We start from the raw sequence: 51136 nt of genomic DNA, 5'->3' as shown, positions 1-51136 counted from the left end.
AAAATAAAATAAAAATTAAAAAAGTCTTTTTATTTGCATTGGAATATGATGATGTCAGTGTTATGTTCAATGTCACCAAACTGTGCTGAGGAGTCATATTAATAATAATATATAGCCAAACATTTGAATTTGAATTTAAAAAAAAAATGGCTGAAATTGCTCTGCAGTCAGCTTCATGTCACAGCTGATGTCATGGAAACAGAGATACCACATCCTTAACAGCACCATCTATTTATATATGCCTTCAGCTGTGGACTCACCAACATATATGAAATGTAATTGGCAAAGGTTTGCATATCAGCTCACTCATCCATGAGGAAGAAAGTGGTGAAGAAGGGAGGGGGTTGGGGGAGGAGTCTCAGATTGACTTTCACATCCATTCAGCCTTTTCTGCAGCAGCATTGAACTTGCAGAGAGAGGGAGAGGGAGAGGAGAGAAAAAAAAAGGCAGACTGGACAGTTGTTGTGCAGAAGGAGCTGTGTGCTGTTATCGCCCAGGCTGCCGTAGCTCTTCCTCCCAGAGCGTACTCCAGGCTTTTTAATGAAATGTACATCAAACGTGAATTGTTTCCCGATTCAGTGAAGAGTGCAGCTGAAGAAGAAGAGGAGTGGTCAGGGACGGAGTGGATCAGTATGCACTTTTAGGTTTAGACGTCGCCTTGAACGCAGCAACATCGCACAGCAGCCTCAAGTGCGTTTAATCTCCGAAGTTGTGTCAAGCGGGGGATGATTCGCATCTGATTGTTGCTCAACTATCCGGAGAGGACTGCAGACGGGCAAATCGCTGCATTGTGGCAACCGAGACGCTGATTCCTGCCCGAGGATTGCACAAGCCGTTCTCCCAAAATGTCATCTCATGCGAAAGTCAAGAAGGACAAAGAGATTATTGCCGAATATGAGACCCAAGTGAAAGGTCGGTACCGTGCAGGCCTGATCTTATTGTTATTCTGTGTGTCAAGGCACTATTGCGTAACTTTATCACAAGCTTTATATGGCTCTCAGTGTGTGTGCAGTGGTGCTGTGGGGCGGGACACATTGCATAGTTATGGATGACAGCCATTTATTTTTCTCTTAATCATATCTCTTTTGGATTTCATAGATTCATGCCCATTTGGGATAAGGCCATCACTTGAATCCAGACATACAATGAATCAGATGTAACTTGGCTGAACCGGTTTCTCTGTGCTGAAGATGTGTGTTCATTAACATGCCAAGCCCTGCATGTGTGGCCATGTAACCCACTGAGGCTTGATTTGTTTCAAAGTGCATGCTGGTATATGTGTGAGTCTGCTCCGATGCTGCACACCCAACAAGGGAATGTACCAATTCACCTTGGAGAATCTTTCCAGGAGACTGGAGGTCATGCACCTCAGGTTACTCAAGCAGAATACTTGGAGACATCTGGGTACCTTTTTACAACTTCTCCTAAGAAATAAAGCTTGAAATATACATTAAAAAGACTATGATTGTGGTATGTCATTTAAAGAGACAATACAGGGAGCATTTTCCTGACACCCCAGGACAGAGTGTAGCCTTTAGTGTCAGGAGGGAGAGGGAAATGCTCGAAAAGATCACACAGCAAACAGTTCAGAAAGTCCATAAATAATGTATGTTGTCTGTATGAATTATGAACCATGAAAGGATTTCACTGTCTACCGCTAAATATGTGACTGGATGAACCACCCAGAGAGAGAGAAAAGAGCGAGGAACACTGACACTGTATTGGAACAGACAGACAGTGCAGGATGTATATAGACGGGTTGTCTTCTCAGCCTTTTAGGTAGCCACAACTTCAGACAGTGTGAACTTTGACACTTCTGTGCATTGCCTTTTCACAGTTGTGTTTTGTATCCAGTTTTATTCACAGAGATAGACAGAGTGTTGGCTTTCTTTTAGAATGAGTTACCATTTTAAACAAGGATAACGCTGCTATGCATAGGTTTCGTGGACTGTAGTCATATTGGTCTGTAATGAACTAATCGTTTACGTATAGGCCAACTAAGATCATCCCTATGAAGTATATAGTTGCAGGATGCTATAACAGCCTCAGTTCAGACCTTTGCTTCAAAATCACCCAACAGGACCACAGTACTCTAAAACAGTGGCCCCAAACTGGTCCAGCCACGGGGTCCAGATTTCACCTTGGTCATTAGTTCAAAGTCCACAGGGTTTCATACAGTCAGCATCCTACTTGCATTTGGCCATGTCTTCAACCTAGTTTGCTGTCTCTGTTAAGTAGGTGTCCGTTAGTTGCTCAATCCACAACAGGAAATGGCACTTTAAAGTGAAAGCTCTGTGCTGAAAATTTACCGTACCTCAAAATAAAGTGTGTTTTTTACAAACTTGACAAGTTTGCAAGTCACCTGGGAATCCATTTAAAATGGACCCACCACCCACTTTTGGGCCACGACCAACCAGTTGGGAACCACTCCTCTAAAACATCCAAACACCAAAGTGGACTTTGGCAGAAAAACACCAATTGAAACTTCCACCGTGAATTCATTGCACATGTATTGGGCCTAGTGCTTTAGTGTCATCTCAAGGTGTCCGTCAGTGTGGTCCACAGTCCAGGTGCGGTCCATATACTGTAGGGGAGTTAGTATAGTTTGTATTGATTGCATGCCATGTGGACATGTAGCTCACATGCTAGGCTACAGCTGAAATGTAGATCATACAGGACCTCAAAAGGTGGAAACTGCATTTTAAGTTTTACCTTTTTGTGTAAATAGACAATTTTACTTAAGTTGATGGAGTAGCTTGATCTTGTACGTGTTTTCACTGTCTTGCAGACACTTAAAGGCAGAGCAAATTTGTGTATAAAGCACGATTCATACACTAAAGCTACTTCCTTTTCACAACAAAACAAAAAAAGCTAGATAAGAGGATCAGCTCTGCTCTCTGTCCTCTAAATATGAAGCTACAGTTAGCAGTCAGTTAGCTTTGCATAGCATAAGACTGAAAGCAGGCCAAAACAGCTAGCCTGTTTCTAGGCTGGGTGCAGTGACTTTCTGAAGTCAAGAAGAAACCGTTGAGTACACAGTAAACTTGTTTCTCCACTTATTTTTGTACAGACTAAACAAACAAGATATAATGTGTTCGTGAGCTGCAGACGTGCTGGTTGGCAAGTTTGGTGTCTTTAGACCGAGCCAGGCTAGCTGTTTCTAGTCTTTATGCTAAGCTAAACTAACAGGCTGCTTGTTGTACCGTCTGTCATGTTGAACATACAGGCAGTGTAGAGAATGCTATAAATCATCTCATCTAATGCCGAAAACACAATAAGAAGTGGCGAAGTGCGACCTGCATTGAACTGCCATGCAATTGCTACGGCAAACTGCAGCGGCCACTCCGAGCTGAAGCTGTTAAATTCTGTGCGGCTCAAATAAAAAGTGGGGATAGTTTCACTTTTAGCAGCAAATTGTGGCCAGAGAATGCTTGCAACATTAGGGCCTAGGCTGTAAACATGTTTATTTTAGCTGTAAAGTTGGGCATTTTAACATGGGAGTCTATGGGTAATTAGTCTGTTTTGCTACCAGCCCCAAGTGGCCAGTTGATGAACTGCAGTTTTTGGCACTTCAACATTGGCTTCTCCAGTGGCCACTCGCAGTATTGCAGCGAAAAAAATCCCCTGCAGCCCAAAAGGCATTTACCCTGTAGACTACATTTGTAAAAGAAATGTCTGCAAACTATTGACAGGACACCTCGAACTGTGAAAAAGGTCAATTATGAATCTTTCTATTATGAATATTTGATCCTCTGAGGTTTGATATTTGTAAATCTTTCCTTGAGCCAAGAAAAGCGATGTAAAAATCCACAATGTAACGTCTATGAGTTGAGCGGGAACACCAATGCCCACACTCAGTGGGATGCATACCGTAGACTTAAACCCGGTAGCTAGAAACTTTTTTTGGCATATGTGTCAGGCAAGCAGCTCTACTGGACTGAATAGGCGCCATCTTGGCGTTCGGTATCAAGTAATTATTATACATCCATGCCTGTGACATATTGACCTATGTAACGAACAGTTTCCTCCTGCCTGAAACAAAAAGCCACGCCTCCCGGCAGCAGAAAAATGTAATCATTGTGGCAAGCTGCACTTCGCCTCAGTTAGGTGTGTTTACGACATAACACACTAAGACAATGGAAACTTTATGCCATAGATATTTTTCCTTTTTTTTTTTTTTTTTTTTTTTTTTTTTTAAGTTAGGGGTCATTAACATGTACATTCCATTTAATTTATGGCCTGATTTTTTTTAATTGATTTTATATTACAGGAGATTAACAAGAAAAATATGTTAAATACATTTTAATTAAATTGAATGAGTCTCTCAGTCCAGCAAAAACTAGTTTGAATATAATGCGAATCCATGACAGCACATAGAAGTTCATGATGCCGCGGAAGGGCAGTATTGAAGTTGATGAAATTGTTAGAATATTGGTGCAAATACGTGTAAATATTTAATCGCAGTAAAGCTTCCTTTTTACAGTCTTTATTTAGACCTTACCGGTGTTGTACCTACTGTACATAGAACGTAAATGACCGGACCTTGTCAGCATGTGTCTGGAATGAAGAGTATGATGAGTATTTTGCAGACAGAGGTGTGGTCTACTTTCTTCCTGTCATTCTCTTTGTCTATTTATTTGTTTGACTCCTTCACTCCCTCACGCTTTCACACACTCACTCTCACTCTCCCCACACCAGCTTTGTGGCTGTGAGAGAGCCATCACAGCTCCGTCTCTCGTCTCAGTTTCAGGAAAAGCTTTTAAGCTGACATCTTAAGCTCATTTGCAAACTGGGCTTAGATCAGTTTGGAGCTGTGGGGGCTTTACTCTGACACTGACACTAGCCTCCAATAATGCTGAGTTGCTGACTGCACAGCGGTTCAATCAGGCACAAACCTAATGCACTTTGCGGTAGTTTTCATCATGCTACATTTCTGCAAACAGTAGGGGCTCCGTCACATTCGAACAATGGTTGTTGGTGTCCTGGTGTGTTTTCTGAGCTTCACAAGTCTTGTATTTGCGATCATTGTCACTTATCATCCCTGATTCATTGATGACTGAACAGCCACTCACGGATAGGTGATACTGCCGTGTAATGCAAAGTCATCATTTAGTCATCAACAGCTGAAAACAGGTTTTGCTTGGTTTTGACCAAAACAAGATTTCTCCTCTTGGATAGCACTTAATACATTGTTTTTTTGTTTTTTTTTTACAGTGGGGTTAAACTAATATTTGTCCTTCTAAGGAGTGTAGTTGACCAGCCCGAGGTATCTCAAATCTTCCTGAAGATCCTGAAACCAAAACACAAGGAAATGAGGGGATACCCTTCATCACGCATCATACTGTATTTATAGCCGTAGGCGACATCATCTTTAATGCCATTTGATCTGTTGGGAGCCGAGTCTTTTTACTCTTATGCACAAATTGCTGTAATAGGGTGTGTTGTAAACCGTTTATTGAAAGAGTTGCTGTTGCTAAGGGGACATGTAACAACACAGAAGTTGTGTAATGTTGACTTTACATGGATATCTGCCCCTACATCATTATAAATACAAACTGAAAAAGAAAACCTGTATTGGTTGTAACATTTGTAGTATTTTTGTTGTACAGATTTAATTTGCTGACACTGGCTTGGTGACAATCAGACCGTCACAAGTAGCATGTCACTCCCACTGCCACCATATTCACTGTGGAGATGCATTCCACGCGGAGCATGTAGACACAGCCCTCTGTGTGTATTCATCATAATGAAAGAATGCTTAGACTGATACTGTCTCGAAATGTCAGGGTTGAGTTACAACAGTGAAACAATATCTTTGTCTCCAGTGTCTTGGAAACATGTCTTGGTAACATTGTTGCTGTGATGACAGGTACATACCCACAGTTGAGCGATGTAAGATTTAAAGACAGAACCGCTTTGAATTCTGCTCACTGCACGCTGAATTTTCCTGGCCTGTGGTTGCACAAATAGCGATGCCTTTCCTTGTTAGAGATATTTGGAGAAGGAGAGAGAAAGAGAGAGAGAGAGAGAGAGAGAGAGAGAGAGAAAGAAATGTGAACTCAAGCACATAGACTGTAAATGCATACCATAGCCATTACTGCACTCAGAAGACAAGTGTTCACAGAACACAGCCTTGATTTGTACCAAATTATGTCAACGTGTCAGTCTGGGTTAGGCCACATGTGACTAGCCACGCATGGCTAACTGCAGACACAGCCCCGGAGACTGCTGCAGGCCATTGCAATAGCTGTGCTAGGCTAATTTGAGCTACTGTGGTGACAAGGACTCCTCACTATGTGATATTTGGTGCTCTCTGTTGCAGTGGTTACAGCAGCCTAACTGGCAACCCTGCGAGGCAGCAGTGACCAATTCTGTCCCCCTGTTTCGTTACATTATCTGTCAGAGATCCAAGCATGTAGCCTCTACAGACATGCTGGCGTGTTTGAGCTTGGCGGCTTGACGTAATTTGTTGTTTTTGATGTGCGGGGTAACACAAGAGATCAAGGCCTCATACACAGGTACTTTCCTTTTCTTTGGCATAAACCTTCAGATGTGACTAAACCGTGTGGGTGATGTGAATGATGTATGAGTTCAGGGACATTCTGTGTTTAGGTGGCTTTATTTTAGTTTCATGTATTTAAAGAGACAGTTCATCCCAAAATCAAAAATACATATTTCCATTCTTACATGTAGTACTGTTTATCAGTCAAGATTGTTTTGGTGTGAGTTGCAGAGTGTTGAAGATATTGGCTGTAGAGATGTCTGCTTCCTCTCTAATGTAATGAACCTAGATGGCACTCGGCTTGTGGTCTCTTTCCAGAAATTTTCTGCGTACTCAAGACAACAGATCTTTCTGTCAGCAGTTTCATGTAGGAGCTTTTTTCTTTCTAACAGTCAGCACCTGCAAACCGTATCACAGCAAAGAAGGAAGCCTGAACTCTTGCTAGCTCACCTAGCTGAATTAGCTAACATTACAGCTCAGCTGAGGAGGACGCCATTAATGTTTACATCTCACACTGTCACGAGCATGAGCCTCTCATCCATGAGCACATGATAAAGTTAGCGAGTGTAGTTTGGTAATAAGAAAATAGTCTCTACATAAAACTGCTAATAACTAGGGCTGTCCCCTGAAAGTCAAGGATTCAAATCATCAGTCAGAGACTCCTCAGTCGACTGACATTCTTCAAGTTGAATAGTTGTTTTATTTTTATTTTTTGTCAGTCATTATGCAGTGTACATTGGGGATGTTTCAGTCCCCAGATTTAGCTGCAGAGTGACTGCTCCTTGCTTTCACGCTGCTCTTCGGTACAGGCAGTTGCAAACCCACGCCCAGGTAAATCTAAGTGAGACGGACTAGGCTGTCCGGACGACGATAGGTTTTGCCCAGTCAGGCTCCGCGATAACGTTAACCTGTGCCTTCTATTTAGAGGTGTTAAATTTAGAGCTCACATCAAACTGATATGATACAGTTTCTCGCTGTTTTTTGATGTCTAATGTCAGCAAAAACCATTTCCGTTTCCAGCGCCATCTTGGTTTCTTGGATTCATTTTTTATCTTATTTATGTTCTTTTTAATAGTTGTTGTGTAGCACAGCTCAGTAAGGTTTATTTTGGCAGTGTGAGAACGTGGTTTTGTATGTTCTTTTTTTGTTTTTATCACTGTTGGAGTACATCTATCCTGCCGGACCCCCACCGTGCCAGGAGTCCATTTTATTTTTAAAGCATTTCTTTCAGGATACATAACATTCTGTTGAATTGATACAGTGTTGTTCCAAATACCCAATCCATTAGCGTAGTTAGCATGAATTAGCTTGGACAGCTAATTTGGCTTTTTTTTTTTACCATATTACGTGAATATCACTGTCATCCTGAACAGCGGGACACTGAACTGTGTTTAAACTCTCAAACTCTATATAGAAAAAAGGTAATGAAGAGCAGAATATTTTTATTGACCACCTAAATCCGATTCGACTGGCATCAATCTGAGTCAGCTATAGCCCTAATCACATCAAAGTCTGTGGATTATGTTGAGTAATCGGGTCATGATTTTTGGAAAGAGACATTGCTGTTGAGTTTCCAAATGTAATTTTTTGGTGCTGTCAGCACCACAAGCCTCGTGTCATCTAGTTCCATTATATTGGATAGAAGGCAGACATCTCTATGGCTGATATTTCCAACACTCAGCAACTCACACCAAAACAATCTAGATCAGTGTTTCCTGACTGGTGGGTCGTGGTCCGAAAGTGGGGCACGTATCCATAGTGACTCACAAATGTGTCAAATTTGTAAAAAAAACATACTTTATTTTTAAGTGCAGTAAATTTCCAACACAGAGCTTTTATTTTGAAGTGCTGCTTCAAAATAAGCTACTTGACAGAGACAGCAACCTAGCTAGATGACATGGCCAAATGCAACCATGATGCTGAATTTATTAAACTGTGTGGACTTCAAGCTAATGACTAAAGAGAAATCTGCACCCAGTGGTTGGACCAACTGGGAACCACTGATTTAGATTGATAGCACTACCGGTAAGAGGGGAAACATGTATTTTTGATTTTGGGGTGTAGTGTTCCTTTAAAAAAAAACTTGAACATGTTAATGCTGGCAAAATATTCTGAACTGTTGTGCATCAGTATTCCACTGCAGCTGGAGTGGGTATTTTCTTCATTTTCTTCTGCTGTTTCAATGATACCCTCAGGTTTCTGGAAGCAATTAATTTATGCTCAAAATACTTGTTAAAGTCACCAAAACATACCAGGATGTTAACCATATGGGGTAGGAGAAAAATAAACATCACAAATGGATAATGTCCTATTAGCAAAATTTCCACAAGCCTTTGGGTGTGGAACATTTGATTCATTTTGGCTGCACACTGTTCCCAGGAAGAGAACCCGGTGCAGCATATGTGGCAAATGTATTTCATTTGAGGACATCTGCACTATTGTGTCATCAGTGAAAAGATGGAGAGGAGTCTGCGCTTATCTTTTGAGGCTTACTTCTCTGTATATTATTCACTTGAGCTCCTTGCCAGCTTCCTCGTAATTATGCATTACTCTGCAAAGGCTTGAATCATTCATCGGATGTAGTGCAGTGTTGCACAGTCCCTAGTAACAGTTTAAGTTCTAAAAATAACATGCTCGCCGGAGAGTGAATGCAAATATCATGAGTCTATCTGATGTCTTGCTGATAAAATTATGCAGTTAAATCAATTTAGATTTAGATTACATTGTCTGCTCGTTCTTTTATACTGTCGCTGTATGATTAAGGATGATTAAAGTCACACAGGCCAACAAATTGCGTTGTTCAGTGGTCTATTTTAGCACAGGAGTACATTGCAGTGACATTTCTTGCTATTTTGAACTTGATTGCTGCCTCGTTCATCAGCACAGGCTGTTTATTGAGTATTTCAAAGCAGAAAGAAAGTTGCCCTTGTCCTTGGCCATTATGCTAAACAGACTGACTGCTGCGACTGTCAGAACAGGGAACTGGCCTGCTCTCATTGAGATGCCTCCAGAGGCATGTAACCAGGCAACAGGGCAACTATGGGGACCATGAGGGGTACATCTCCAAACAGCAAGGGACTACATATTTACTCTGTCGTTGTCGCTCTCGCTCTTTCATTCACATTTTCGCTCACGCACTCGCAGACGGTCTGGGGTGGGAGACATGTTTGAACTCCTTTCTTGTAGATACAGAAAATCATTTAGAAGTGAACAAAAGGGCCTCTCTTCTGCTGGGCCATCTTTTCCATTGATAAATTTTCTACAGAGTTTCTTTCAGTGTGCAATCATGTGCGTGGTTGAAACAGTCTGTCATAATGGAATCATCAGCCATCTCAATGTTGCTCAGCTGCTTCATATTGTCTTGAAGAGTGTGGAGCTGTTTATTCACCCTGTGTGTGTGTGTGTGTGTGTGTGTGTGTGTGTGTGTGTGTGTGTGTGTGTGTGTGTGTGTGTAGGTGTGTATTATAATCCACAGATGTGAGCTCAAAATTACATCCTGATAATATTGTCTTATGGTGTTGTTGCTGTACAAATATCTGTTGTCCAGATTGACGATTGAACAAAATTAGGCTAATGATTCAAGTTTTTGTTTATACTGATTAAGAGTTTGGCCCTCTGTGCTGTAGGCTACAGCAGTAGGGTTGGACCATTGTAAAAAGTTTTCAAAATGGTTTGATATTAAGCCAAACATCAGTATACACACCAGTATACCAAATTTTACTACTAGATCAAGTCGCACTTGCCTTTGCAGCCGCTTGCGAGTGGGACATATGATCTCTTGTTCTAACAACACACATGCATCTGATTATTGTGATACATCATGCAACATCGGAGCTCTCCGTCTACATTAAATATGCTCTTCTATTATGTCATGAAAACAAATCACATAGATATTAGCTGAGTGCTCAAGGTCGTACTGTACTGGATAAGATGGTGGGTTGGCCCCTGAAAACTTGTATGTGGTTGCTCTTTGTATGGATATGTAAGTGAATATGTGGTTGAATATGTGGTTCTCGTACAGTTGAGAAGAACTCTTAAATATTGGATTAGAATCAAACACTGCCCCACCATTGTGTCATGAGCTATATTGAGAATTAGTTAGCTTGACTCAAACATGCAGTAATGGGTCAACTTGTGCAATGACACTATGACAGTAAAGTCTACTCTATTCTGGATACATAAGCACTTAAGAGATGGGCAATTAGCCTACTTGCTGTCTTCCTATGTTTGTATTTTTTAAACAGGAACATGTTTTGTAATGTGATATTTACTGAAAATAACATACAATTTAGCCAACAGCAAGTAGCCTAGCTTGTCATTATTAATGGTCATTAACCTACCAGGCGATCTCCCTCCAGCTGCCATCTTATTTATTTATTCAGTGAAATAAGGAGGTATCTTGTTGATAATTTAGACTTCACGAATCTGCTGTTCTTTGTCCATTGCGGCACTTTAAAAGTGTGTGACAGGAATAAATAGGAACAGTGGCGCACGCTGTTGCTCACAACCAGTTAGGACATCTCTTTCATTGGCTTTAAATCCAAAATGTTGCCATACTGGAGCAGTTTTAGTTTTCTTGAGAGACTAACTTTGCCATGTCACTTCTTGTCACCAAAAAAACACATCAACTTTCTAGTAAACAAACACAGTGTGCACTGCTCTTTCCCCCTAGCCTGGAAATCTAGACTTAAGTCTAGAAAGTTTTGAGTCTGGCTGTCACCGATGCACCCTTCCTACCCAAGGGGCAGCACTAACTGAGGCATATTAAATGCCGTTGCACGCAATTGGATAGCATGATAGCCAATCAGAGCAAAAAACAAGGTGATGTATTCATTACACTAAGCCCCATTGGTTTGCCGAATGTTAATATATTATGCTTTTGCCGTATCCCGTCGACAAAACAGCAAAAACGTCCTTCCTGTAAGCGAAGGCTTCTAGGGCAGTCTTCTGTTCCTCTCTCAAGGAAAAAGATAAGTGTAGTTGGCTCTTAGCGTTTCTTCCAAAGCTAAATTGAATGGATGCGGTCCTTCGGCAGCTGCCATCTTGGCTGTTTACTTTTTGACTCCTATGGCGCAGCGTTGTTGTCATCATGTTACGCCTGCCCAGAGCCCGCCTCTGTCAGATAGACTGATCTGATCCAATTGGCGATTCAGTGGGCTCTGCTCGTCGGGGCCAGATTCCCGTGCAGAGCAAATTCGAATTTGCTGGGGGCGGGGCATCTGGATATCCAGGTTACTTTCCCCCTTCTACCCTTACTGAAATTTCGTCTCCTTCATGTTGCTGTGCTCGGCTCACAGCCTGTCAGACACAAGTGGTTCCATTAGTCTGTTTATGAACTCAGTATTATATTAATCATGTTGTCATTTCACTTATTACCAATGCAATACATGTTGAATTTAGCACTATGACACCTTCAGCATAGGTTACTGATGTAAGCTACTTTTAAAATTTGCCTGGAAGTGTCATGGTGACAAATACCAGTTCAGCTGGTTTGCATTAATTGAAATCGGTCTAAGCTTGCACATCAGACCAGACTGGAATAACCAGAAAAAACGGAAATCAACTGAACTCTACACAACCAGTTTATTGCTTTCAGCACCTGTTTGGTTAAATGTTTTCAGATTTTTATTGTACATGTGAAATATTGTGACATATAGAGAGATTTTGGAAAATACGCTCAGCAATATCCTGGTGGTGATGTCAAACACATCACTCAGCCCTCGGCTCTGACACGATTTATGGTCTGCAGCCAAACATTCAGCAGCCACTTAGCCCCTGGATTTATGGCAGCCTTGCAATAAACAGTATATGGATGAAATAAAATGTTATTTGTGTTCCTTTTCAGTGTTAATGCAAGACTGTAAAAGTGATGTTATTACTTCAGTGGACGTTTTCATCACCTGAAATCCCAGAGGTGTATGGGAACATCCAGCTACCAGTGCAAGCTGCCCAGCAGGGAAAACCTAGATGGATATTTACTCCTGGTCCTTATGAAAAAACCTAGTTGGATTAATGATACTCTTAACACACAAGCTACAGCAGTGAAATTGTCAGCACAGAATAAATCTAGACCTCAACATATAGCCCTCTGAGTAAACAGGAAATACTGTATTTCCCCTAAGCTTTTCATTTTGAAAACTGTTTTACCATTTGTTAATGCTATATCAACCATATTTTCAAAATTTAGTCCAAAACTTAATTTCTCCTCATTCTCAGACTATGAATAGGAGCAGTGAGTTTTCCAAACCTCATAAGCAGAAAACCACAGCAATCTTGTAATCGAAAGAATGCCCGCAATTTGTTTTTTCAAGACAAACTTCTCTGAAGGCTCGCTCAGCACAATGCATTTTGAGAAGCTGACCTATTTTATATTTTCCGTGCTGTCTGCTGCAATCATCAGACATGCATCTCATATGCACGTGTGCTACTCCAGCATTTAGACACCCCCACATTCCCTCCCTCCCGCCCACTACACACACACACACATACACACACAGTGGACAAATGCTCTTTGACATCCAGTTTTATCAAATTATGATGACTTTGTTGTTTTATTAGTGCTTGTGCTCCACTGTTTCCTCACATATGTGTATTTGCTAAATCCTCTGCTGAAGAATTGTGGGGTAAATGCTGACCTGCAACACTGTTTGGCAGGCAGAAGTGAGGCCCAGCATGTAAGCCCCCTCTCCCCCAGAGAGGCTCTATTTATTCTGAAGGTGGTCTCTCTCTCCCTTTTTGATATGCAGAGATCCGTAACCAGCTGGTAGAGCAGTTCCGTTGTCTGGAGCAGCAGTCTGAGTCCCGGCTGCAGCTGCTGCAGGACCTGCAGGAGTTCTTCCGTCGAAAGGCCGAGCTCCAGCTTGAGTACTCCAGAGGCCTTGACAAACTGGCCGAGCGCTACTCTGCCAAGATCCGCACCTCCAGAGAGCACCATCACTTCAAGTGAGTCTTGCCACTGTCTGTCTGCTAAGCTCTGCAACATCTGCGTTGAATGTGTTTGACCGATAAACAACTATTAACATATTTCGTTCTGATCACTGGCACGGCACAGAGAGATGGAAAAAAAAAAAAAGAAAAGAAAGGGGGGAGGCAGAGGAAGGATAAGCAACAAAAAGGAGAGGAGGGATAAAAGCAGAAGAAATGACCTGAAATGAAGCCAGGGCCATGGAAGCTTGTGGCCTCGGGCTGCTGTGTTCCTCCCAACTAGGTCAGACTCTTTATCCTGCCCCCCCCCCCTTCCACCCCAACCCCCCCTTCCTTTCTATGTGGCTGTCATTTCATTTCCATTCTCAAACAACTTCACGCTAGACTGCAACCCAAATACTCATATTTTCTCAATGGCCACAGAAAACAAATTAGAGCCTCGGTTAGGACTGAAGAAAGCAGCAATCTGGGTTATTTTACTCAGATTGACTTAACTTGTTTTAAATGTTTGTGTAAAGGAGATGTGCGGTCATGAAACAAACATACCCTACAGCATGTTGAGGAACCGCTGCTTGGATGCTCTGACCAGCCTGCGGCTCGCTGTGACTTTCAGATCATATTCTAACTGTACAGGCTGCCGACAGCCATGTGCCTGATTTGAATCAGTGGTCATGAATATGAGGAAGTGAATGATCGGAATTAATATGAATAAATTAGAGTGCGTTCAATGAAAATTTTAGGCATAAAAAATCTGCTCCTCACCTTGGAAACGGACCAATTAAGGTTGCCAAATGCAGTTAAAAAGCTCCTGAAAGGCTAATAAATGGATATTGAGTTGAGTTTAATTAGTCAAATTAAAATCTGTTAGAAGACTCTGCTTCTTCTCTAATGCTCAGCATAGCAGTATTGGAAGAGCAGCGCAGGAAATTGAACTTCCCTTACAAAGCACTACAGTGAAGATGGTATAATTGATTCGTAGGCGGTCGCACATCCTTTCATGTGACCTGGCTGTCTCGGTCATGCGTAACAAACATGTTGGTTTATTTAGGAGCGGTCTCTCCGTCTCTCTTTCAGTCTCTCCGGCCAATTGGACGCAAAGCGTAATCGTGGCGGAGAGCTCCCGTCACTGGGACGTTGATAAATGGAGCATTCCCTCAGAGGGAGACCCCTGCAAGAGACTCACATTGCATGACTTCCCTGTACACTCTGCTGTCCCAGATTCTCCCCCCCGTCACATTAAATGGTCATCATTGTATCTGTCTGTCATAGGCTAGATTCACACTCACAGACTACAATGGGCCGACTAAGGCTCTATCATTAATAATCCCACGCGGCCTTCTCTCTCTGCACGCTCTCTCTCTCTCTGTCGTTTAATTTACTTTTTTTTTTTTTTTAACAGCAGAACCTCAGTGCCCTTCTGTCTTATACTGGATCTGTTCATATTTCTGATGTCATGTCTAATAAAGCGGCTGGCGGGAGATTGTCAAGTAACATTTTCAACATCTTCAATTGAGTGGCTGCGGCAAAAATGTGATTATAAGATAACTCTATGCTGCTTTTTTGAAAAGGCAGTTTATATTCAGTGTGTTTTACAATAGTTAATAGACACAGTGTGCGTTTGCATTGTCAGGTCGCTGTAATTCAGCTGGCTTGTGCTACTCTATGATGCAGAGACCTTGCCGTGTAACAGGTTTTATTGTACTTTTTGTGAGTTGTTGGGTGAGAAAAACTTCTCCCGTCATCTTCCCTGAGCAGCTGTGCATCAACTGCTTTGTGTCCTGAATACTACAGTCTCATCCTTATTCAAGAGTAGCCAACAGCCAAAGATCTGCAGTCAGGTTCCTGGCATCCCATGTACTGTACAGGATCAAACACCTGCTGTGCTTGAAAGAAGGGCCTATAGGGATAGCTTGTTCATGTTTTTTATCAAAGTGTTAAAGGATGAAAGGAACAAAGATGCTGATGCCCGGCACTCTGGATTACCTTTAGCATCACGAGTGCAACTCTTTTAACTCGCCATCGACACAGAACTTTTCAGATTGCTGTTCTGTTGTAGTAAAATTGTGCTGCTTTCTTAACATTATTGATCCAGAAAGAAGAATAGAGTCATAAGTGAAGTAGAGCGTCGACACTAAGCATCAAAAGCCAGCAGAAATTTTGTGACTATATGTATCACAGATGTGACATTCAGACCTGGAACAAAGACGGATAACGTACACGTAAAAATGACTTATACCTGAATGTGGTTTTGACTTCTGACACATTATATTACATTGGTATAAAGGCTATTTTCTGATTACATTACAGCATTGCTTTGGATACACGGAGGAGCAGAAAAACTAGCATTAGCTGAAGATCAGAGTGAGCTTCACAGAGACAGGGAAACAGTCATTCACTTCAAAAAAGGGAAAATGAAAGCATGAAAAAACTGTCCAAGGATAAAATGATCAAAGTTTTGAAGTGGCTGACAGAAAACAAGTCGTGACTGCTCTTGAAATATGATCTTCAAAACTGAGATTAGAGTCAAAAATAACTGCTGCATTTCTGACTCAAGCTATAGTCTAAGATATTACTGTGGATCAGTTTTTCATCACATGATCTGTAGAGAGACCAACAAATCATTTGGAATAATTTATTAGGTGTTGGTTTCTAGACGACATTTGATACTGCAGGATCTACTTTCGAAGAGGAGTCATATTGTCAATAGCATATGTCTTTACTAGCATATAAAGTTGCATATTACTACCGTGCAACTTTAAGTCAGCATGTATTTATAGACACAGATGCAATGATAGTGTATTATTTGACCAGCAGATGCAGACCCTGAATTTAACTTTGAGGTTCTCCATGCCTGAAAATAGCAATAAATGATATGCAGTTACTTGGATCAATAGAGGGATGTCTGATATAGTTATGCAAAATATACATTTTTAGTTTGCAGCAGTGTGAAGCCGTTAGAATGAGGGTCACCACCTCCAAATTTGAGATCATGGTTGTCTGCTGGAAACCCATGGATTGCCTCCTATGGGTTTGGAGAGAGTTGCAGCCTCGATCGAGGGAGTTCAAGTTACTCAGGGTCTTGTTCACGAGTGAGGGTAGAATGGAGTGTGAGATGGAACGGCGGTTTGGTGCGACGTTTGCAGTGATGTGGGCACTGTGCTGGGCTGTCGTGGTGAAGAGGGATTCGATTTACTGGTTCATCCAACCCTCACCTATGGTCATGAGCTCTGGGTGGTGACCGAAAGAATGAGATTGCAGATAAATGCGGCCGAAATGAGTTTCCTTTGAGAGATGGCTGGGCTCAGCCTTAGAGATAGGGTAAGGAGCTCGGACATCCGAAGGAAGCTCAGAGTAGAGCCGCTGCTCTTTTGGGTTGAAAGGGGTCAGTTGAGGTGGTTGGGGCATCTGATCAGGATGCCTCCTGTTGGAGGTGTTCTGGGCATGTCCAACTAGTAGAAGGCCCTAGGGCAGACATAGAGCACACTGGAGGGATTGCATATGTCATCTGGCTTTGGGGTCCCCCAGGAGAAACTGGAAATCTTTGCTGGAGAGAGGGACGTCTGGGGTGCTTTGCTTGGCCTGTGAAAAGTGTTGTGATAGGCCATGTGAAAAGCAGAACTCTATGGTATTAAAAAGAGCCGTTTGTGTAATGTTTTTACTGTGTAGGCTAGGGTCATGTGTTGGCAAGAATCTTGCAATCTTGTATCATGTTACAGGGGTAATAATTCAATATATTTCATTGTATTGTGATTTTTAAAGAATCTAATTTTAGGAAAACTGTCATAGTATAAATAACACACCACCATATGGAGACCACACTGTTCTGATTGCATAAAAAGTAAGTAAGTAAACATCTTTTTATGCCGTCGGAACAGTGCAATCTGCTTTTGTATTTATTACAGTCCCTGCTTTTCTTACACCCCGAGTAGATGCCAGATTATTCAGTCAGATTGTTTATCAATTTCTGTATGACTGCTTTGATTGTATACTGGGTAGAAACCAGAAAGAATGAGTTCATCTTAAAATTTGTATTACTTATTCAAGGATCCATTGATCATGTCTGTCCATTGCTGAATCTTCTGCAGCCTCTATCTTCACCGTGTAATTCATGCTATATTGGTATATTTGGTCTTGGTGTTTCTGGCTTGGGGCACCTAAACCTGCAGCACTCTGCAACCAGTACCACTGCGTCTGACAGTGCTGGAATGAGCTCTTGGAAAAGGCAGCTTTCAGTATGGCACATCGCTAATAGCTAGTGAAGTATAAATTTAGGCATCCTACTAACCATTCATGGAAATCAATAGGCCACATCAGAATCATTGCATCACTATATCACTCATCTTTGCTCAAGCACCTGGAGTTGGCTACAGAGGTTTAGGATGGTTAGGATGGTGATGCTGATGGAGCTCAGTCAGTGTGTGTGCATTGGTTTCTTGCCAACATAAGTAGGAGCTGGCAGCCTCAAGCAAGTGCACAAGTCACAAGCAGCATAATGGTATTCAGTATGACAAGTTATAGAATATATGTATTTTTTTAGAAAAGGAACTCAATTAAAAAGATAATTGTGGCGGCTTTGCTCTACAAACTCAAACTGTTCATCACTCTTTCTGTAGTTACTGACTGCTTGTGTGATATGATAAAAGGCTCTGTGGGTGCAAATCAGCCGAAATGACTTTCAGTGTGTGAACTGCATTTTGAATGTCCTCTTCCCTATCAACAAAGGCATGCTAAGTGTTAAAGTCATTCATCTTAACTTCATTCTTCTCCTCTCGCCAGTCATTAAAGAAAAAAAACAGAGTTGGATTTATCTGGATTGGATCCCAGCATAGGTCAGCTATCAGCCAGCGACAGAAGGGTTTTACACACAGCTCTTAAGCAGGCTGTTCATGAAACGTATGATGCAGCATTTTCATATTGTAGTCACGATTGTTGGAGGTCAGAAAAGCAGTTAAAATCTCTCCAAAGACAAAAGATGAAGACAAACAAACTCTTTGGTGTGAGGATAATTGAACTCACATGCTCCCTTGAGCAAGCAGGCGAGTGCAGTCGGCATGCCTTCTGTGTGTGTCTTCCTGTATGTGCGTGTGCGTGTACAGCTGCCTCCTTTATAGTTGATTCCTTGCTACATGTGCAGGGACCCCTTGATATGTGATATGTAAAGCCTTAGAGCTGGTACCAGTGGATCAGATGTAAGATCTGTGTGGTCTGTAAGAAAGACTTTATCCTGTTTTATGCTAGGACAATAACCCCTTTTTCTTACTTATGGGAAATATACAGTGTGACTGAATATTGTGGTTGTATTAGTCTACATTGGGCAGCTTTGTAGAAATTGTTTACTGAAACGGACCGATATTTTCATCCTCGTAAAGTCTTTGCTTGGCTTCTTTCAGAAAGGACCAGAATCTCCTGTCCACTGTGAACTGCTGGTATTTGGTCTTGGATCAGACCAGGCGGGAGAGCAGAGACCACGCCACTCTCAGCGACATCTACAACAACAACGTCATTGTCCGTCTGGCACACGTGGGCGAGGATGTCATCAGACTCTTCAAAAAGGTCAGACTGTGAATTAAACGGATGAGGGCATGTAACCCTGACCGTTACTAACGCACACAGTCACAGCACTTATCTGCTCAAATTGCATGACTGGTGCCCACAGCTGGGAACTTGACACCACACCAACGAAAATATGTAAAAATATGTTAAAATATATCAGGACGTACAGTATATTTCACATGTTTCTCATATGGCAGAGAACACAGACGGTTCTGACTTATGATTAGTTTTACTGTATCACCGGATGTCAGCTTTGGTTAATTTTGCCTTTGATAGCAAAATACCATGACATACAAGAGGCCTTTCATTTTAGTCTGGTGCTCCATTGACTCAGTGAACTTTAGCAGCGCATTTCAAAGTGCTATCCATTTAGAGTCCATGTAATCCATTAGCTCTAATGTTCCCCTCCGTTTACACTTCTAAGACAAATCTTAAGATGCATATATTTCAATGGCTTTTGGTTGCTCTTTTTTAGTATTTTATAATATTTTATGTTTGTATTAGCCTAGATACTTAGTTTAATTTTGTTTTACTTTTGTGGATATATGATCTTGTTTTGTTCTAACATTTATTTTTATAATTGTACCCATATGCCAGGCTATTTTAATAAACATAGTTTGATTTGATTAAGAGGTAGGGAAATATTAATGTTTTGTGATGTAGGCTAAATGTCTTACTTTTAAGTTTGTTTCCGGCTAGCCACGTTAACAATGCTAAAACGTAGTGCCCACTGCCCACCCTCTGGTCTCCACTAGCTGGCTAATGTTAGCCTTGCCCGCTCTGCACTTGGTTGGGTGGAAGCTAGCTAGCTAGTGGCGCTGCTCATTTGCGCTTACCAGTGGTAACACCATCCCAGTGGCCGGACGATGTTGCTGCAGAAACATGGTGGCCACCCCAGGTAGTTCTGGTGAGTAAGTAGCTTCATTTTAAGCCATAAAACCCCTTAAGCATGGTTAACTATGTTAGCACCACTATCGGTGCTAACGGTGCTAACAAAGCTTACAGTTGTTTACAATGCTAAAGGTGTTTTGCAGCTCAAAGTTGATCTGTATACTACCTGAGGGGAAACCAGAGGGTGGACATAATGTTTCCGCAGCAACACTGTTGGGTCGGGACGACATTACTAGTGCTAACTGCCGAATACGCGGTGGTGCTACTAACTAGCTCCTAACTGACTTGGCTGGTGTGTAGTGCAACGTGGCCAAGGCTAATGTTAGCTAACTGGTGGAAACCAAAGGATGGGCAGTGGACATTGTTTTTTAACATTGTTAACATGGCCCCACAACATGGGGGCGTTCATATGAAGTCTTCTCATGAACACATTAAAAACATGTGGAGCTAGAACAGTGACAGAATTATTTGGCATCAGAAGTAAAATTTGACATTAAATAAAGGAAACTGTGGCACTGAAAAAGATCAAATGAAAAATAAAACACATGATATTATTATATTTTTTTTAATTTTTATGTGTTTTTAAGTGACAACCTACAGATTTTCTTTGTGTCTCTCTCTTTAGCATCAGTTTAAGTATAGGCTAAATATAAAATGGTTATCTTTGCCCCTCCCCTCAAACTCCTCCCCTCCACACCAAAACAGTGACAGAAAGTTGAAACTGAAAAAAATGAAAAACTGAAGATTGTCATTGAAAAACACATCAAAACATACCGGAATAAAATAAAAATATTTTTAAATGTCTGTGTTTTATTTTGTCAGGGGATTTTTCCAGTGTCAATATTTCCTTTTTTAATGCCAAAAAAATACTGTCACTGTTAGAGCTCCATAAACACAACCCCATTTGAAAGCAGCATATGTTTCTACATTGGAGCACGGCTAGCCAGCTGTCTGTCTCCCACCAGATGTGGGTGGTGCAGAGTGAAGTAAAATAACCTATAGACCGACATGCGTAACCGGTCAAAAATATTCTCGACAGTTAACTGATTAATGATGAGCCATTGACAGCCTGTCTCTTGCCATGACCAATGATGATTTATCAGTACTTCAGTTACAATATGCGACATTGTTTCCAAAGCTTGCCCACCTATTTTACAGCCTGGTTTTAAATAATGGCCATCAGGCTGACTATTCACACCTGTCACTGAGGTTTTTCCCACCTAAAATTGGAACATTTTAGCCGTACAGTAGGTCCCTGGCAATTGTGGGCGATTCTGTTTCTCTTTTTAACCCTTGCCTCATTCATCATGAAGGTGTCATTCTCAATATAATGCTCAGTTTGCTCCCTATTTAGATCACTAACCTTTTTTTGATGCTCTTTACACCTCATCACTCTTGGCGCCTGTACTCCCACTCATTCCATTTCACAGCAAATTCACATTAACTAGGACTCAGTCAGTAATTTGCAGAGAGAGAATTATATGCAACTTGTTTCTTTTATTCCAATTTATAACGTCAAGGAATGTATTTGTCTAGAATTCTTGTTGTTGGTTTTACTCTTGCATTTAATATGGCATATGCTTAATGTATGGTACGCGTGAGAGTACCAGAGAGCCTGTGGTTCAGGGGTGGTGATGAACACTCCGCCTTGGGTATCTTAGATCAGTATCGTTTGACAGCGGCAGAAGTCTACTCTAATTTATGCCCTCTAGGGGGCTCTGCACTGTCACGATGGGAGCCTTGATGAGACTAGGATGGCTTGCAGCCAGCATAAGGAGAAGTACTAATAGCTGCCTGCAGAAAGAAAAAAATGTCTCCCTCTGCAAGAAGTTAGCTCAAATTGTGACAAACTTCTCCAAAACAATAATCCTGTTATGTTGTAGCATCCTGGTTCAGCTGCAGTGCAGTCTCACTGCTAATGAATTACACATGCGAGGAGGAAGGGAGTGAATCAACTCTGCCGTTTGTTAAGTCAAAGTTTAAATGTACTGAATGTGCTGAAATTTAATTCTTGTCACGTGTGAGGGAAAAAAATGCAAAGGTTGCTGTTTTGACAAGTGGTCCCTGAGAGGTGGCAAAAACAGGATTGATTGGGCTAAGCGTCGCTCCATATCCCCTCAACAGGATTTCCAGAGTCACTCTCTGCTGGCCCCATTCCTCCTCTTGGGCTATAAGCCCTGTCATGGGACATGTCCAATTCATCATAGACTCTTAGCCCCTGTAACTGAGCTGAAACTGTGACACAACTCCTTGGGAAATGTTCTGCAGTTACTGCACTGTTCTATTTTTGTCTGTGTGTGCACTTTGGGCATTGTATTAGATCTTTTCTGGTGCAGAGTAATGACAGCATTTCAATGCCTGCTGACATCCTTTACAAACAAAATATATCTGGCACACGGCCTTCAAGTTTTTCACTTGTAGGGAGGCAATTCTATTAGATAACCCAGTTCTCAGTCTTAGATGTGTGAATACCTGCCTTCATTTGTCCTTCAAATGTGCCTATGAAACGGTCACCTGTTTTTTTTCTCTTTTACAGAGCAAAGACATCGGGGTGCAGATGCACGAGGAGTTGGTGAAAGTCACCAATGAGCTCTACACTGTGAGTTGAACAAATATTGTTGCCCCTTCATGCTTAACCTTTCTTTGTCTACACAATCCTGCCTGCTTTCCCTTTCCCCTATGTTAGCCCGTGTACCATCAATCCTGAGCCAGAGCTTTTTTTCACACCCGAACCTGTAACCTACGAAGCAGCTGGCCTGACACTGCACACGGCAGATATGCCTTATCAGCAGTGCAGCCTGTAACAGGTCATTTCTTCCATCTCCTGAGGTCGTGAAAGGAGAAAATTTGCATTCTTCCTCCCACTGTGAGTTTCTACATCAGTTTGAAGGGGAGGGCGTTCTTGCCCCTGGCAGCACTTCAAGCGGACTCAGCAGTCTGTGCCGCAGAGGTGCACTGTGCGCACACCAAACATGAGCTGCTATAATTGTTTCAGCTAATGTTACATGTAATCACACACATCTGTTTGCGTGTCGTCACTCTGTCTATTGTTATATGTCGTACTGTACATACATTACATGCCCCATGTGGAAACGCGTGTACACACGGCGATAAACACACAAAAATGGTCTGCGTGGCAGTGAAGATAGACAACAGCTGCGTTCAGTGCTGATGCCTCATTTGGCTGAAGATAATGAACTGATGCAGTGATATCATCTGCTGTATGTGGGACAGAGAGCAACAAACACACCAGAGTGCTTCCTTCTGGGTCTAATTGCTCAGTGATATCGTGATCGGTAGTTGTTGTTCAGCAGTTCATCTGCAGAAAGAATCCATGAATATGATTCAAAACATGCAGAAAGTGAACGTTATAATTCAAACCATTTTCAACTATGCTTATTTAAAACTGAACGGCCCAGTGGGTAACAAAGTAAGAGTACGAGTATGTTTAGGCAAGCAAGAAAACAAAAAAGATTGTGAATATCCTACATCATGTCCAAAATCCAGTCCTTAAACGGCTGTAATTTCAGTTTAACGTAGCATATAAACTCTTAAAATGAACTGTGAAAGGTCTCACCTGTAGTGCTATTTATCAGTCTAGATTGTTTTTGTGTGAGCTGCCGAGTGTTGGAGATATCGGTCGTAGAGATGTCTATTCATGTGTGCATCTACTCATTGACGAGAGGCTTGTGCAAGATGTAAACATTAATGTGCCGTCATCAGCTGAGCTGTAATGTTAGCTAGCTCAGTGGTGTTAGGTGAGTTAGCAGTAGATGCATGCTTCTGTCTGCACAGTAATACGGTTGGTGGGTGTAGTTCATCCATCCATCCATTTTCAACTGCTTATCCGAAGCAAAGCATCCCAGACGTCCCTCTCCCCAGCAATGCTTTCCAGCACCTCCTGAGGGACCCCAAGGTGCTCCCAGGCCAGATGAGATATGTAATTCCTGTAGTGTGTTCTGGGTCTGCCCCGAGGCCTCCTACCAGTTGGATGTGCCTGGAACACCTCTAACAGGAGGCGCCCAGGAGGCATCCTGATCAGGTTCCCGAACCACCTCAACTGACCCCTTTAAACACAAAGGAGCAGCGGCTCTACTCCGAGCTCCCCCCGGATGTCCGAGCTCCTTACCCTATTTCTAAGGCTGAGCCCAGCCACCCCACGGAGGAAACTCATTTTGTTTGCTTGTATCCGCGACTTCATTGTTTCGGTCACCACCCAGAGCTCATGACCATAGGTGAGGGTTGGGACGTAGATGGACCAGTAAATCAAAAGCTTTGCCTTCTGGCTCAGCTCCCTCTTCACCATGATGGACAGAGCAGACTCCGCGCCAAACTGCCAATCCAGCTCACACACCCGAGATGGATCGGGTGTAGTTCAGTAGAAAGAAAATAGTCTTCTCATTAAACTGCTCACAGCAAGGTCTGTGGATAATCCTGAATAATCAAGTCATGATTTCTGGAAAGAGACATTGCTGTTGAGTTTCTTATATGCATTTTTTGGCACTTTGAGCACCACAAGCCGAGTGCCATCTAGCTTCATTATATTAGAGAGCAGGCAGACATCTCTATGACCAATATCTGCAACACTTGGCAACTCACATTGAAACAGACTACACTGATAAATAGCACTACAGGGCAGAGGAAAAATATGTATTTCTGATCTTGGGGCGAACTGTCCCTTTAAGAAAATGTCCATCTTTAATTAGCTGAGTCACACCGAGACACTCCAGTGGTTGCTGTAGTTCAAATCAAACTGTTATTTTGACTAGCTTTTTTCTTACATTGTATATAACTGAATTCTATCCAGTATAAAAAGACCATACACTTGCTTTAAGATGGTTGGTGCTCAGTCCCTTCTGCTTAATCATTATTTTATTTAAAAATTCTACACCTTTGGCTACGTGCTGCACACTTAATCATCTGTATCACATCCACAATATTATTGAGTAAATGCTGCAAGTGATCAATCAAAGATAATTAAAAAACTTTGGGCAAGGTTTTACTTAAGACGCATTTATCATGGTGCTGTAAAATTGATTGTGACCTATAACTATAACTATAATTGCACCAACGTTAACACTCTCCGTAATGCTTTTGAGGTAAATATTTGAAGATTGGTGTGAAGACAAACAGAAAGCTGCTTAGTGCTTGTATGATCTTACAGAATTTAGCAAATTGCCATGCAAGGGATTCTGTAACATGGGTTGTGTTTGCATACACAGATATCTTATAAAAGAAATAAGGTATACAGTATTATAGAAAACCTTAAAAAGCAGTGCAGTTCCAGTGATTATTGATGAAGTCACACTCATTTTTAAGGATGTTTGGTACGACTGAGTACATAGTGAATCTCTGGTCCTTGTATGTAATAAACCACATGAGAAATATCCTCACCTGTAACATTATACAGCACTTTACTGCTTTACTGATATTGATTTTCTCCCCTCTCTGATTCATGCATTATTAAATGGCTGTCTGCAGCTCCCCAACATAGCGTAAGAAATGGCAGCAGTCTGTTAAGATTCGGGCTGGATAAAGTTCTATAGCTTAGATGAACTTGTATAATTGGTTTCCATTGTCCCTTATGTGTTAAATGTAAAACGAGGTATCAGATGGATTCGTCTTTGTCAGCGTGCTCGTCTCTGCCATTGATCCGCTGCTGGAATTTTGTGGAAATCAAGTAGTTTCTTGTTTCCCGGGTTGCAGGGAAGGTTGCTCACTGTCACTTTGTAACCTCCTTCCTCCCCTGCTGATCGATCTCGCTGTCCTTTGTACGTCCGCCTCAGTCAGTGTTGCTAGGAAACCAGAACTTGAGAGTGAGTGATGGAGGAGCAGATGTTGTTTAATTGTACTGTTGATTTCAGGGTTACTAGTTAAACCTTTATGTACAGCGTCTTTAATGACAACACGGAACATGAATCTGTTTATGACACTTGATGACACATTCCTCTGAAGCAGCCTGAATGCTGGGAGTGGAGAGTGTATTTGGAGCAGTCATCAACCTTGTCCATGCTTTACATTATGAGGATTTTTTTTAAACAGACACAACCAGAACAACACCTCTGTGACACTACACGACAGGATGAGTGAGCGACACTCCCTAATGTTTATGAGTGTACTAGGAAAAAAAAAAAAGGGTTATATGTCAGGGTTCATATGTCATACACACTTAGGGCTGGGAAACATTCGCAGTCTTTTAGTCATCCACATCATGATTATGCAGTCTTTTTATTAGTCTTTTATTTGAAAAATATATCTGTGTATATTGAACTCCTTTTGAGTAGACTGGAAAATAAGACAGTTTATACATCTTATATTGAAAGCATTGTGACTTTTCACCTTTTTTTTCAATTTCACACCCCTTTGTCACAAAGATGTGTGGTTTTATTCCAGTGTTGATAAGACTGATGTTAAAAAAAAGATGGTCATTAGGCCCACGGTGGCTTAGTGGGTGGAGCAGGTGTCCCATATACAAAGGCAACTTGCAGCCAGCATGTCATCCCCTCTCTCTCCCTCCTTCATGCGTCGACTGTCGTGTCTAATGACGTCAGAACATAATCTTTAAAAAAAAGATGGTCATTTTACTTTGTGTTTACAATAAAAGTGATAAATACACTCACCATTCTTGCACTTATTGACTAATTGGGCCTCATTTACCAATATCTGCATAGTAATGTTCTTACTTAGCCCACAAAGTAAGTGTTCATTCATGACACATGCACATTAGCCAGTTTTTTTCTTACCAGTGTGAGAATGTTGGTGAATCAGAATTATTCTGAATTAACAGGCGCATACCTGGCATTTGCAATCTGCACTCTGCCACGCCTCCATTTCTTGTAATAAGGAAATATGTTTTCCTGGAAGTGTGTCATGATGGATAAAGTGGTAAAGTTGTTTCTATGCACATATTAGGGCCCTGACACACCGGTGTTGGGCCATCAGTGTGCGTTCGTGAATGTCTCAGAAACAGCTGATAAGCCGTTCATTACTCTCTTCACACAGTCAAACATGTTGGTCTCTGATACGCTCCCTCCTGAAGGACCGGGCTGCACTATCTAGGTACTGTAGATCGGAATCTTTTATAAACCCTGAATGCCTGTTAATATAATAATAGTAAAAATTTCATGACACTAAAATTGGTGTGATTAGCCAACATTACAGGCATAATAAATAAAAACAATAAAATCCAAAAATGTTAGATTTTAATAAGGACATTTTCACATAGGCCTACTTTTGTATGCTAGGACTGGGACACTCAGTTTTTACATTCTGATATTTAATTATGGCAATAATTGATGAGGATGAAAGGGTGTCAGAAAAGTACATGCGTTAGAAAATTAAGGATTTTAAATACTGTTGTAAAAGCCTTTTTCAAATGAATGCAGTTTTAATTTACTATGCACTTAGTTAAAAGGTGTGTGTTGACATCCTCTAACACAGCCAGGCCTTCATCATTTGTGCTTACACACAGTCTGAGGCCAGGGTTGCAAGAGTATGAGATTTTCACGGTACAATAACGTCTCAGAAAATATCCCAATTTCATGGTTTCACGGTACAAAATTTATATTATCAGTTAGAATGACCCTTAAAGGAAAGAAAATGGAAGGGTTATCATTATAATTGAAGCTTGAAACCATTTTGTGAATGGAAGCGTGTGTAAAAAGTCTCCTCTTTCAAAGTAACTTATATAAGTTACGAGAACCGTCAACTTTTACGTTTATATCACGGTATACCTTATAACCAGTATATCGCTGCAACCCTGTCTAAGGCAGTTTTAAATTTGTTTGCAGAGCATGGAAAAAATTCAGGTCAACAAATATTTTTATGAATCCCAGAATTGTGCATGAAACACATGGTTTAAGCGAGATTTACATTACGCTCTGTTTGTGAATGAGGCCTAATGTGTCAACATGGTTGTTGAGCTTTGGATCGGCCGCTGCCTTCAAATTTTGTGTCGTTACACTTCTAATATTTACATTGTAGCATTTTGTATTGTCTGATTGTTTAATGCTAGTGAATGAAATGTTTGTGCGTTTTTGTGTTTGCAAACCAGCTTGCCCAGAATTGGCCACTAAAGGACAAATACAGTGTTTTGAATTGAGTTGAATTCTGACAAAATAAGGAAGATTGACATCTGACTTAATATTGGCAGCAGTGAAATGTGATGGATAACTATGTAACATTTCAGAGTGGGGTTTTACTACTTTAAGTCACATCTCTTTTAGCAAGTATGTACCAGTTTGACTGTTTGACTTGCTACTGAGTAGAGTTTGACAGGCGATGTCTGTTGTTGCAGGTGATGAAGACGTATCACATGTACCACACTGAGAGTCTCAGTGCTGAGAGCAAGCTGAAGGAGGCAGAGAAACAGGAGGAGAAGCACATTGGCAAGGCCAATGACATTGGTTCCAGCCTACTGCGGTATGGCCAGGACGAACGTCCACCGCGACGGAGCTCCGTCAAGAAGATGGAGAAAATGAAGGAGAAGGTCTGATTTTGGTTCATACATGACACTGTATGTGTTGTACATTACAGGCTTTATATCGACACTCAAGTACAACTGCATTTGTAATGATCTTGAATTTCACCAGTTGCTATTTGCACAAATGACATCTCTACATTGTGCAAAGTTTTAGATATATTGACAGATGATAGAAGATATAATCAGATTGATGTAGTAATGCATTCATTGAGTACATTAGGAATCCATTTTACGTCCTGGCATTGATGGAACACTCTCTTCCTCCCTCTCTCTAGAGACAAGCCAAGTACTCTGAAAACAAGCTGAAATGCACTAAAGCCCGGAATGACTATCTTCTCAATCTGGCAGCTACCAATGCCCTGGTGGCCAAATACTATATCCATGACGTCTCAGACATGATAGATGTAAGCAAATACTGTCAGAGCCAAATATGCAAATGTTGAAAGAACTTCCTTTAAGTCTCAGTGCTTCTTCTGTACATTCTAGGTCTTTTATTAGTTTGTAATTAACATCTGTTTTACTTCTTATCCTCAGTGTTGTGACTTAGGTTTTCATGCAAGCCTGGCCCGCACCTTGAGAACCTACCTGTCTGCAGAGTATAGTCTGGAGACGTCTCGCCACGAGGGCTTAGACTTGCTGGAAGGAGCAGTAGATGCGATGGACATCAGAGGAGACAAGTTGAAGTTTATGGACATGCACAGCCAGATCTTCTGTCCTCCAGCACGCTTTGAATGTCAGCCTCACATGGGGGATGAGGTGAGTCATTGGAGAACAGACCTGTAGTAACGGTTTGTTTATAGGTCTTAGTTCTTTATACAAACTGCATCTCATTGTGTTTGCTGCTCTCGGTGTTAAATCCTCCCGGTAAACTTCCCTTTCTTCCTTAATCCCAGGTGTGTCAGGTGAGCGCGCAGCAGCCTGTCCAGACAGAGCTCTTGATGCGTTACCACCAGCTGCAGTCTCGCTTGGCCACGCTTAAGATAGAGAATGAAGAGGTGAGAGTGCACACGAGTCTCAGAGGGATGGAGGTTGCCAGTGTCAGCGTTTCATTTCAAAATGAAGCTGCCTCTCTGCAAGTGTGCTGTAAACAGTACTGTTCTTTTCTGCTGACTCAGACGAGGACAATATGACTAAATATACTGAGTCATAAGTCCTGGTGTACAGTAAAAGCAGAGTTTCCTCCAGGAAATTGTTCAGCCAGGGTGGTAAGTGTCACAGATCTTCACGAGATGTCATCTTGTGACCTACTTAGTTAGTAGATGATGGCCTAAACAGTAGCTACAACCATTAAATATGTGAAGGAAATTATATTCTAATGAGAAAATAGTTAACTGGTTAAACTGAAAAATCTTCAGTGATGGTAAGACAAACCCTGTATGCTGTACTGTGATTTCCTGGTACCGTGCACATAATGGTCTGAGCCATAGAGGCCGTTGCATATCACCAGGTTATTACAAAATACTGTGACAGGAAATTACTGTCTTATCGTTCAAACTATCAATTAAGTGCGGCTCCATGATGTAGCAGGACAGGAAGATGTCTTGAAGCTGCATAATTGCTGCTCTACATATGGGTTAGTCTATAACACAATGTTAACAGGCTTTGGACTCTTTAAGAAAGAGTTTTTACAGACTTGGTATGATCCAAAATGTAACAGTTTAATAGGAACACGTTCTGGCAAGCGGACTTTGCTAACACGCTAGCTGCTCCTATACTTTCCTGTATCTATGCTAAGCTAAGCTAGCTGGCCGTAGCTTTGTATTTACAGTACAGGCATGAGAGCAGTGTGAATCCTCTTATTCATCTCTCAACTAAAAAGAGGATGAGCTCATTTCCCAAAATGTCAAACTCCAAAAACAGTTGAACAGCTGCGTCTCTTGTAGGCCCATCTAATTGGAAGATTATTTCTGTCATGTTAAGATTAACCGCTCTTATGCGAGGCTCACACTGGACATGGAAGCGCCACAAAGCGCACTAATTTTACATGGAGCGCTGCCCGCTTCCTTTTGGCACCCACGTTTATCAGTTGGGCTGTTCACACAGGACGCACCGCGGCCCAAGCTTCACGACTAACAGTATCAGCGTCTGGTCTTTTTTTCCCATGAGCCGCAAGCGACTCTAGAGAGAACGATACTGTAGCTATAATAAAGGATAGAAAGGATTTATTATATTAGATATAAATTATCTGATTATTGTAAATGATAAAAAATGCATCCCATGCCACCACATATTTGTCAGTTGTGTCTAAACCGAGCAGGAGTGACAAGCAGACACACACATGCACACAGGCAGATAGAGACAGAGCTCTGCATGTGATTAGAGCAGAGTAGAGGAGCAGAGTCGCTAGCTGACGGGCGCAGAGAAGTGTGCCACGGGTGTGAACGTGCAAGCGGCTGCTGACAGCCAGCTGCATGACAGCTGACATATCAGGGCGCCTCCATGTCCAGTGTGAACATGGCGTTGCAGCTTATCAATCAGCAAAGGGCACCTGAAGCATTTCAATACCTTCTTTGGCTTTGCTGTGTTTGAAACTGGGATTGTCGGCTGACACCTCACCTCTGTCACACTAACAGTCTTCAGCACTGTCACCCTGCATTTACGTTCATCTTTAATCCGACACTGACCTGTGGGGTCATCTCTCATCCAGTCTCCTGCCTCCACTGTGGGGAGGGTGGGGGGGTTGGGGGGGGGGGGGGGGGGCACCCGGCATGCTCCCTGGCGAGCTGGCCTGGAGTCACCAAGGCCACTGTGACTCACACAGACCTGTTTAAAGGTCACCGGGGGGGGGGTGTGTGTGTCAGTGCCTGTCTGTTATGAATATAGAAATGCACACTGCCTTCCTGTCTGCCTCACGTGGAAGGAGCATAGTTAATCTTTCATGTCACGATGCCTCATGCTAGGTAGCTAATTGCTCTGTTGTTTACGGTGTGTCAGTCAAACCGCTGTGAAAATGGCCTGCAGTGGTATAATCTGAGACTGTGCCGGCTTGTTTACACCATGCCGCTTGTTTGTGAGACTGAGAAGATGTATCGGAAGCATATACATCAGGTGTAATTACAATATTCCTTGTTGTTTTTGAGTGTACAACCTACCTAATTAATTTCATAAGGGTTTTTGTATACAGTTATATGAAACAAAAACGTTGCAGTTGTTGATATTCTGAGAATTAAATTCACGTTTCAGTTGTGTTTGTGTGCTGTGTGTGTCAGGTGAGGAAGACTCTTGACGCCACCATGCAGACCCTTCAGGATATGCTCACAGTGGAGGACTTTGATGTTTCGGAGGCCTTCCAGCACAGCCAATCCACAGAGTCGGTCAAATCAGCTTCCTCTGACTCCTACATGAGCAAGGCAAACATTGTTAAGAGACGAGCCAATCAACAAGAGACTGAGGGCTTCTACTTCACTGTGAGTTCTCAGACAAAGGAGAGCATAGCCGCACTGCAGCATGGAGCACATACCGTACATTATAACGAGAAATAACCTTGTCACTGTTTGTCTTTTTATTTATTTCATCTGCAGAAATACAAGGAGTACTTGAATGGCAGCAATCTCATTATCAAACTGCAGGCCAAGCATGACCTTCTGAAGCAGACGCTAGGAGAAGGTGAGACTTATTGTGGTATACATTGGTGGAGTGGTATTTTCTATCATTTCTATATCAGTTACTCACCTTCTATTGACTTGAATTTGTGAAGAAATCTTTGTTTTTCTCAAGCTGAACGAAAAATCCAAAAACTGAGAAAAGTCTTGATGAATTTAAGTCACTGGGAGCTGTGTTTCACAACAGCAAAACTATATCAAAACAGCCAAACTAACCCTTTAAAATACCAAAAGTCACACAATAAAACTCACAAACTAACCGAGGCAGTGGTAGACCAGCAACTCCTGTGTTCAGCGAGGTAAATTTTGACAATGGAGTCTAGCTTTGAAGAGAGCATACATAGATAAGTTTTGCCTCTAGTTTAGTTCCCTATCTGAAAAGGTTGTCTGGGGGTGTCGGTGGCTTAGTGGATAGAGCAGGCGCCCCATGTACAAAGCTGTTGCCGCAGCGGCCCGGGTTTGAGTCCAGCCTGTGGCCCTTTGCTGCATGTCATCCCCTCTCTCTCTCCCCCCTTAACTGTCCTGTCCATTAAAGGCAAAAAATGCCCAGAGAATATCTTTAAAAAAAAAAGAAAAAACGAAGGTTGTCTGTATGGGAATTTCTGAGCGTACGATTGGATAAATGAGACAGATTTTATTGCATGAGTTGTGTGAGCGTTTCTAAACAGATTGTAGTGGCCATTTCAGCATACCAAAGTTCCTAGGCCACTTAGTTTGTGAGGTGTCTTGGTTTTGATTCATGTTTCTGTTCCTTTTTTAAGAGCCACAGTGCTCACATGAGGCAGGGAAAAAGCTTAACAAGGAGTATGAGAATACAAAGAACAACAAAACAACAGGCCAAGTCCTTCCAAAATTACATCTGGTGTCGTCCACTACCGACTCAATGTCCTATTTCTTTATATTCTCATTGTATTTCCGTTACTACACTTCGACACTGCATAACACCATCAAGAACTTATTACGATCCAAGTCGACACAAACTTCATGTCGTCTTTACGCACGACGTTGTACACAGTCTCCTTCTGCCATGCGCACTCTACTGCCTTACAGCATCATACCTGCTATAAATAACCTGTGCCTGTGTTCTAACACATCAATTAAGTAAATATAAACATAACCATAATATAGCCCACTACTATACACTATTCAAAATATACAGAAACTGTTGTACATACAGAACCTATATGATATGTTATATCAACACAGAAATTCTTACCAAATATTAATAGGTGCTTAAGTGGCTCTTGGACAGATATTTTGGTATCGTTTTCCTGTTGTTAAACGCGGACCACTATGACTTAAATTCATCTTGAATTTTCCGCATTTTTGGATTCTTCGTTCACAGTGAAGGCATGTGATGAAAAACAAAGCTGTCTTGATGAATTAATTGTAACATTGTGTGGGGAATGGATGTACAAATGGCCATTTGGGGCGTAAATTCATTTCACTTTTTTTTATTTTTGGCGTCAAACAGAGTCAGTTTTAGCACTTTGGTTAAAGGCTATGACTTGCATGTGTATACATCAACCTGAACCAAAAGTGTGAATAAGGATGTTTATCTTCTCATGTCAATGTGTTGCTACTTCAAAATCTTCACAGCATCTGGTTTTGGGCATATATTAGTCAGTGATATTAGTCATCACATAGATTTTCAGACTCTGAAACTGTCATTGAAACTGTCACGCACTTAACAGCCTGACAGTTTTTGGCCCAAAAAAGGAACACAGGTTAGAAAACGCAGAGAAAAATTACTTGGACTAGTCGTACTGTACTTGAAGGGTATTCCTCGTATTTAATATGCATTATTCTTATGCCAAAAGCGTGAATATGAATGTATATGTTCCCTGTCATTGTGTTTCTACTTCTGACTCATGCAGACATGTGCTTCAGGGTTGGAATTCTGTGTGCTTGACATAAAGTAGGATTGTGTTGGAAGCTGCTTTTCACATGACGTGATCCTTGAACAAACATTTCTGATTGACTGATCAAAGTGAGGCCTTAATTAGTTTGCATACAGTGAGATGTGTGCGTGTGTGTGTGCGTGCGCGAATGTGTCGCAGCTATCGTGAAATCATCACACTGTACAAATCAGCTCCCACAAACCTCCCACTCTTGTTGCCCCTGGATACATTTTCACTTTGCAGAGCGAGTAGACAAGCTATCCCCTTCTGGGGCTCTTGTGCCGTTTCTAGGGCAACCACTGAATGACTGCTGCCTGGCGGTGAGTCAAATGCAGCCATGGCGCTCACCCCATTGAGCTTGCCTGAATAGATGCCCGTTTTCTCATAACACCCCTTTCCGTCTCCATCTGCCAGCCTTGTATAGTCGGCCAGCACTCAACCGTACAGCTAACTTCTGTGATTGTAAAACTAGCGTATACTAATTTTGGCTCTTTCTCTGCTGTTTTTTCCTTTTAGGGGAGAGGGCTGAATATGGAACAACAAGGTAAGATGTCCAGTGACAAGAGGGTGAATAAAGTAGGCGATGGTGTGTAAAATCCTTCCTGTGTCCCTGGATGTGGCAGGAATGAGATCACAGTGTGGGAATATGAGTGTAGTCTCAACTTCTCGCTTATTTGTTGAACAAAAGGTTTGATCGTAATTAGAGCAGGCGGTGCTCGAAGTTGGTCCTCCGAGTTTTAATCTATAAAAATATGTTGAGACTGAGAAATGAAATGCCACTGAGATGGATAATGTCCTGCTGCTGCTCTATTTATAGACATTTCAGTGAGCAGAAAATGAACAAATATTGACAAGCCACGCTCATGACTAATTGAATACAAGTGTTTGGCTTTTACCTATTCTGAACTACAGCACATTCCATTAAATGCAATCAGATCTGTATTGGATTTTGTGTGTGATAATTCCCTGTAGTCATTATCAGTGACTTTGATAAAGTTTGCTACAGTAGCTCTGCCTAAGAGTCGATTTAAAGAAAAACTTTGACTTCTGGGGCGGTAGCTTATTTGCTTTCCTGCCAAAAGTTGGATTAGTGAATGATTTTTGATGATTTTTTGCTAAATATAGAGACTGTTTTCTTTAATTAGCATAAAGATCAGAAGCAGGAGGAAACAGCTCGCCTGAAATATCTATTTAAAAAACATTTCTCACCTTTTGGATGCCAGGCTAGCTGGTGCCATGCTGTTGTTCCAATGGCCCGAAATTAGAGCCCCATTAGTGTCCCAAAAAATCTCCCATTGGACCGAAAGCTCATTTCTGGGGCAGCTCTTTATCCCAGAAACAAAAGCCCTTTGCTCAGTGGTCCAGTTTCTCTGAAAATACACACTTCCTGCACTTAGTTTCAGTTTCTCAGTTGCATTTGAGTCCCAGATTCTGGATGCTTTTACCAACTATTTGTGGTGCTTCTCAGCAGTGTTTGAACCAGTGAACCCAGGTGTTTTTCACTGACCTGTCCCTGCTTTTCCAGCGATTTTAGCGCCACCAAATGTGGATGACATGATCTTTTCCTAACCATAACCAAGAAGTTTTGGTGCCTTAACCTAACCACACCTTAACCACAGTGTTGTTGGGAAACGTTAAGTTTCAAAGTATCTGCTACAAAATATTGTAAAACTGTGATGCAGTTGTGGTTTATACAACCGTACATCCATCCATCCATCCATCTGCTCATCCGGGCCGGGTTGTGGGGGCAGCAGCCCGAGCAAAGCACCCCAGATGTCCCTCTCCCCAGCAACGCTTTCCAGCTCCTCCTGGGGGACCCCAAGGCGTTCCCATGTCAGATGAGAGATGTAATCCCTCCAGCGTGTTCTGGGTCTGCCCTGGGGCCTCCTACCAATGGGACTACCCGAAACACCTCTAACGGGAGGCGCCCGGGAGGCATCCTGATCGGATGCCCGAACCACCTCAACTGACCCCTTTTGACGCGAAAGAGCAGCGGCTCTACTCCGAGGTCCTCACCCTGTCTCTAAGGCTGAGCCCAGACACCCCACAGAGAGAACTCATTCAGGCCGCTTGTATCTTCTACCTCGTTCTTTCGGTCACTACCCAGAACTCATGACCATAGGTGAGGGTTGGGACGTAGATGGACCAGTAAATCGAAAGCTTCGCCTTGTAGCTTAGTGCTCTCTTCACCATAACAATCCGGCACAGTGTCCGCATCACTGCAGAAGCTGCACCAAACCGCCGATCCATCTAATGCTCCATTCTACCCTCACTCTTGAACAAGACCCTGAGATACTTGAGCTCCCTCGCTTGAGTCAGAAACTGTACAACTCGAACATTTTTCTGGTGATTGGGTTGTCTAACTGCAGGGAGTGTGTATTTTCAGAGAAGCAGGCTGTCGAAGAAATGGGCTTCCAATCCAGTTAAACATTTTTTGGACTAATGGGGCTTCGAATTTTTGGGTTATCAGAACAATGAGCAGTCCCCAGCTGTTCCTCCGTTTCCAGTCTTTGTGCTAAACTTAGCTAACTTATTGGTAGCTAGCTTCATATTTACTGTACAGATTTGAGGATGGTATCAATCTTGTCATCTCATTTAAATATTGTGTTTTTGAAGGTGGTTTTTGAAGACATGCCAACAAAAGCATTTCAGAAAAAAATGTCTGTTTTGATGTGTAAAATTGCATTAAGCAATTGCATTATTATTCATATTTACCTTGTACCAACCGTACACCCCCCACCATCTCCCCAGGCCCCCCACTCTTCCCCCTAAACCCCACAGATTTCGGAAGTCTAGACCTCGCTCCGTTTTTAACCGTAAGCTGTTTAACGGCAATATGGAGGCCTTCATTCAGGTATTGGCCCATCTGTGCTCTTTGTCTCTCCATGAGCTCAGCTGTCTCGCTAGCGGTCCTTGGGGGTTCTCTTGCCTTTGACCACTCTTTTACCCAAATGTTGGCTCACTCATGCACTGACTTTCCTCTTGCTCATTGCCTTGTGTCCACAGTCTTGCAATTTAGGACAGATAGGGTGAGGTGAGAGCACGATTAAAGAAATTGTGGAGATGGTTTGATTCGGTGCAGGGTCTGCTTTAAACACCCTTTCTCCTGTGATCCCCAACCTCCAGACGCTGAATTAATTTGGCTCCATGATGTCAGTTGGCCCTGCACCAGCCACATCTTGCAAATATGCAAATAAACACATGGCCACATCCACTTTAATGCCCAATCAAACAGGGCCAGGCAAGACAGAGTGTGCATCAACAGCAGTGGAGCAGCACGGCCAAGACGATCAGTCGATTGGCAGGAAAAAAAGTGATTAATCATTGAAGTCATTTATTCCAGCATAAATTCCAAATCTCTTGTTTCAGGCTCTAACTCTTTAAAGACTGAATATCTAAAGCTTTTAGGGTGTTGGTTAGATAAAGACAAGTGATTGAATGATGATACCTTTGACTTTAGGAGACGATGAAGTGCATTGGTCTCTACATATTCTGACATCCCTCAGAACAAATTATTCATCCAATTAACTGAGAAACTAACAGACAGATTGATGGATAATGAAAATTAGTTGCAGCCCTAGAAAAAATGCCTTACCGTTTTCAGTTCTCAGCTCCATCCTCTTGGGTAGCACCCTCCCTCCCACACACTCCCCCCTTGCTGAGCCATGTCCTCATGTCTCACACCCCACAAGGCACTGATGCTTTGGCTATTCTCTCAGGCCAGGCCTACTCTTTTTCTCTCTCTGTACGGTCTGTCTCTCCCTCTCACTAACCTGTTGTGGTTGTTGTTGCCTCTCTTCCTCCGTCTACGTGCCTTACTGCTCTCTGCCCAGGGGAAGACGGAATGTCCGTGCCAGGAGTCAGGTACTCTGTCTTACAGCAGGGCGGGATAAATCGCACTGTGTTCACTATGCTAACCAACATTTCTGTGCCTCTGTCCTGTTGGCATTCCTGTGAAAATACTGTAGTGGTAGTAACGTATGGTGGTGCAAATACTAACAATATTTTGGTGTGCTTATTTTTATTCTATACTCTTAACATCAATTATTTAAATTTAAAAAAAAACATTAAATCATTAACAATGTCATCATTAATTTGAGGGGCTGCTTCTATGAGCTTCTGATGTTCTGATGATAACACCCTGCTGGCATGACTATTTGTTTTCTATTATTTTCTCTGTGTGTGTGCTTCCAATTTATCATTTGAATCTGCCCGGTAGGACTCAGGGCAGCCTATACCAGTGGTGGTTGAGAGCTGCGTTCGATACATCAATCTGTATGGTAAGTTTTTTGTGTGTTCATATGTTGTCTCCACACAAAGCTGCTTCCTTATTTATTTATTTATTTATTTTATTTAACCTTTATTTAACCAGGAGTGTCCTGGCCAAGACAGGCAGCAACACCAGTTACAGACAGACAACACTGAACAAAAATACAGAAAAAAAATACAAAATAAGATTACCACAAAGAAAAGCCAAAAAGTATTTTAATATATACTAGAAATTAATCATAAAACGCAAAAAACGGCAACTACACATGATTAAAAAGACCAGCTAAGACGCACCGTGACATTGGCATGTAGAAGATTGTGTATAAAAAATCCTGCAGTAGTGGTTTGAAACAGCTGAGAGGAACTAATGAGTGCAACTTTAAGTCCTTCTGCATAAGATACCACATGTAAGGAGCTGCATACATAAATGCTGTCTTGTCAAACTCTGCACGTATCCTCAGAACAGACAATAAAAACATGTTTTGTGAACAGAAAGCATAGCCATTTTCATTTTTTTTTTCATACTCTTAAACCCATATTTGATCCCTCATTTTGATATTGCCTAACATTTTTGTTATGAAAATATTTAACTTGAGCCGTTGTGTCAAGGAATCATGTACTATATGTATTAGATAAATAATACTATCTACCATATTTTGAAAGGAATGTTCTGGATTGAAAAAAGTATTTAGTTTTCAAATAGCCCGTTTCCAACATGGGAACTAAATAATTATTTTTACAAAAACAAAACTTGCAGAAGCTTCTTTTGTTCAGCTTCATTCACACAGTAAGAAAGCACTGGGTGCCACTTGTATCAACAGGCATTTTTACACCTAACAGTTCTGCCCACTGGGGTGCTCCCCTTTGAGTTACATACCTTCAAGGGCTTTTATTCTGTTTACATTAACACCTCTAATAAGAACACTGACGTAAGCCAAGCTACATCAAAATCTTGTTGCATTTCCTTTGTTGCATATATGCTCAGTAAAGCCTGGACGTCCCTGTCAGGCCATTTGTCTGTGTTTTCTTCCATTTCTTTCATTACAAGCTGCTGTTTGTATTTTGTGTTGTCTGTTGTTTACATGGCTAACAGGTTTTTAAAAATGGTGGTTGCCAGTGTTGCTTTGGCTCATATGTTAGATCATACACCTCCGTCACTGAAGGTTCCTCTTTTGCTAGGAGAGTACCTTTTCTGAAATAGGAGCTAAAAAATTCCATCGGTACAGCGTTTTAAGAATTATGATTTTTCTTAGCTCTTACAGTACGAACACAAGAACTATGTTCTTAGCGTTATGAAAAGGTTTCAGGAAACGCTTAATATTAGGACAAAGCATGTACCCAATACAATTACTTTGTGTTGCTTTGTCTGGATGAAATGTTTCAAAAGCCCCTATCGTATTTTAATCTGTTATAGATTAATTTACTGAATCTTCACGGTTCTTCAAATGTGGTAGATGTACCAACAGGAAAGCGCAAAATGTTCTTAAAGTTCTTGATTTAGTTCCTGCAGCTCCATAGCAACATAGAAATTATTTGGTTGAAAAGAGCCTAAACAATAGAATATTCATGGGCTCCGTGTTGAGTTTAGGATCCAGTTCAAAATTCTCAGTCTTACTTACAAGGTTAGGCTCCCTCTTAGGGAGCGATCATTTCAAGATGAAACGCTAGAAACGCGATGCCAGTAAAACCATTGTTTTCCTATGATACGGCACGTCTGACCGGCGTTAAAGCGTCTTTTTAGACGGGCATTTTTCCGGCGTCTTTTTAGACGCGTTTTTGTAGACGCTTCTTTTTAGACACTTCTTTTTAGACGCCCGTAGACGCTGAAAAGTTAAAATATTTTCAACTATTTGAGCATCAGACGCCAGTAGCTAGCGCGCATTGAATAAGCGCTTCCAGCTTTTCAAGCATCTTTGAATCGTCTGCGTCTCTAGCGTCTCATTTCTGTGTGATCGCCCCCTTATGTAGCTGAGCTTCTTCACCCGTATTCTTCAACGCACTTTCTTCGATCAAATACACTAAATTTGTTGTCTGTCCCTCGCACTCGCCTCAAGACACGTGGTGATCAAGCTTTTGTGGCCGTAGCACCTAAATTTTGAAATGCTCTGCCTGCTTCCCTTCGATCTGCTGACTTAAAAGCCAGCTAAAGACACACCTTTTTCAGATTTTTTTTCTTCTGTGTGTAAATAGTTTTGTTAGTTGTGCACTTTTCACAACTTGGCTGACGTAGTCACTTCGTCTCTGTCATTTCTTTCTTGTTGTATATTGCCCTTGTGAAACACTTTGTGACCTATGTCTGTGAAAAGCTCTATATAAATACATTTTACTTACTTAACTAGCTATTTTGTTTTTGACTAATCGATCTGTTGAATTAGCTGACAAAATTGGTTGATTTTTCTTTCAAGTGTTATGTTATCTTTGCAGCAGAGTAAATCATGTTTTTGAATTTTAAAGTGACGATAGACATGTCATTATTTCATCCTGTAATGACTAAAAACACACCGCATTTCCCATTAAAGGACAAGAAACAACAACACATTAAATTAAACATGTTGACCAGGACCTTAATAACCAATTTCCTAGAAGTCTGGCAGGGGGCAGACTCAATCTCTTAACACCTTCCTTAATTTATCGTTTGCAGCTGCACACTTCTCTGGTCTTTCATATCCAGTCTCACACCATTTTGCACCATTTTTATCACACACACGCACGCACGCACGCACGCACGCACGCACGCACACACACACAAACAAACAAACAAACAAACAAACAAACACACACACACACACACACACACACACACACACAAACAAACAAACACACACACACACTTTTTTTTTAAAAATGTGTTTGTTTATGTGCTTTAACCTTCAGGCTTGAAGTGCTGTGCACATGCTGTGAGGACTGGTTACTATTCTTACATTGTAAATGATAGGACATTTATGCATTTTACACTAACGGGTCTATATGTCCACAGGTCTTCAGCAGCAAGGTATATTTCGAGTTCCAGGCTCTCAGGTCGAAGTCAACGATATTAAAAATGCATTTGAAAGAGGTTAGTCCCAGTGTGCTTGCCCATCTTCTCCTGATTGATTTTAAATTGCGTTTTGTCCACCTCAAAAGCCACAGCCTTTTCCACAGGCCTCTAAAGTGCAAATAAAGAGCCCATGTGTCACATGTATCCCCGTAATGGACATGTAAACCATTTAAAATGCGTAATATATAAGATCAGCATGCTGGAGTAATATTAAATGAGGAAACATAACTGCACTCTCAATGTTTGTATTAACCTCCCATCTTGAAATCTGCATAAAAGAAAGCATCAGTGCCGTGTTACATGAACTCTGATAGCAATGAATGATTAATGAGTGGATTGAATGCATGCTGTGTCTATAGGAGAGGATCCACTGGTGGATGATCAGGCTGATCATGACATCAACTCTGTGGCAGGCGTTCTTAAGCTCTACTTCAGGGGGCTGGAAAACCCACTGTTCCCTAAAGAGCGTTTTCTCGACCTCATATCCACGACGAGTGAGTCACGTTCCAGGAAAACATCTGAAAAATTTAAATATTAAGTGTAGCTTTCTTTAAATGTTTCATTCTTTTCTTTTCAGAGCTCGACTCAGGAGCAGAAAGAGCTCATCACCTTCAGCAGATAATTGTGACTCTGCAGCGGCCCGTGATCATCGTCATGAGATACCTGTTTGCGTTTCTAAATCAGTAAGTCCTGCACCAACAGACTTGTGTGGCACTTGTGAAGTGATACCAACGGCTTCTCTCTTTCCAGTCTTTCTCAGTACAGTGATGAGAACATGATGGACCCCTACAACCTGGCTATTTGCTTTGGCCCCACATTGATGCCAATACCAGATGACCAGGACCCTGTAGCCTGCCAGGCGCATGTTAACGAGATCATTAAGACCATCATCATCCACCATGAGGTCATCTTCCCGACCCAGCGTGAGTTGGACGGACCTGTGTATGAAAAATGCATGACCGGCGGGGAAGAGTACTGGTAAGTGCAAGGTGTCCGCCATGTGTCAGTGTGTAGTGTTGCTCAGGAGTGTGATTGTGTGTTTGAATGAATGAATGATTATATATTGTGAAGCACTTTAGATAAAAGCTGCCATTTATATGCAGCCATTAACCGCCCATTTTTCTCAGTTGTTAACCACTTAGCATTTTTTACTTTTTACCTTAACTTAAATGCTCAGACAATATGCATAATTATGTTCTTTTGGCACAAACCTCAATATAGAAATACCTTCTGATTATGTTGAGAGTGCTTTTAGTCAGAGTTGGACACTGAGCTGGGTATAGATTATACCAGGTGATAGTTTTTCCACTGATAAGTAAAAAAACATGGACATGATCTTGTGGCCAGACAGAAACCCAAGATATGATGGAAGCTTTTATTTTTCTAGAACACAGGAGTCCTATTTTCTTTATAATATTCTACTGTGTCTTGTTTGTAATACACTAAGCGGTATTTTTGTAATATTTGTTAGTTCATTTTATGTTTTAGTAGATCAATAATCATTTTGGTAACCATATTTTTACCCTTTTAGATGTTCAGATGGATCTTACAATTATTTATTTGGGTGCAAAAATCTAGTTGTGAATCTCACGTTTCATTTGACAGCTCATTAGGGCTGTTCTCGACTCATTTATGTCCGTTGAATCAGATTTGGCCGGTTACTACGAATATTGGTTTATTCGTTCCTTTATTTCCACATAGAGTTTTAGAGTTCAAACACCATTAGGTGGACGTTCAGGGTGACAGCGACATTCACGCAATAAAGAAAACAAGCCATGTTAGCCCTCCGAGCTAACGCGTGCTAACTACACTAATGCTTTATCCAAAATGTGCGAGATATTTGTTGACACTTGGTATTAAATAAAAGCCAGAGATTGTACCATATTAAGTTGCTGTGAGCTGTAAATTCACCACGTGTAAGTAAAAGGCAGAAAATAATCTAGTTTGGTGCCTGACCGGGCAAAGCTATCTTCCCTCGGGCAGCTGCCTCCGTCTCACTCAGAATCACCCTGGGTCTGGGTCTGCAGCTGCAGATATCAGAGAGCAGAATAACACGAGAACCACTCACTCTGCAGCTAAAATGAATCATCCCCAGATGCAGTGGGAAGGTGGTTACGACAGGCTTTTTCCACACGCTATTATGATGGGCCCTAGTGCCAGATTTTGCATCTAAACTGGCTGTTGGACTAGCGGACAGCATATAATTTTGTTATAGGTTGCTATTGACTATTTTACAAAAAAAAAGAAAGAACAAAAAGAAAACCATGATGGGGATACGTTTGCCTTAAGAGCATACATAGCAATTGGCATCACTGTTAATTTAACTTGAGTTCGTCTTTGATGAAAGTCGTGTTTTTGAGGTGGCAATCTGAATCACATGCAAGGCCTGTTCTTCTCCCAACTCTCCATGCAGTGAAAGCCCCCACAGTGAGCCAGGAGCTCTTGACGAGGTAGACAATGGTACGGGACCCAACACTAGCGATGAAGGTGAGTCACAGTCAGTGCACTGCAAAGACTGCAGTCGCACCTAAGAGCTGAAATAATCAGAGGTCTCAAATTGGATTCTGTCACATTTCTTTGTGTTGGATTTTCTATTCTTTGTATTGCAGAGCTGGAGCAGATCGAGGCCATCGCGAAGTTTGACTATGTGGGCCGAACTCCAAGAGAGCTTTCCTTCAAGAAGGGAGCCTCTCTGTTGCTCTACCTGCGAGCCTCTGAGGACTGGTGGGAGGGCCGACATAACGGCGTGGATGGGCTGATTCCACATCAGTACATTGTGGTACAAGACATGTAAGAGAAATAGATTTGCAAAGCCCACAGTAGGAGTTTTGTGACATTATTTTTGTACACAATTGCATCAGAAAACTGATCCAGTCAAGAAGTCAGTGCCTCGGTTCTGCTGCAGGACAACAGCTACTTTGGGCTTGGTCATTATTTATGTTGCTCTATTTTCCCAAAATGCTTGTTTCTATTCTTACCGTCATCACAGGCTGTGTGTTGGTGTTTTATAAAAGCTTGCCCTTATAAAACCTGTGCCTTTGTAAGGATCAGTGTGAGTAAAACGCTGCTATTTTCCTTCATGTTTTTCCTGTATTCTTGACACAACTAATGAAAGCAAAACAAATGGCCCCCAATCAGTAATTAGCCGCAGAGCTGTAAGGAGGACAAGCACTTAGGTCACTCCTCAAACACAGCCTGTAATTTCTGCTCTGGCTGCTTGCCTGATAGCCTCTCCTGCATCACAGGGCAGGTAACGAAATTAAAGCTAAATTAAGAGGAGGAGTGATGTATGGACTGCCAACGCTAGCTTCTAGGGACTCCAGTGTTTCATTCTGTCTGTAAAAGTAATGAGGCTCACTGTGCTGATGACATTTAGGTGTTTTTGTTGCAAGGATGTTCACTGTTAAGGATTCTCACTTAGCTTTTGCAACGTTTGATCTCAAAGTAAAAGCCAATATAAATATTTCCAGAGGATAGAGGCCATTAATTGAGATCAATATCTTCTGTCCGTCCATATCAGGGATGATGCATTCACAGATAGCGTTCCAAGAAGTGATAGTGCGGCCAGCAGTGGACCTCATCAAGATGAACGAGCCTCGTCCAGAAATGACCGCCAATCTCCTTGTGAACACACACCTGAGCGCCTTTTTGGAGCAGCATTGGGAAGGTTAGTTAAAACTCCACGGGCAAACACAACACAGACGGTGCACACAAAATGTAGTCATGAGTAATGCCGTGCAACTAGTCAGGGGAGTCAGAGATTCAAACTGATGAGTATCAAACTGTGATTTCTCTCAGGGTAAGGGTGCGATCAGATGGAGCTGCAGGTCCGCGCCACAGGAACGGCGCTGGCAGTCACAGCCCCACGAGAGCTGCAGACCAGCCTCCTAGGGTTATGCCTCGGCCCTGCAGCCCACACAAAATAGCAGTTAGCAGGGGCCCAGCAGACAGTCCCGAGAAGCGACGTCTCACCACATTTGGTAGTGCCGGCTGCGTCAACCACCCAGACAGAAAGGCCTTCGTGGACAGCCACTCTCAACGATCTTCACCCAGCACCACCCGGCACGCAAGTTTAGGGGATCACAAAACCCTTGAGGCCGAAGCACTCGCTGAGGTGAGTGTTGATACTTGAATAGACTTTGAAATGAGAAATCAATACAGTAGTATAACAATACATCAACCCTACTTAAAGTCATATAGTTTTTGTGATGGAGACCTTATACTTAAGTAAATATTGTACGTTCATCTTAAAAGGACACCATCCTTTATTGCCTTATCTATGATTAAATATTTAACTTAAATCTAATTCTAACATCTTTTAAGGAGAATACTGACTGTAAATAAGAAAATTTGAGTCCAGCATCCACCAGTCAGAGGGTTGGACAGTCTGACCATACACCAAATATCTTTTTAAGTGATTTCACTGTCACAGACATATTTCCAATGTTGGAATAAAACCACTACAGTTCTACCTCAGTTGATGTGCACTCCTCAGTCGTTTGATGGTAGTCAGAAAACTCAATCTGAGCTGTCTTAAGTCAGTCTTTTTCTCGTCTTGACGTTCTGACAAAATCAAATATGTTTAATATTGTAAGTTTTTACTCTTGGCTTATGCAGATACTGAAGTGTAACAATGCAAACATTGTCAACATCTTATAGCTATGCTCCCTCCAGCGCTAAAAGAGTAGGAGCAAACCAGGCAGATGGTAAACATGGAGGGGTCTCTGGGAAGGCGGAAGAACATGAACAAGTCTCCGTTGTAGTTTAGTTTAGTTGATTTGCACGTGCATGTATAGAAAAAACAGAAAAAAGAAATTAAAAGTTAAAACACATTGTGCAGGAGATGTTAGAAACCAAAAATGGCTTATGAAGACACCTCCCCTATTAAATAACAACAATCATACATAAAAAGAAAAAGATAAAAACAAAGATTGCATAATTGAACAAGAGTTCCAGCCTAAGAAGGAATACAAAATTCTTAAAAATGTACAATTTACAAAAAAAAAAAAAAATAGAAATGAATCAATGAAGTGTTGAGTCTCTGCAAATTACAGTCCTTTTCAGGTGTTTTTGAGTAATGATAATGTAGATGATTGTAGGGATGGAAGAAGGTTGTTCCATGGCTGTTTTCTTGTCCTGTGGAAAAAGGAGGACAAAACTGGTGGAGCCATGGAGTGAGAAAGGGTCGGTGTTGAATTCACCTTGTATTTGATCCACCAATCAGAACTTATTTCAGTGAGAAACCTTAATTTTTGAAACAGCTCGCCTTTCATGCCCGCCGTCTCCTCTCATTGACATAGCACCGCTAACCAACAGAGGCTGGTAGTGAGTTGACGCACACAATCTAAAATGTAAAGTATGTGTACAAATACTGTTAATCTTTTAATACGGTCAACATATGACACCTTTTAGCTTGTGTTTCCAGAGTCATGCGTTTTTATGGACACTAAAGGCATTGTTAATATGTCATATTACTTAAAGGAAGCTTGGTGTAAAATTTTCCACTACCTAGTAAGTATTTTTTGAAGTCTTCTTGTGTATGGTGGGCATAAGCATGCAGCCTGAGAGGCAAATAAAGTAAGCTAATCTCTTGGTGCTGCTCCTAAATGCTGTGCTCTGAGGCCATAGTAATAACTGAATCTGAAGCATTTATTTATCTAAAGCGCTTTAAAGTTTGCCTCTCATTCACACAGTCAGTCATTTCTGGATTTAGAGAAATTTGATTGTGTAAATCAAACTGAAGCTGTAAAAGTGAGGAAGGTAAACAATAGGATTTTGAGAAGTGAGGGAGACGTGTTTTCCTCATCCTCAGTGGAACTTTGTTTTAGTTACTCATTGCCTGATTGTTTGATATTCATTTCTAAATGTCAACATATTTTTCCCGTCTGCTTATGTTTGTCAGGACATAGAAAAAACAATGAATACAGCTCTCCATGAGTTGCGTGAGCTGGAGCGACAGAATGTAGCCAAACATGCCCCTGATGTTGTTTTGGACACATTGGAGCCCCTCAAACACCCCGGTGGAGCCCAGGATCCGCCCGGCAGCCCTCTCCACACCATGGTGATCAGGGATCCGGATGCTGCCCAGCGACGTAGCAGCAGCAGCTCCTCCTCTGAGACCATGACCACTTTTAAACCTGCTATATCAGCACGTAGACCGAGCGCACCTCTAAGGCCTCCGCCTGTCAGACCCGTCCGGCCTGCTCCTGTGATCGGACAGGGTCAGGGACCACATCGCTCCAGCAGCTCTAGCTCCTCTGGTCTGGGCAGCCCAGGCATCACACCCACTGACAGGGTCTTTCCTAAACCTCCCTCCCCATCACCGTCCACGTCCTCCTCATCCTCAGACAAACAAGGTAACATGTAGCTCCTGTCAGTCACACGTCAACTGGCTGAAGAACACTGTGGATACCAAGTGATTGTGATTACCATCACGCCCCTGCACCTCTTTTTGACAGCCAAACAAAACATTGACACCCCGTCTGTATGATGAATATTTACCACTAATCTCCAAAAGTGTGGGACAGCTACTGCTGGTTTCTGACAACTGTGTGCCATCACATTAGCTTGTTGGTGGACAAGTCAATGTACTGTGTTACAATATTACACAGAGATTTAAATCTATGAAAATAATTAGCCACCGTGCTGAACAGCAATGCTGGATAAAAAAGGGATTCACTGGAAAAAGTTTCTGTTATCTCATGTTATTAGGTTACAGAAATGCTGTGAGCTTGGACTTGTGTCTGGTTTCATATTACATTATGAGGGAAAACTTGTGGGAATATTTCACCGCTAATAATGTAGACATCTAGTCTGTGCTGGTGGTTGATGTAGTCTATTAAAACTAAAACTCCTTGGGCGCCATTTTCCTTAGAGAGCCTGTCCCACAGTGCCCGCATATACCAGCGAGCGTAAGGTTTTCTGCAGATAGAAGACACTGTGGCTGTGTCTGAAATAACTCTCTGTTTGCTATGTAGTGCACTTTATTAACTCTCTGCCACTTTTTCAGTGTGTGGTCTTTGAGTGGGAAATTTACACCCACTGGATGTAGTGCCCTTAAAAATCTAATTACCGAATTGATGTATAAAGACCCGAGGCGGGGCCCCATTCATTCCTATGAAAGTTGCTTAGTGGCACATAGAGCCAAAAAAGTTCAACTACCTAGGTTTTAAAATTACACAAATCTTACGCATCATGGGGCCAATTGAACAGACGCATTAGAGACTTCACTGGCCTACTAGCTAACTTTCAGGTTTAACCCTCCGCTAACTTGAACAGGGATAAAATGTGCGTTGGATAAATGTTATTGGAACAAATAATTCAAATCTTGATCGTGAAACAAGTCATTTTGTGGGGGGTTCTGATACTCTAAAAAGTGTATCCACTAATTCACAGATGTATCTTGCACAGTGTAAGTCTATGGGGGAAAAGTCTTTATGGGCCTCTTAGCATCACGGGATGTAATTCCACAGTTTGGCCATAATGTCAAATTGTCTTCAAAGCCCAGCACTGTTCCTGGAGCCTTGGTGTTAAGTCTTTTCTGCTAACAATCCAAAAGTACAATGTGTTAAATACAGTTGTGTGACATTTCATCAGGCCCCCACGACCACCGCTCAGCCTTGAATTTAAAAACGGACCACCATTATGAAAGACTCATCTGTAAAACTGTTGACAGGACTACTCAAACTGCAAGGTCAGTTCAGAATGTTTCTAATATGAATTGTTGATCTCAAGGATGTTTTATATTTGTAAAACTTTCCTCGAGCCATGAAAAGAGATTTTAAAATCTGTGACGTCATCTCAATGTAAAGTCTATGAGCCGAGGGGGAACTTGTGGGCGGGGCCAGCAGAAGAAATGCTCACATTCAGTGGGCTGCATACTCCGAAAGGAAATCGAATGCTACAATATTTTTGGGCGTATGCGCCAATTAAGCAGCTCTCATTGGACTGAAAAGGCACCATTTTGGGGTCCTGTATCCAGATCTAATAATACATCCATGCGCTACACCTGTTAGTGATGAAAAATGATGCTGATCCATAAGCTTTCTCAATTTATTGTCCACTATAGAGTAAACAGTTGAGTGTTGGGAGAGATGTGAGTGAGGGAGTGATTGCGGACACAGCCCATGGCTTAATGGTAAAACCAGGGTTAAATTTGTATTAAGTTGCAGTACTTCTAATGGCCACTAGATGCTGTCTCCAAGGACATTACATCTGCATTAGAGCCACTATTTAAAGAAGTAAATAAATTTTAAAAATCTGTGGCAGGTGCTTGCCACACCAAAACACCCCATACTGATCCAGCCTATGGATATTCATATATTGATTACAAAGGGCTAAAAGCAACTCCTAGATGGTCCCAATATTCACTGGGTTTGGCTAATTTTTCTCAAAAGTTATCAGAATAATTTGAAAAATGCTACATGCTAATAGCTTTAAACTAAATGGAAACATCCTCCATTTCTCTCTTGGAATGCCCAATTGTTATTTTTTCCACAAGAAGAACAATAAGAAGTTCCAACCATAATGTCTCGGTAAAACGTACTGCAGGATAGTGTCTTGGTTACGGTTGTAATTGATCAGTAGTGGCTCATCTGACTGGCGGTGGCAGCATCACCGGCGAAAAGCATGCGTTCGGACCAGGTTACTGGTAGCAGTGCAGCAGCAGCACAAACAGCAACAACCTGAGGCGCTGCCTCTGTTTGTTGCATCCCCTCAGCAATGAACCAGGACTGTTACATTGTGACTGATATTTGATAAATCCATAGTGTTCGCTGCATGTCAGGACTGGCAAGCTGTTCCAAAATGTATTTCTTACGCAACAAAATAAAACTTATTTCAGTCAAATCTATATTTTCCCTTCATTCATTAATCTGAGAACAGGTCAATGGATGGCAGAGGAAGGCCAGGCTGCAGGGGTACAGTCACACATAGGACACTTACATTACTGTGGACATTATAGACATGCCAACCTTATAACTAATACAAGGAAACAAAAATGAAAATCTGCAAAATGTTCTTATAATGTAGTCATCTCTCTATATAAAAAAAGATTAGCTGTGTTACCTCAATAAACAAGTAAAAGGTTCTCCTACAATACAAGTGACTAATGCACTTATAAACACGACAGGGAACTGTGCTGCATTTGTAGGTTCTGTGTTTTCATTTTGATGAAGTTGTACTAGAAACATGATATAGCACATCAGTATCATTGAAGCTTACATAATGTCTAGATTGCACACGGCCCAAGCGGACCGTGTGGGTGTTTAGATGAACTTGTTTACTGTTGGTGGTGTTTGTTGTCTCTTATAAGGATGATCAATATATCTTTAAAGTGTAATAGGTACATTGGATTGAATATATACATACTGTTAAAGGATACTTGTATAAATAACATTGTATGATAGGAACAGGATATATTATCATGTCTAGTCTGTAGATTTTTGTAACTCTTATCCTTGCACAAACATTAACAAAACAATAAATAAGTGAAACCTCAAAGAGATTTCTGGATTTGTTGTGATGTTTAATAAAATGTATGAGTGTGCTGAATGGAGATGATTGATGATTAACAGTGGCCAGTGTCAAAGTATTGGAAATGCATGCAACATTGTGTCTGAACAGAGGATAGTGACTGTGTTATGCGTAACTGTCTTATACACAGTAAAGCTCACTCATATGCACTGACTAGAGCGGTTTTTCAGTGCCATCTACTGGTCAGCTTAGGTTTTACACTCCTGTTAAATCTGGGTGCGCTCTGAGTCACATACTTTGTCTTTTTACTTTTATTATGCACTGCAGCTGCCCTTGAAAGGAATGCATGCAATGTGCACACAATTGGGACATACTACTTCTTCATAACATCACGCCCTGCACTTTGACCCTCTTACTCATGTATCTGTTACCATGGAGATAAAACAAAATGCCGTCCACAGCTCTGATGTTATTTTGCAATAACAATTAATATTCTCATTA

At 41.7% G+C, this 51136-nt stretch overlaps 1 protein-coding gene across 3 annotated transcripts; it reads left to right on the top strand.

The window, feature by feature from the left end:
* Positions 1-373: 373 nt before the first annotated feature.
* LOC125886360 (SLIT-ROBO Rho GTPase-activating protein 3-like) lies at positions 374-50654 on the top strand. 3 transcript variants are annotated; one of them, XM_049572532.1, is made up of 22 exons: positions 374-912; positions 13249-13444; positions 18817-18979; positions 22407-22469; positions 28167-28358; positions 28628-28756; positions 28887-29108; positions 29246-29347; positions 31562-31759; positions 31874-31958; positions 34372-34399; positions 37689-37719; positions 38075-38135; positions 41102-41179; positions 41521-41655; positions 41739-41844; positions 41912-42139; positions 43575-43648; positions 43771-43951; positions 44682-44828; positions 44960-45275; positions 47064-50654. In XM_049572532.1, the coding sequence occupies exons 1-22, from the start codon at positions 846-848 to the stop codon at positions 47526-47528; spliced, it is 3267 nt and encodes a 1088-aa protein (XP_049428489.1). In that variant the 5' UTR covers positions 374-845; the 3' UTR covers positions 47529-50654. The 3 variants fall into 3 exon arrangements, 2 of the variants coding, with proteins under 2 accessions (XP_049428489.1, XP_049428477.1); XM_049572520.1 differs by lacking the exon at positions 37689-37719 and adding an exon at positions 36607-36709; XR_007449025.1 differs by lacking the exons at positions 41739-41844; positions 41912-42139; positions 43575-43648; ... (2 more) ...; positions 44960-45275; positions 47064-50654 and adding an exon at positions 36607-36709 and having other exon boundaries at positions 41521-41579.
* Positions 50655-51136: the final 482 nt, after the last annotated feature.

This window comes from Epinephelus fuscoguttatus, linkage group LG1 (genome assembly GCF_011397635.1).
Source record: "Epinephelus fuscoguttatus linkage group LG1, E.fuscoguttatus.final_Chr_v1".
Taxonomy (NCBI): domain Eukaryota; kingdom Metazoa; phylum Chordata; class Actinopteri; order Perciformes; family Serranidae; genus Epinephelus; species Epinephelus fuscoguttatus.
The sequence above is the reverse complement of the archived record's forward strand: the minus strand, read 5'-3'. Positions and strand labels throughout refer to the sequence as shown.

Coding starts and splice junctions, on each gene's coding strand:
- LOC125886360 (XM_049572520.1), top strand. CDS start 846: ATGTCATCTCATGCGAAAGTCAAGAAGGACAAAGAGATTATTGCCGAA. Junction 18,980..22,406: donor TCATCAGACTCTTCAAAAAG/GTCAGACTGTGA, acceptor TCTCTTTTACAG/AGCAAAGACATCGGGGTGCA. Junction 43,649..43,770: donor ACCCAACACTAGCGATGAAG/GTGAGTCACAGT, acceptor TTTGTATTGCAG/AGCTGGAGCAGATCGAGGCC.